Raw genomic sequence first — 54,280 nt, forward strand, 5'->3', positions numbered from 1 at the left:
TCTTATGATGTTGAAAAGTTGAAAGTACAGGGTGGTCGAAATTGGTGTTTTAACAGACAAAACCTATTTCCTGACTAGATAGAACAAAACCGACATAGATGTCATGAGCTCGATTTCTGAGACGTTTGATGGCGTAAACCGCCTGTTGATATTTTCACTGTCAACTGTGATACGGGGTCTTTTTGAATTTCTTTCTATTTTAAAAATTGCCTATAACTTTTTTATTTCGTGGAATAATAAAATTCTATAAAAACATTCTTAAGGCACTTTTTAAAGCACAATCCAGTGGCGTAGTTAGTTTTTTTCTATGTTTGCTCTTTTTGTCAGAAATAATAAAAAATATAATTTTTTAAATGGAAATCATAGTTGGCTATAAACTTAAAAAAATGGTGGCGTTTAACCCTTTCCAACGATATAAAATTATGTGTATTTATTTCTAAGAATGAGAGAAATATTAGGGTTTTTATCTTTATATCGAAGCGGGTTTTGATTTTGTGTTGACCTATTTGCCTAGTAATTTTTTATCACAATTTATATTCTATATTATTATTTATCTGCATAATTAAAGACTTTTGAAAAGGTAAATTAACATTCTATATTAGTATTAGTAATTACAATTGAAATCGATACAATAAACAAAGAACAAAACTAAAAAAACGTATTTTTTGAGTGACGAATATAGTTTTCTAAAAAAAACTCAAAGATGTTCAAAGAGCACCTCCTTGTTAAGTACACAATATACATCTTTTGCGCACAGAGTTACCGCGATTTATTAGGCGAACTGGTGTAATAAGTCCAAAAGCTTGCCTAGTAGCCTTCTACGAAATTCTTCTCTCGTCCCAATGGTTCTTTCCTTATATATAACGTCTTTTAATTTCCCCCACAAAAAAAGTCGAAACGGGTTAAATCACAGGATCTAGCAGGCTATGGGGCCCTTTTTTCCAATTCCAATTCCAATTCTCTCCAGATTTTCGATTTAATAGTTCAGTTGTAACCCTGGCGTTTTAATTATCAGTGGTAATACTAATATAGAATGTTGATTTACCTTTTCAAAAGTCTTTAATTATGGAGATAAATAAAAATATAAAATATTAAATTGTGATAAAAAATAATTAGGCAACTAGGTCAACACAAAATCAAGGATAAAAAACCTAATGTTTCTCTCATTCTTAGAAATAAATGCACATAACTTTATATCGTTGGAAAGGGTCAAAAAAAGGGGGGGAATTTTTTAGCCAGGAAGTTTATAGCCAACTATGATTTCCATTTAAAAAATTATATTTTTTAATATTTCTGACAAAAAGAGCAAGTATAGAAAAATACTGACTACGACACTGAATTGTGTTTAAAAAGTGCCTTAAGAACGTTTTTACAGAATTTTATTATTCCGCGAAATACAAAAGTTATGGGCAATTTTCAAAATGGTAAAAAAATCAAAAAGACCCCGTATCTCAGTTGGCAGTAAAAATATCAAAAGGCGGTTTACGCTATTAAACGTGTCTCAGAAATCGAGCCCATGACATCTATGTCGGTTTTGGTAGGAAATAGGTTTACTCTGTTAAAACAGACCAATTTCGACCACCCTGTACATTACCTGTTTAAGGGACCAGCAGTTAAAATAGAATGGCTCTACTATTATTTTTATTATTCCCAACATTAATATACCGACCGGGCTCACAAAAGCTATCTCGGAATGATATAGTAGACGTTTATAATAGAAGCAGTTTCGATTAAACGAGTTTCGATCAAGATGCCGCTTTACGCTATGCATATATATCGAATCCCTTTTTGATGGACGCTTTGTATAGCAGATAGAGGTTTCTTTTGATACGAATTTGAGATGGGGGATTTTGTCATATTTTATTCTATTTTTATTATTTCTCTGTCGTTTTGGGACCTATAATTTTGTCTACAGATGCCGAACTAATATGGTTTTTACAAGAAAAAAAAATATATATTTTATATATTTTATAAAAATATATAAAAAAATGTTTGAAGTTAAACTTCTTTACTGAGGTTTGTAGGTTCTGAATAACGGTCTAGGTGAAGCATCTAGCTCATTTGTCAGCTCAGAATTAGAAGTTAGAGTATTATATAACAAGTTATTTAGTTAGAGTTAGTAACTCGCATTTTTTTCATTTTTCATTGGTGGTCATATTTATTCAAAACCAATAATCAACGAGAATATTCGTATCTACATATACACACACCGGAAAAGTCTAGGGATATTTCAATTTTATCCAGCCATCGTCAGTAATTTTATTATTTGCATTTCTGATATAATAAAATTAAAATAAACAAATAGTTTACAGGACGTATTGGAAATAAAAATGCGAAATTTACCAAATTTTTCAAATTTACCTTGATTTTTATTGAACTCAAAAGAATACACACATTTTTTTTAATTCTAAACTGTGAATTAAAAAAAAGATAAAAACCATTTTTACTTAATAAAGGGTATGGCCTCCTCTACTGTTCATTACAGCCCTACATCGTCTCTCCATGCTCCTGATCAGGTTGTCGATCTCTTTTTGAGGTACAGCCTGCCACGCTGCATTCACGGTTCGAACTAGATCTCTACGAGTTTCACGAGGCATACCCATTCTCAAAATTCTTCTTTGGACTGCGTCCCATACGTGCTCGATGGGGTTGAGGTCAGGAGATTGTGCCGGCCAGGGTAAGATGTTTAATTGATGAGCATTGATAAACTCACTTACCACTCTGGCTGTATGAGGCCGTGCATTGTCATGCATGAGAATGAAGTTTCTCCCAAAATCATTGGCATATGGTAACACGACAGGCTCAAGAATTAAATCACGATATGTGATTCCTGTTAGAAACCTTTCGAGAAAAACGAGATCGGTTTTACGGCCTAACTGGACTCCTCCCCAGACCATAACTGTTCCACCTTGATAAGGGTGCACTTCCTGAACATGATCCAACCGAATAAGATTTCCCGGTTCTCTCCATACCCTAAGCCTTCTCGAATCCGGACGAATTCCAAAGCGTGACTCATCCGTAAAGAGAACATTGGCCCATTGTTCATTCGACCACTGAACATGATCTTGAGCCCATAAATATCGTACCTCTCGATTTCCTCTCGTTAAGGGTTGAGCTCTCCAGGGGCGTCTGCTTCTTAAGTTGACCTCTCTTAATCTATTGCGAACAGTGTCAGGACTAACGGTTACATTATGTGTTTCCTGGAGAATTAAACTAAGCTCTGGTGCTGTAAGAGTCGGTCGGCGTCGAGCATTTAATTGTAAAAAATGATCTTGCTGAGGGGTAGTAATTCGATGTCGCCCTGTGTGCCTTTCAGCAACATCACCACTTTCACGGTAGTGTGCACTTAATCGCGATATTACACTTTGCGTTGTATTTAATGCTCTAACTACGTCGATTTAGCGCATTCTAGCTTCGAGCATACCCATGGCCCTTAGCATTTCGTCTCTGTTAAGATGTCTACGCTCCATAATGTCGTTTAATACTAAACAGAGTTATTTGAATGAATTATGGCCAGTTATCATAAAAGCATAGCCAGTGCAGTTTAAATTCGAACAATTGATGCTAGGTGCTTTTTATACACTTCTGTAAATATCCCAAATTTAGAAATAACTAGTGTGACTACTTCGTTTCAATCGAAGTAGAAAGAATTGGCCTACAAATATGTGGTTGTTTATTCAAAACATTTATTTTTAACTTTAATAAAATGATATCCCTAGATTTTTCCGGTGTGTGTATAAAATGCTAATGTTTATCTGTGTCGTCTCTACTGAAGTAACGACTTTCCCTAGAAAGTTGCTTTTTTACTAAAAGATAGCTAATTGGCTCTTCTAAAAATTGTCGTCGCCGGATTTTTTGTTTTTCGTTTAATTAAAAAAAAATTGAAAGTATTTTTTTTCCTGATTTCGTGGCGGATGCGCCAAGCTTCAACTAGTAGTTTAATAAAATTACTGTAAATCACTATAAATAACGAATTGTTTGTAATTGAGCTGTAATTTCTGTAGTATTAATCCGGTAAATGATGGAGATAAACAATTGTGATTGATTAAAATTTTATTTTAAGATGAAACTTTTGTTAACAACATTCTGAGAATTCGAATAATAAATTGAATGACAAGACAAGTGACATCTGTCTAAAAAAGACAGCGATGTAGAGTGACAATTTGGTTATGTAAAATTTAGACTGACAATTTTGATTATGCAAAGTAAATACATATTCTATGAGTTTACTGATTGCCCCAACGATTAACATTAATTTAAAAATAAATCCCCAACATGAATAATGAACAAAACATTTAAACAAAAACAGACCACAGACCACATAAAACAAATTGATGGTTAGTAGCAGATCTTTGAATAAGAAGACTAAGGAAGGAGCATATCAAAAATCTTACACCGCGATGGGCCTCAAATATGGCCGACTTAAATTCCGGTTTATCAGTGTCGTTCTAATTTTATTTAAAAAATGTAAAACTATGATGTAGGGTAGACGTGGGGTAGACTCAATAATTTGTTGTTTTATTTTACGTTGTGAATAAATGTTAGTAGTTATTAAAATTGTTATAAAAATATATAATTCTAATAAAAATAGATAAGTTATAATAAGTATTTATTAACACAAACATCCGATACGCTACTGAAGCAGGTAAGTCAAATTAACGTATCTAAATTCTTTGACATCTAATATTTGACAAGTAATAAATAAAAGCTAAAATGCAAGAAAAATATATAATTTAGTTAATTTAAGTGAATTTCATAAATGATCTGTTTACTACACGTACGTATATTATATAGTCACTTACTAGCGAAAAGTTGTTCCATTATTTCACTCAATTTTTGCCGAGATCTACCGCACGCTACACAACCAACTATTTTAGAGTCTTTTTCGATAAATCGCGATAGTGTCACTGATAATTTAAGTTCTGCCACAATTTCCATCTAGGTTTACTACCTTTATACAACTATCAGTAGTAGAATAAATAATAAATAACATAAAATAAGCTCCGTAAAGACTGACAAATCAACAAAATTTCAAATCAAATGTGTCAAATGAATCGTCAAACAGAACTGTCAAGGATCCTCACCCTAGAGAGCTTTTATGGTGGCTTTTCCGCCCACCATGCATGAATACATGGATAGCATTATGCTCCTTCCTTAGTCTTCTTATTCAAAGTAGCAGATGGTAGTAATCAGAGATGTAGCAGTGTTTTAGGTTAGTGGTCACAGCTGCCAGGTCTATCCGGCCGGGTTATAGAATTATCGTTTTTTTTACGCGCCTATAGTGCACACACAATTTTTTTTTGAAGTTTTGCTAAGAGTTAAAAGCCTATGCAAGTACTACCACATAAAGCTTTAATGTGTTGTAATTCTATTTATTTATAAATTGAAACTCAATAAACATTCAAATAATAAGCCTATCAATTCCTATTAAACAACCAAAATTACATGGAAAATGTTTTAAATATATGTTAAAATATGTCATTTAACATAATATTACATTTTGAATAAATATATTCTGCGTAACATTCTGGACAGTTTATTATAAAATTATTTAGGCTGTAATGGAGAAATAAAAGGATACAATATTAGCAATATATTTTTTTAGTTTTAGTTATTTTTATAAATATATATTTTCTTAAATTACCTACACTATTTTTTGGCATAATTCTAATACAAAAGAAAGTTATAATACATAAATTACAAATAACAAAATTGCAATCATATTTAAAAAAATTATGAACTTAAAATGTTCAGCAAAATTAATTTTTAATAAACAGGGTGGTCCGAACTTTATTCCGGAAGTAAGAAAGTTTGTATGAACTTATGTCCTAGAACGCTTCATTTCGGAGATACAGGGTGTAGAAGTTTCATTTTTATTTCGATTTTTCCCAAATAATTTCTAAAGTAACGTCAACAGTTGTATGAATTGGTGTCTGGGAGTTTTTTAACATAAGAAATTTGATTTTGTTGTCAATATGACTCCTACTTGTAGAGGGCGCCACCTACATATGTTTTAACTGGTTTGAAGAGTAATAACTTTTCGTTCGTACCTGTATAAAACTACTGAGCAAAAAAATATACATTTATCACGTTTTTTACGTAAAAAAGACCTCTTGGTAAAAATCGCTCCGAGTAATGGTTTTCGAGATATTTGGAATCGAAATTATCAAATGACATCATTTTCACATAAATCAAACATGTTGACTAAATAGTTATTAGACTGAAATCATAATTTTGTGTCTTTCCGTTTATGCTTTATGCTTCGGAGACATGGACATTGTTAGCAGCCGACAGACGACGCGTTGACATATACGAAATGTGGTGCTGGAGGAGGATGTTGCGAATACCATGGACAGCACATCACACCAATGTGTCGGTTCTTAACGAAATCCAATTATCACAAAGACTTTCCAGCACTGTCTATAAACTATACTTCCCTTCTCCGGCCATGTCAACAGGAGCGTGCACATGGAGAGACAGGTAGTACAAGGAAGACCTGCAGGATCCCGTCGCCGAGGCAGATCACCAACCAGGTGGGTGGACATGGTTGAAAAACTTATGAATACCAACCTGGAGGGAGCCGTTCGAAGGACAGAAAACAGGGAAAATTGGAGACGGGCGGTGCGTGCGGCCGTCAGGTCCTTGGAGCCAGAACCAGGGCCACTACATGTCGTACGCGACGTACGGACTTAGACGACGATTTGGCAGTGCAATTAAATCGATGTAATAAGCGCTGTAGATCGTTCTCATTTTCAGCTACCAATACGGCGTCGTCGGCATAGCATAGAATAGTAATTTCCTATTTACCAGGTTTATTTTTGTCCATTTTGTTATATAACTGCCAAATCACTTAATATGATAATATATCGACACAGAAAACTAAATGCATGACGACATCAAAAGTACCACTAAGATGCAAGCTGGAAGTCGAGGGCAATGTTATCCAGCAAGAGATGAAGTTTAAGTATCTACACTGATAAAAAAGATAGACTTAAACTAAAGTCGTCATCATTCGTAAAAAAAAATTTAGTGGCAAGAGAATTTATTTTAGCGTAAAAGAAAATATTTGGCCTGAAGAAAAACTCTCTTAACTCAAGAAAACTTGTTCTCTTGAAAAATTCGAAAATTTCTCTTGAATCTATTTTCTTTCAACCAAGTGCAAGTTACTTTGTTTTAAGTTAATAACAAAAATACGCTAGGAAGTACTTTATTCAAGAAACATGGCCATTTTTCCAATAGCTAAATACTCTTTTGATGAAAAATAATAACGACACGCAAAGACGATGACGAAGGACGGTACCTATATACAATCAGTCGGCAGTCCGATCAGTCTCACGTCGCATTTCATAAGTCGCACATCATAGTACGCACGGGTTTTGTTGCTTGGAATTTTCCACTTGGAATTTTGCATAATTTGCTTTTTAAACGCATATCGTATATCAAATTAGTGATCGTTATTAACATGCATTTGTCATTTTTTATGGACAAATTTTAGGATATATGGATTCTTTAAAGGAGTTTCTGAAAAAAATGTAAATTAGATCATTTATTTGCTATATTTGAAGGTAAGAGACATTTACCTAATCCGCCTGTTTAGATAATGCATGCGTGACTATAGATAGAATAAGAATATAGGTATCGATTTTTTTATGCAAATAATTACAAAATTTTTAGAATTTCAAGTCGTCGTATTAAAAAATTCTAAATGTGACCAAAGCTTATAATTTTAATAATTTGTTTGCTTTACTTTGATTAATCGTGATGTAACATTTTTTTCAAAATCATATCCATTTCGACTGAGAGATCCTTTTTTTCAGTGTAGGCATAGAAATCTCAGGATATGGTGATGTAGAAGCGGAGGTGCGAGAACGGACAACGAAGGCAACCAGAATAGCAGGATGCCTGAACGATACAATATGGCGAAATAAAAACATTGAGGTGGAAACTAAAGCGAGAATTTACAAGGCAACGGTACGACCAATAATGACATACACTGCAACTCGACCTGATACAGCGAAAACTAAACAACTACTAGAGACAACCGAAATGAGAGTACGACGCAGAATAGCTGGAAAGACGCTTCTGGACAGGGAGAGAAATTAAAGCATAAGGAGAGCTGCAAGGTGGAAAATGTAAATGAGTGGGTACTCAGCAGAAAGGAAGAATGGAACGACCATATCAGCAGAATGGACAATCGAAGGATAGTGAGAGTTGCACGCGACAAATCACCGCTAGGTCGCAGAAACTTAGGACGTCCACGAAAACGATGGAGCGACCGACAACTTGTCAGTGTGACCGGTAGAAACGACGAAACCAAACAGGCGATTCGCCTAGTATGAAGAAGGAAGAAGAAGAAGGACGCGAAGTTACTACTCTTCAAAACAGTTAAAATACATGTAGGCATAACATATTCCACAGAGTGTTTTCCAAATCAAACTTTTACGAAAATATTAACATTTTGTTTTACCTCGTATAATTGATAGATGAAGATGGCATCACCTGTGGAAAATCTTAAAGGAAGTGGGGATACCGCAACACCTTATTTCACTTATCATTCAGTTGTATCAGCACACTACAAGATCATTTAGAATACTGGATTCAGCTTCAAAGGAATTTTCCCTCGAACAAGGAGTCAGACAGTGGTGTATATTGTCTCCTCAACTATTTAACATATACGGAGAATACATAATGAGAAGGTCGCTAGAAACATGGGAAGGAGGCATTTCAATAAATGGCCAAAAAATAAATAATCTACGCTTTGCAGATGATACAGCACTACTCGCTAGCAGTCAAGAAGAGTTAATCAATTTAGTAAATAGGGTAGAAAACGAAAGCAATCGACTCGGTCTGGAACTAAATACGCAAAAACCAAAATCATGATAGTTGATAGGTAACAAAACAACCATCCAAATATAAGTCATATCGACCGCTTTGAAGTCGTTAAGTCATACGTATACCTGGGATCACTATTGACAAATACAGGCACATCGGAAGAAGAGGTGAAGCGTAGGTGCAACATGGCAAAGGTAGTTGTTGGGAGACTGACGAAGATCTGGAAAGACCGCCAGATTTCAAGAGCCACCAAAAACCGGCTAGTCAACTGTTTGGTACTCCCAATATTGACGTATGGCTGCGAATCGTGGACTCTCAGGCAGGCGGAACGTAAGAAGATCGATGCTACCGAGATGTATTGTTATAGACGTATGCTCCGTATCCCATGGACTGAACGCCGTACAAACGTTTTCATTATAAATGAACTTAATATTACTAACAGGCTTTCCTGTAAAATCCGACTAAAACAACTAAAATATTTTGGACATATAATGAGGATAAGTACGGACAATATGGAAAGGCTCATAATTCAAGGCAAGGTGGAGGGACGTAGACCACGTGGCCGCTCTCCAACTCGATGGATAGACCAGATCACGACTAGCTGTAGCAAGCCAATGCACGATGTCATCGAGATGACAAAAGACAGAGGCGCATGGAGAAAAATCATCCATGATGTTACGCTGACCACTACACTCCCTAATGGGGGTCAGGACTGAAGAGAGAGAGAATTGATAGATGGAAACTTTCATTTTTAACTTAGACAGAGAAACTAAAAAGTTAAATAATTCAGATACAAATTGCTTAAAAAATCGTCAAAATCGGCCCACTAGAACAAAATATATTAAGCTTTAAAATACATCAAAATTTTAATGTGCCCGTTTTTCGTGCCGGTGAGAAATAATCAGTGATTTTTTTTTAAATTAAAGTATTTCAAAATATCTTTTGCACGACAATGTTCGATATTTTTTACAGTCCAGGTAAATCAACAACAGTTAGTGTAGGCGCTTCATAAGCAGAAAATTAATTTTAACTGTTTCTGGAAGCGCGAGCTCTAGGTGCAAGTTTTGCCAGAGCACGTTAGCACCATTAATAGGTACTTTATTTTGTTAGACCTAGTCTAAAACTAATTTTCGGAACGTTTATGTGTTTAGTTTCTACCGCAGTTTGGTCTGTTCTCAGCGCTACACCAGATTTATTTCCTGGAATTTAATTTTTTAGTCTTTTTCTATGCCAAACACTATAACAGGAAATTTAAACATTTTCATATGTTTTTTTTTCCATAGGAACTGTTAAAATTGCCTTATATCTATGAAAAATAGTAGATAAAATAGTACTTTAACCTCAAGGGTAGATTAAATGATACTTTAACAACGAGGATAGGTTAAAAACTTTATTTCTTCTCGCACGCTTTTTAATTGCTTCCATTTTTGAAAATTTTTTTATTCCTTTTCATAAGTTATTCGGGATTTAAATGGAAGTAGTTTGGATATGGCGTTTGTCGCCTCAGCCTGAATATCTGTTGGTAATTTACTTATTTCGTTTTGAGTAGCGATGGGAACTATCGAATGAATTAGACTATCGAATGGTTAATGAATGAATGATTTCAACTATCGAATGGTTTTATTCGAATAAAATCATTCATTCATTTGTATACTAAAGCATATGTGACAACCTCGCCGTGCGACTAAATGGTTATCGTTGAGCCACGACTATCGAATGCTTTTGATAAATGAAATTTAGTATTCGTTTGATTTTTGTATGCGTCAGTGCATTATTAGTTCTTCCAAATTTTTATAACTTCACCGTATAAATACTGTGCTATTTTTGCGTTTACTAAAATAGTTAAAATACTAAAATAGTAGTTATTTTTTAATTTTATTTATTGACGATTGTGTGCATGTGCAGGTGGTCAAAATTTTTCCGAAAAGTTGTGTGGTTTTCCGTAGTCCGATCTTTCAATTATTTAATTTTATATGGTATATGGTCTATTTTTTAATGGGAAATTTTGAGAAGTAGCAATTTTTAAGAGAGATGAGATGAACTTAAATTAATTTTAAAAGTACATATTTGTATTTTAGATGTTTTAATAATATGAATTAGTTGAACTTAATAATCATATTAAAGTAATGTGGTTAAGTAAATGGTTATCGAACTCAAACTATGGGGTGAGAAAATTAAAATGAAAGTTTTACACGTGCCAATTTAAAAAAAAAAAAGTTAACGATGTTTGTATTTTGTTTATACTAATTCTCTTACATGTAGTTTTTTGCGAAGAAAAAATATTTCATTTATTTTTTAAAGTAAATGCCAGTAAAAGTAAATATAATTTTTAAATAGTAATATAAAGCACCTAATATAAATAATTTTGATTTCTAATTTTTTACTGCATGCTTAGAAAATTAATAAATGTTTATATTTCATGATTTTAAAATTTGTTGTTAATATAACAAATTAGTTCTGTAATTATTATTATTTAATAAACCAACGTTGCCAAAAAATTTAGAGACTATATTATTTTTAAATAGGATCTAATATAAATAATTTTGACATTTAATTTGTTGTTTATATTTTGCTACTACTTAAAAGAAAATATTTATATTAAATGATTTTAAATTTTGTTGTTAATAGGTATAACAAATTATTACTGTTATTATTATTTATTAAACCAGTCTTTGCTAAAAAACATTAAAAATAATTTTCCTACATCCAAAATAACTAGTATTATTGCAGTGTAACAACAGAATATTAATAAAAAAAAATGCAGAATATATAGACATACTATCCCTAATTAACTAAAGCCAAACAATAATATTCTTTGCTAATATCAACTAATACCAAAATATGGCAACAGCGCCTTTCATAATGTATTTTCTGTATAAATACTCGCACCTCAATAAAAAAATAATGTGTCCTTATCTATATCTGACTCCGCAAAAAATCAAAGATGCCGGCTTCTTTCATAGCATTGCCACAGCATTGCCATCGACCGCTGTCGGGTTTCTCGGAAAGAAACCTACGTCGCCAGGCGAGAACTAAAATTCAGTTAATATTTTATTATAATCGATCCTGACGAATGAATGAATTTCATAAATGAATGAATTTTATAAATGAATGGTTTTTGCTGCCGAATTACTAGAATACAATATTTCAAGGCAGATGACGGATCTATTCGATAATTTTTATTCGAATAGTTTTCAACGAATGTTTTCTTACTAACTATCGAATTATTCGAATGAATTGCAACTATCGAATGTTTCGATAGTATTCATTCGATACTTCCCACTACTAGTTTTGAGCCATCTCTGGCTCCAATTCAATCAGCAATCAACACGAAAGAGAATTAAAAAATATTGACTCAAAACTGTCAACTAAAGAGACAGCTTTATTTATTTGTCAAATTACATAGAAAGTAACGCCAACCCAGCACAATATTTTTTCTACTCGTAATAAATTCCTTGAAATAATAATTTCTGAATATTTTTTAAAACGTAACTCGCTATGGAAAAAAAATATTGTTTTATACACGACGATAAAATTGCATTATCGTCTCCCGAAATTAATTCACTCGCAATTTCATCGCTCGTGAATTAATCTTTTCGACGATAAAATACTATTTTATCGTCTTGTATAAAAAATAACAATTTAATAGGCCAGTCAAATAAGATTTATTATATAGGGGTCACTTGGAAAAAAGTGTTGGAAAGCTTAATTATGGTTTTGATTTGTTCAGTTGACATGAAAGAACAGTATCCTAGTTTTGTTAGGTTAGGTTGCAACCCGACCTGACCGCCGCTCAACTCAGGAGGACCAAAAGATGGTAAATTTATTGAACTTTTTTCAGATTTTCGCCTATAGTGCTGAAACGGCCTATACCGGGTGTTGCATCGTCGGACGGGACATAGGAAATCCCATGTAAATTTTAATGGGGTCAATTATTGGCTTCCCTAATTATTTTAGAGAATAATTCTATTTAGGTTTATTGAAGAGCACTAAAACCCACATTCAAAAGAATAACTTTAGATATTTTTGATTAGCTCGTTTACGAGTTATCGCCGATTTCTTTTTAAATATTTCTCCTTTCTTATGGCCCTGTATTTACTTATGAGCACCAGTCAAGGTAAAAGATAACTGTCAAATGAAGTTGTCGTTTCAGAAATTTACCTATTTAGTGCTTTATTGTTATTGAAAACTCATTCCTACATCGGAAATCTTAAAGATGTATTTATAAATACAAATTAATATGAATTAAAGTAAAATAAAGTAATCAATTACAAGGTTAATTATGGTATTATTACAATATTCAATAACTTATTAATTTAGGTACTATTAAATTGTTAGAACTTTAGGATTTAAGAAGATGTTCAAATATTCCTCCGTCGACTGCTAGACAATAACCCAGGCGATCATAAAATTCTCTTCTTACATTCGCTAGTTGGTAAAATGAAATTCTATTGCATTCGGCAGAAATAGCATTTTTTAACTCGTCTAGATTTGGGTATTTTTTATCCTTGTATATCCTGTTTTTTAAATGGCTCCAGAGAAAGAAATCGTTTGGCGAAATATCAGGAGGCCTTACTGGCCAATTTACTGTATGATTTAGGCCAATAACGTTTCCGTTAAAACTATTGTCTGAATATTCCGGAACAGCCAGGGTACTATGTGCCGAGCAGCCATCCATTTGGTACCAAACTTCCTGATTTTCCCTAGCGGCATCATGTAAAGCAGGTAAAATATGATTTTCGAGTAGTTCCAAATAATATTCTGCATTTAAATTTCGCGTAAGAAATAATGGCCCAATAATATTGTGTCCGAATATCCCTGCCCAAACATTTACTTTCTGTGGATATTGCGTCCTTGTTTCGACAAACCTGTGTTGGTTTTCTTTGTTCCAATATCGATAATTTTAAACATTGGGTTCATTATTCAAGGTAAACGTGCATTCGTCAGTGAAACATATGTTTTTTAAAAATTCCCTATCCTCTTTCCATCATATCAAAACAAAACGCCTGCAGCCGTATTTCGTCCCCATCTCGTAGCTCTTGGTGCTTTTCATATTTGAAGGAATAGTATTTATGTCGTTTCAAAATTCGAAACGCTGTAGTGTGATCTATTCCTATTTCATCCTCAAGTTTCCTTGTGCTGATCTTTCCATCGTTCTCTTCCACGCACAATAAAACTTCCAAGTCGGTATCATTTCTTGCATCTTCTCTTTGTTCCTGCCTTGCTTCACATCTGCAGTTATTTATTAGGGTACTTTTGGTCTCAAATCTCTGGATATTCCTTGCGATTGTAGATTTTCCAGGTATCGGTCTATTCAGATACAGAGCAGCAAACATGTCCGACACCTTTTGATAACTATTTCCTTGATAATACCATTTAATCATCAATACTTTTTCTTCGGTAGTGTAATGTATGGCCAATATTTTCGATGTAGGTATGAGTTTTTAATAATAATAATAAAGCACTAAATAGATAAATTTCTGAAATGACAACTTCATTTGACAGAAGACTGTCAAATCACTCATTGACTCGCACTGTTGGCCAAAACAACAAAAGGGGCCAGAATGAGGACAGCATGAATCAATACAGCCGTAGCTACTGACTAGGCTTAGAAATAGGAGCGAAGCAGCATGGGGCTTACGCTGTATCCATACTGTGGCAATATGGGGACACTACCCATACCTTGGAACACTACTAGGACCTTGGATAATGTCCGTAACTTGGACCATAACCTTGGACACTCTAAGTCCGTCCATAAGACAATGTACGTCCATAAGATAATGTACGTCCATAAGACCCTAAAAATACGAAACTCTTGTTTAGAACCAAACAAGATCTAATAAACAAAATAAACCTACCTCGAAACACTTCCGAGGGCTCAATAATAACCAAAGAAACTGTCCTTTCTTCCATGTAATATTCTGGAGGACAAAAGAAAAGGGACGCCAACGTGCCAGCAAAATACAAATACAAGTTAAGTTGGGACATCCAAAGCTCTACCCTAAAAATATGCAGTAATAATATCGAATCTAAAAGGATAATATTTCATCTTTACCTGTTGCTTTGAAATAGCAGCTGATTCAGATTATACAGCAAGATTTAAATAATCACCATTTCTAAAAGCCGGGATGGTTAGGTTAGGCTACAGAGCGCTAAAAGCAAAAGTGAGTCTACAGCACAGAGATTTGACAGAAGCAATGTTGACAGCGCCTCCACAGAGCGATAACAGGGTTGTGTCAAACGATAACAGGGTTGTGGATTAGAGAACGTAAAAATTACGACAAGCGCGTCAAATAAACTATCCGGCCTGTACGAGAGGGAATCCGGTGATGATAGGCCAGACATCATATATTATATATAAAAAAGACATGTAACGAACTAAAAACGTTACACCATATTACGAAGGATATTATGTTTTTAATTAAGATTAAAAAACATTCCAAAAATTTTTTCTTAAAAAATTCCAATTTTTAATTTTTGTGTGCTTCTGGGATCGAAACATACTACCTCTAAAAATATTTGTACTTATTTAAGACTCACCCTGTTATATCTAGGGTTATTCTCTGAATTATAATTATAATTTGTAATGTCCTAATTAAAATTAAACTGTTTTGGTTAATTATTATGTTGACAAACACGTACTGAAACCTTCTTGATAGTAGAAACTTCGCGATGGATCGGTGGAATTACGACTATAACCGATCGAAAATCGTTTTGGAAGACAAAAGGGCGCTAGCTGATGAGGCTGATAGCGTTGGCGAGCGGCAACAAGTTGCTGTCTGAAGCGCCAGCGTATGGTGGGCTTTCATCGATTTTCTTTTTTCTAAGAGATGCGGATGGATAAATGAACGGGAATGCGTGGCTTGTGTCCCGATTCTATATTTTTTCTTTGTTTGTCGTTATCACAGACATTGTTCTAAAGTTTGACAATTACTTTTGTAGAAAATAACCTGATAAACAGTAGACGCGATAAAATCCCTAAACTTGAGGCGACTTTTTAAAGAGTAAGAAAAAATAAATAAAAAGATTTAAAAAATAAAAAAAAACAACAACGTACGGCTGCTCTTTGTCCGGTGAACAAATAGGTCTAGGTTCATTTTAGTTTTTTTTGCATTTTGGGCACCACTAGAGATGAGAAAAAATTGCAAACTGCGATTCAATCGCAGAGATTTTAAAATCGCAATCGCAACCTGCGATTGGCTCTTACAGGAAACTGCGACTGCGATTTCTTCTATTTGTGACTTTGCTGCGATTGTGATTTTGTAAATTAGGTCCGTGACTTTTAGAAGTTGCTATTTGCGATATTGTTGCGAATGTAATTTTGTGCTCTATTGAAGCATTTTATAGAAAACTGCGAAGGAATTTTTTCTCGCATATTATTTATTTAATAAAATTATATAAGAATTCTTGCCACTTAACTGCTGATATAGAAATTTAATTCCACGCTGTGTTTGTCATAATGTTGATCAACCTGCTCTCACTATCGCTTTCGGAGCCCTACTCCATCATCAGGTGAGCATTTTATACAGGCCCGGCAATGGATCACTAGGCATAGGAATTACATGCATTGGAATGAAACGCCTATAAAAAGTCTATGCTTAAACAGAGATGGACAACAACTTCCCCGTTTCCACTTCCACTACGACTGTCTACTTAGACAAACTCCAATAAGATAACAAATTTTGAAAATTCCGCCACCTCCCATCCACTCATGATACCCATCTCCTGCCTTTATTTATCGCCATTATCTTATTTCCCTTCCCGCGCCTCCGCACCTCGCTATTCCGACTCCCGTCAGTTCATCACATAGTTGCCAGGTCTACCGGTTTCGTCTGTAAGCTACCGATCTACCGATTTAAAGAAAAATCTAACGATATATTCAACTGCGTCTTTAGTTTTTACAATAGAAGCACTTTTAAAAAGCTGACTTATTTGACTAAAAATTAAGCGACTGCCGCGTTGGAATCTGTATAATCTGACTTTATTATTGTTTCATTAAATTTTATTTAATGAAACATGCATTAATTAATAATTTAATGAAACATGCATTAATTAATAACACACATACAGGTCATCGTTCTGTCTAGTTGCAGAGTTACAGAGATATTCCTAAAAATCCTTATTACTCCTTATTAGGCGCGGTATTGGCGACATGCCCGAAGAAGTTGAGATCTTTTGAAAATATTTTATTTCATTCATCTACTAAAGTTGAACCCAAAAAATGTAAACAAAAAACAAAATTTAAGTTAAGAAACAACCTAAATTCGGACAAATATTTTAGTGATTTTCCCGTCAAAAAAATATATTAATATGAAAAAAAAGTTTAGAGTTGCTACAGCTTTCCCATTGAAATGAAATTAATTTTAGATATCACTGATCAAAATTTGTACAAAGGTAAAAAGTGACTGCTACACTAATTTGTGACTGCTATCCCTACTTATTATAGTTTTACATGTTTTTATTAATATATTACTATTATTTATTTCAATATTTTTTTTAATATTAAATAATATACCTAGCTATTTCTAATTCTTGTTATATTTATTATATTTGTATTTTATTTGAGTCATCTATTATTACGACACATAGGAATGCTAATTTTGGAGTTAAATATTATATTTTATTTCGTTTCTGTACTTTTAATTTTTGTTGAAGATCTACCGAGAATTTTGTTCTCGTATGGAATTATAATCTAACAAACCCGGCAACCCTGTTCGGCTACTCCTTATTCCTTATAAAGTTTTTTTCGGGCTAATTCCTTTGTCACAGCCGCGGCTTTGTCAAGCGCCGCCGCCGACCGACTGTGTCGGGGCGACTGCTAGGAAGATCGTACAGTATTGCCATTTCATAGAATTGCACTTGCTATTTTAGAAATGATTTCAAAGTTTTGCATGTTACTTTTCGTTTTAGAAAGAAGTTATGTGCCTAGAGAAAACATTCTTAAAATTGTTTCGTACTTTATTTAATATTTCATTAAGTAGGCAAGATAATGGGATTAGAAGATTTAGGATTTTGACAAGCCAACATAATTTCGATTCAATTGAATGGCAACACTGTCCGTCCTGTTTCTATTTGTTCGATTCTGTTCTATTAGTAGGCGGTAGCCCCCACACAAGCGTCTTAAAGACCCGCCCGGCGCCCCCTCTCGCAGGGGCTCTCTCGTCGTATCACTTCTATGATCACTTCCCCTATACGATGGTAGGGAAAAGACACTTTATCCGTCTCTGTTGCACTGCAGTGTACTTTGCAGCCTTACCATCTTTTTTTATCGCATTGAAAACCTCCTATTGCTAATATTCCTTTGCCAGCAGTGTATACCTATACTGCAAGAAATTTATTTTCCATTTTATAATTTGGCTTGTCTGAAAAAAAGCCTTTTGCCATCCTTTTACTATTTATAGTTGCGCCTCGGTGGTACGAAAGTACTACCATTGCACGCAGGCCGTTATCTCCCGTTCGGGACTTAATATCTAACCGATACTTTACATTTTGTGGAATGTATCCAAGCTCACCTGTGTACCTATTCTTGACATCGATCGCAACTTTGCGTATACGCATCACGTGTATTGTTATATGGATTTTTCGGAGATGCGAGCGATATTTGAAGATGCGAGTGGCCAAGAATAGGTACGCTGATGATGGAGTAGGGCTCCGAAACCGGTAGAGAGGTAGGTTGATCCACATTATGACAAACACAGCGCGGAATTAAATTTCTATATCAGCAGTTAAGTAGCAAGAATTCTTATATAATTTTATTATATACCTATACTGCAAGAAATTTGTTTTCCATTATTTATTTATAGAGAAGATATTATTTTCTAGGATATATATATATTAATCGGTTTAAAACGTTCTACGTCTTCCGATGCCATCTCTCCATGCCTGTCTGTCTCTCCATGCACCGTCTCCGAGAGATCTTTCCTCCATAAACGTGTCAATCCCTTCCTGCCAACTTCTTCTCCGTCTACCCGGTTTTCTTCTTCCTGCAGGTTTCCAGTTTATAATTTGCTTTGGAATTCTTATTTCTGCCATTCTTTGGACATGCCCGTACCATATGAGTTGACTGTTCTTTATGTCGTCCACTATCGTATGTTTAACTTCCATAATCTCTCTTATGCGTTCATTAGTTATTCGCTCGAGTCTTGATTTGTCTGCTGATCTTCTCCAAAAATCCATCTCTGTAGCTTCCAGCATTCGTTTTGTTGTTTCCTTAATTGGCCAGACTTCACAGCTGTACGTGGTTATACTCTTTATGATGGTATTGTATATTAGAGTTTTGTTCTTGTTGTTTATGCTTATGTCCCACAGTATCCCATTCAATACCGTGATAGCATTCCTTCCAAGTTGGTTTCGTTCTTTAATTGCTGTATCCAACAGCCCATCATTTGTGATTTGCATACCCAAATATTTGTATTTTGTGCAGCACTTAATTTTCTTCCCTTCTTCTAGTATTAGATCTTGTTGTTCTCCTCCGATACACTATCGTTAGATTCTGTTTTGTTAGTATTGATCTCGAGTCCCCATTTCTGATATTCTTCTATAAGCTTACGTGTCATATAATTTATGTCATCGTAATCTTGTGCTATGATCACCTGATCGTCCGCGAAGCAAAGTGTGTAGAGCATGTTATCCCCTATGGGTACTCCCATATTTCTACATTTTTGCTTCCAACCTTTGAGAACTTGTTCGAGATATATCTTGAACAGTGTTGGTGAACTACAGCACCTTTGTTTCAGACCTTTGGTTCCATTAAATCCTGTTGTTAACTTTTTGCCGACTTTTATTCTAGTTTTTGTTTGTTTATATAATGATTTCACTGCTTTTATTAGCTCTACATTTATATTGGTTTTTTCCATAGCTTTCCAAAGTCTCACAAGGGGAACGCTGTCGTATGCCTTCTGCAAGTCCACGAACACAAGATGTAGCTCTTGGTTTATATTGCTCTTTTTACTTATTACTTGAGTGACTGTAAATAAGGGGTCCACCGTCGATCTTCCGGCTCTAAATCCTTCTTGTTCTTCGGCTTCTATTTTTCTAGGATCAAGATCATAATATACCGGATGTTTCTCAAGAGTGGAACTGTTTTTTTTCTTATAAAAAACGAGATTTGGTTTGTTAGTATATGACGTAAATTAAGATTGATTGACGTATTCAATTCTTTTTTACCACTTCCTGTTTCACCCTCAACTTACTCACTCTTTTTTACTTTATTTGATAGAAAATGACACTCTGCATAGAATGGTCTATTATATGTCAATTTTAAATTTCAATCTAGAGTGTCATGGCTGGGTTAAAATCACTAATTTTTAATCAAGGTGTCTTGGAAAGATATATTTGATCGTCTACTATTTTTCGTGTCTTCTGGCCGATTAAAACACACCCAAATCGTATTTTTAATTATATCTCAATTTTTCCAAACGGAACGAGGGTGGCCCAATAGCATATTTAGAAGTTGTAGTCATTTATGGTGAAACAGGATTGAATACAAATCAATTGAATATGTCGATCAATCCTGATTTATGTCATATACTAACGTACTAAATCTCGTTTTTTTATCTGAAAAAATAAAAGTTATAGGAAGTGAGTCACCTTAAAAAATATATTTTTTTAGATTTTTTTAAGAATTGGATAAAAAATTAGATAATTGAGAACCATAGAAAGAGTAGGTATGTGCAGTTGCAGCATATATAAAGTTTTAATCCTATAATACGTGTTGCAGATATTAAAAAAAAAACTTAAAAACTCTAAACAGTTGATTATTATTAACTCTTTTTAACTGCTAAGCTATAGATACATACCTACACAGACAATTATACATATACCTAGTACTATATTTAGATATTAAAATTAAAGGTTAAGCAGGTTAAAGTAGCAGCGATTTAAAAATTGCAATCGCAGCATCAATTGTGATTGGAGAATCACATTTTTGCTCATGTCTAGGCACCACTCAATTTAAGCTTAAGCTAATATGATATTTAAAAATCACGAAAATTACCACCGGCTCTACAGATGTTCTATAATGATATATCTTGAATTAATAACCAAATTTTCAGGTTGAAAATGAATATAGGTAAGGCAAAGGTTTCGATTAGGAAGATTACACAGTTAATTACTTTTCTCTTGCGATTTTCAATTAAATTAAATATTATCAACTAAATTACCAAACGTAACCGTTGTGTTTGAGTTTCATTAAAAAACGAGCAAAAAAGACTGAAAAACAAGACATAAGTGAGTATTTGCTTTTATTCTGCTTTGAAGGTGTTGTCAATTAGGGTTGATTTCCTCTCGTACTTGGACCCATATCGATGACGTAACAGCTCCAAACCATCAGAAAACTTCAAAAATATTTGCGAAAACAGTGGAATAAAAAAACCGGTGTTTTCCCATTTCTCCACATTGGCGTAACTAGGGCGGGGGCCTGGGGGTACCCAGCCCCCCAGGTACCACCAAGGCTGGGCACCCCAGAGAAATCCTGAATTACTTGAACTCTTGGCTGCATTAATTTTATTTGCTTGTGAGTAAAAATGACGTTTCTAGTTTTGTTTAGTTAATACTATTTTGTTTCTTACCTTTGGCTTTAGGTCGTTGTGGTTGCAAAGATGTTTCAAGATTTTGTTCATTATTTTTATTTTATGACGATTGTTTCGATAGTATATATCTTTTTCAAGTCTCTTTAAGTACATAAAACAGTCAGTTAAAATCAAAGATAAAATGTCAAACTAAAAGGTCTTACCTTAAACGTAGATTCTTACAGAGTTAAAAATTTGTTAAACTGGACAAACACAATAACACATATTAACTATTGTTTTAATTGTTTTGGGACATCACACTTTACTATAGAGCACGTATGTATTTCCTAGCAGATCGCTCTGTATAAAACACATTTATCATTTCAAAACCCGATGTCTACTGTTTATAGTGCGTTAGAGGATCGACAGACATATTTTGCTTAGATTTTTAGCTGGAAAAATAAAAAAGTAAAAAAAAAAAATTTTGTTTTCTTTTGTATCTCCACCATTTCATAAAATTCTCTTTTGGTGATTTTCTGCTTTTAAAATTTTAGTTTTATTAAAATCGAATGTATGATTTTCTGTTGACACATGATTTGTGAGGGAGGTTAAGCATTTTTATCATACTTGTGCCCTTTCAGTCTATTTTCTAACCATTGAGAAGTTTGTCCCATGTAAACTTGGGCGCAGTTCGAACATAGAATTTCATATATAACATTGCTTCTTTTGTTTAACGGTGTTACAGATTTTAGTTTAGGGAGAAACATACAACAAGTTAAGTGTGTAAAGGACAAATCAATGTTAATATTATACTTTTGTGTAACCCTTGTTAATATTATTTTGTTGTGTTCAAAAATGTGTGTTAATTTTATTTTTTAGAAAATTTGTGGTATTTAAGTAATCTACGGGAACACGGTTTGATTACCAAGTCTATGAAATTTATTGATAGAGAAATTCATGTAAACTTTTTATTAAAAAGACGTGTTTTTTTTAAATTATTTTTTATTTTTAAAAAAACGAAAGCCCTAGGCCCCCCCCTGGGCTCAACCCCAGGCCCCCCCAGGCCCACCCCAGGATAAATTGCTAGTTACGCTAATGAATTTTCCCTACAGAATTTGCATTCGCCGTTGTATCTTAGCTTCAATCCACTGAGATGTTCGTTCAGGAGATAGTGTCCTGTCAAGTGACAATCCAAAGATTGTTCTTACTTAAGTTAATTAAAGTCAGTTCTTCGATCGATATAGTTAGTTATTATGTAATCCTGAGCACCACGACGGAATAAAGGAGTTATGAAGAAAACCCAGTAATTTATATGGAAAATACAAACTACGTCCTAACATCAGAAGTGGGATCAGCTTGATAAAAAGTACCACAAATGCTTTGAAAAGTGCCAATATGCCATAAGTCATAAAACTTGAAGTAAAACCACAAATATATCTTGACGTTGAGTAAACTCTGAACCGTTCTGCTTTTCAAGTGGAAACCAACTTAAAGCGGAACTCAAGAACCTGGAAGACTTCATCCGTAACATGGAATTCCCATCCTCCAATGGTCTAATAAAGACACTTGTAGAAATTTCCCAGAGCTTACGACAGAGAAAATTCAAAGATTTCCCTTGATTTAAGTAAGAACAATTTTCAGTTTATCAGTTTTTTTTAACAGGACACTGTCTCCTCAATGAACAAGTCAGTAGATTGAAACTAAGAAACAAAAACGAATGCAGATTCTGTGGGAAAATGGGGAAACCCTCCAAGACGGCAAGAATTCAGAGATGGAGAACTAACCTCTGTAAAACCGTCTCATATACTGGTTTCTGTCAAAGCCCTGAGACCTTATGCTGAGTTATTATTATATTAACTCAAGAAAGAGGGACACAATAGATTTATAAGGTCGCGGTGATTAACTTTCCCTCTCACAGACAATCTACAACTGTAGTCCCCCTATTTTATCGTTTGTGGGTTTGTTTACATCGTGTTATTCGGTGTAAAATGTATATGTAATCACGTGCGGTGTTGTCAAAGCTTACCTGGCACAAGCCGCGGTCCGTTACATGTGATGCCGCTGCCCTCGCCATATTTTACATGTAGGGGGTCCGCGCTGCTGGACACCACCGCGATTTCGTCCAGCTCGTGACAACCTTCCCCTCCCACGCCTCCTGCGCCCACTGTCCCCCCGCAACCGCCTACCAGTCGTCCTGCTGAACTGTCCTGCAACAATACAAATAGTTAAAAATAATAATAATAATGTTTCTTTGTTAAAAAAATACGAAAATAAGAATTAGAAATATTATGACAAAACCACGGTTTCAATATTATTTTAATGCGATCAACATGAAGAAGAAAGAATATACAATACGCTGAATTTGTTTTGTTCTAAAGCGAATAACAAAATGTTGTTAGTTTTAATATGACCATATTTAAACTAAAATTATTATAATAGTTCTCTCTCTGCTAACTGCACTATGTTTGTATGAATATCTTAACTCTCCATACTAAGACTATTATTGAAAAGGTTTCCAACAAAGGTTTCTTCTAAAATAAATAGGGGGGGGGGGGCTATAAATTTACCTGGGATTTTCTGAGTCGATATACTAACCTTATATAACCTTTGTGTCACTTATATGACCTGACCCCATGATTCAAATTTATGCTACGACACTGATTATACTTTGATTTAGATAAAACTCAATAATTTAATTAACAAATATGTTATCGTATACAGAAGATTAATCTTAATAGACCATAAATAAACAAACGCCTAACATTAACCAGTGATAACTTCATCGTTAGTCGTACTAAAAATTTTGTAAAATACAGAACAATGATTTCTATGCTATTTACCATTTTTCTTGTAACGCTTGTGTATTATTTACGTAGAAAATTGACGTATTGGAACAGAAAAAGGGTTCCTGGACCCACACCATGGCCTTTTTTTGGAAATATATTTCAGAGTTTCACCAAAAAGAAAACTGTAGGTCAGATTTTTCGAAAAATTTATAGGTAAATATATTTATTTCATTTTTCTATTTATAAACAAGGTTTTTTACGTTACTATTGGTTTTCGTAAACTATAACTGATCTTTCTTGCTTGAGTAATAATGCAAAACATTACTGATGAGTAATTTGTATAATACAGAGTGTTCGAATATACAGGGTCCGGCAAAAGTGCTTCGGGCATCTGTAGCTCCTAGAATAAAAAACTTGGGAATTTTGTTTAAGTGCAAACCTAAAGTATGTACTAGGATGTATTTCACAAAAATATTTACTTCTATAGGGTGGCTCAAAAAAGTGTGAGTGGATCGGGAATTTTTTTTTAAACGGAACACCCTGTGCATTATTGCAGTTTTTGCTTCCTTTCAGATCACTTTACATAATTCTAAGATATGAGTAAACATATTTCGATAGTTTCAAATATATTAATAAATAAATAAAAATATTTTTTTTTCGGCCTTTCTTAAAAGAATTATTAAAAATACAGTAAACTGTCCTGAAATCAAAACTATATTAGGTATTTACTTTAGATGGTCTGTACTTACTTTGCTATAAATATGGTAATCGGAGATCATACAGGATGTTCAAAATTCCACGCCAAACTTTCGAAAATATAAAATAATTTTTCTTCGTTTTTTTTAAATGGAACACTCTGTATATTATTATTTTATTAGATGCATAATTAAAAACTGAACATTTGTTGTAATTAGAGTATTACAAAATATTCAATGGTTTCACTGATATGCGTGGTTTTATGTTTCATATGGCATTTTCCACAGTAAATTTTTATAAAAGCCACCCAGTGATTTCTACGCGTAAAATGCTATTTGCTACACGTAAAAAAATATTTTTTACGCGTGAAAATATATTCATGTCCTTCAAATCCTTTAATTTAAAGTCGTTATAGTTTTATAATAAGCAAAAATTATCGCTATTATTTTTTAGTAAGTACGACCAATGGCCGGTAGTAGGCGTGTACAGAACACATGATCCGGTTCTTTTGGTCAGAGATCCGGAATTTATCAGCAGGATATTCGTAAAGGACTCGAAGTACTTCTACAATAATGATTTCTGCGTGGATCCCGAACTAGATCCCTTACAAGGGGCCAGCCCTTTTGTTCAAAAGGACGAACAATGGAAAGAAACAAGAACTATGCTGTCTCCGGGCTTTACTAGTGGTAAAGTAAGATTAATTAATATTATGTTGAATTTATAATTGGAGTTAGAACAATGCGGACATTCTATCATATTTTTTACTGAAGTTTTATATAGAATTAGGTCCTTCACAAACAAATTTCTTAGTTTTTACATAGGAAATGTTTACACTTTACACCAACGATGTTTTAGAGTACGTTAACAAACTGAGTTTACGAATTAAAATTGATATATTTATACAGGGTGTTTCAAAAAACATGTACCATCTCTCGTGGGGAGATTCCTCACGTAAAAATTAGATTTATTTTTCATATCAACATAGGTCCGATTATTCTTTGTTTCATAGCTACAGGGTGTTAAAGTCTTAATATTTTTTCGATTTATTATAATTTTCTTCCAAGTACTTTTAGCGTTTCGAATAATATTTTGAGGATAAAAATTACTATAAATGAGAAAGTTTTAAATAAGTACTCATTGATTTCTCATCAAAAAATATGAAAAAAAGTTCCTATAAACATGGGTATGGAAATGCATAGTTTTAGAGTTACAGGATATTAAAACATTTTAAAATTATGTTGTTTGTAGTTATCTTAAATACCATTATTTTTTACTTGAAATTGCTGTAGGTTGGACTAATAGTAATAATAACTAATAGTAATAATATTTAATAATAAATTTGGTAAAATATACAATTTATTAATTTTATTTTTATTTTAATTTTATTAATTATTGTGATTATTAATATTGCGTTTATCTCATCAAGGAGGCCGAATTCGACAAAATATCAAGATATAACTTTTAATTGGCATTAAAGGGCCTACACAATTTTAATATCAAAAGAACAAAGTCAGTGGCGCCCATGTTTTTTTGAAAAATATTCCAGTGATAACCCATATGCACGTCCCTGATGAATTTCACTTCTAGCAACTTTTACCCTCAAAATTTCATTCGAAACGCTAAAAGTACTTAAAGAAAATTATAATAAATCGAAAAAATATTAAAATTTTGACACCCTGTAGCTATGAAACAAAGCAAAATCGGACCTATGTTGATATGGAAAATAAATCTTATTTTTACGTGAGGAATCACCCCACGAGGGATGGCACATGTTTTTTGAAACACCCTGTATACAGTTTGCTAAAAAAAATCCAGGAAATACAGCTAAAAATAAAAAAAATATATAAAATTTTAAACTAGACCAAATATTTTTCCGTTGCGTTTTTTTTACATCTGAGTATACAGGGTGGCTCGAATTCGACGCTCATCATTGAGATTTAGGAAACCGTAAGAGATACAGGATCGGCTAAATGGAGGCAAAGTTGCGCAATTTCATGCTCAATAAAATGGCGTATTGTATTTTTAATTTTAATTTTTTTTTGTGCATAAAATATTCTGGTGATGGAATTTTCTATACGAAACGTCGGCAAATATCAAAGTGACTATATATAGAGTTTTAAGAGTGATGAAAGGATTAAATTAAATTGAAAAAAAATGAGGTCCGTATTTAAAAAAATTAAGTTGATGATGATCGCCAGAAGCCGAAACGTCAGAGTCAATATTTAATCACACAGAGCAGAAAAAGTGGCCATGAATTTTTTTTTTCATTTTAAGTTATCTTAACAAATAAAGCCAGGAAACAATAGAAAACAAAATTGAAAATTCCGTTTTTTCGGAATTTTTCAAAATGCAATACGGCATTTTATTGAACATCAAATTGCGCAACTTTGCCTGCATTTAACCGATCCTGTATCTCTTACGGTTTCCGAAATCCCAATGATGAGCGTGGAATTCGAGCCACCCTGTATATTGGAGATATACAAATTGATAGAAATAATGCTACAACGTGATGCCTAGTACGATTTTAGACGCAAAATACCAGCAGTGTTTTCTACAATTGTGGGGATTACTACAATTAATTTTTTACGTGTATATTTTCGAAATACCGATAAAATAAAAAGCTACTATTTGTTCTAGAAAACGATAAAAATTAATTACAGTTTAGAATTTCTGTTTCTTCTCCAGATAACGGAAATAATCAAACATAAACTCCGTTTTGTTTCAGATGAAAAGTCTTTTCTATCTAATCGAAACAGTGGACCGGAAATTGTCAAAGTACATCGACTCACAAAAAGGAAAAACGTTAGAGACACAAAATCTTTGCAGGAGATACACCCTGGAAAATGTAGCTTTATCAGCGTTTGGAATAGACGGTCGATGTTTCGAAAGTACACAAGAATCCGATTTCATGAAACTGGCCAACGCATTTATAGCTCCTGGCACTTTTGCCTTGTCCATGCTACAGATGTTCCCTCTTATCAGTAATTTGATATCTTTAAAGTAAGTACGCGAATACACTACTCAAAACAATTATCGCATATTTTAATAAAAGTAATTATTACATATTTCTAAATGAAGCATGCATTTTTCTGCCTTTCTCTTGTGAGTTTTTTTTAGGATTATTAGGGTATGCACTGATAAGTAATTTTTAATCGACCGGCTATTTAGTTGCAAAAGTGAAAACAATACATTCTTATGAAGCTGATCGATCCAATATTTGATTACATTGCGTAGCCTTAGACTATGTGCTGACAGACAATTTCTAATCGGCCGACTATTTAGTTGCATATTTGTAAACAATATATCCTTATCGAGCCGCGCTCACATGCAATCAAATAGTCGGCCAATCGATTTCATAAGTACGTATTGTTTTCACTGTTGCAACTAAATAGTCGGCAGACTAAAAATTACAGGTGAGCCCGTAGGCTTATTGTATCGAATTTACCTTTACAGTATCCATACTATTTTAAATCGTACGTCAGGGAATTCAAAGTGTCTTGTTTTTCAAATTAATATTTTTTTAGAAAATATGCGATGATTGTTTTGAATAGGATAATAAAAAGAGGGTGTCCATTAGTTAGGTAACTTGTTTTAACCATATCTATTCATAGAATTTACTATAAAGAAGAATTGTGTTAAATTTTGGCATATTTTAGTGTAGAAACGTGTTTTACTTTAAATTAACGTGATTTTCGCACATTTTTACACTATTTTTGCCCACAAAAATTTACATGATATTTGCCAAAAAAAACCTCCCTCCCCTACTTAAGATTTAGTAAAATTCGCCATACTCTCCCCTTGATTGCCTCTCATAATGATGTGGATGGAGTCATGCTTGACTGGTTTCGATCGTATTTATCGGGCCGGTCTCAGTGGGTGTCAGTGGCATCATTCCCGTATGAGTCTACATCGGGAGTTCCACAGGGAAGTCACCTGGGTCCGTTATTATTTATTATCTATATTAATGATATAAAAAACTGTTTTCATTTTTCCAACTATTTGTTATATGCGGACGACTTAAAATTTTTTATGAAAATTCGTAACATCAATGGTGCGCTTTTATTTCAGTCTGAATTGGACAATTTTAAGAATTACTGTTCGAAAAATAATCTTTTTCTAAATCCGGAAAAATATTTCATGATCTCATTCAGTCGTAATCACAATAAGATAGTGTATAACTATAGCTTAGGTGACATTGATTTACTTCGAAAACAAGGAGCACGAGATCTAGGAGTATTCTTTGATGAGAAACTGATTTTTAGCGAGCATATTGAGGCTATTGTTTCTAAAGCATTTAGAATGCTGGGATTTATAAACAGGCAGGCTAGACAATTCACCAGCAATAAAGCTTTGCTCTCTTTATATTATGCGTATGTATACAGTCAGTTGAACTCAGTGTGGAATCCAATGTACCATATTTATATAAATAGGCTAGAGCAGGTACAAAAAAGATTTGTTAAATATTTGGGATATAAAAATAATATTAACGACTCTTATATATCTATGTGCAACCGATTTAATATATTAACTTTAGAACATCGTAGAATAATTACTGATATAGCAGTATTATACAAAATAATAAATTCTCAAATCGATTCACCTTATCTCTTGTCTATGATTTCATTTAATGTTCCAACAAAAAATTTAAGATTCACATCCCTTTTCAAGAAGACATTTTTTCACACAAATAGTGCTGCCAATTCACCAGTTAACGGAATGCTGGAGTTTGCCAATTCCTACTGCACGGATTTTGATTTTTTTTCTGATAATTTGTTTGCCTTAAAATGTAAATTAAAACGACAATTTGTGAGCGTATAGCCATATCCAGATATTATACTCCTGAATAGTAAATTTGTATTTATAAGTTAATTCCTTTTTTCTATGGTTTAATATCTATAATTTAATTGTTTACTTTTAATATATAATTATTGCATTCCTTATCGCGATTCCTTTGCTTGTTATTTCATAGTGTTTTCATTTCATATTTTTTTGCTTAAATCTTAAACATATTGGTGTTGATATTGACTTAGTTTGTGTATATATACTATATAGAAAAAATTGTAATTTTAAGAATAATAGTATTATAATTTTAAAATTGGTTATTACTATTGTTATTGGTATTTAGTTATTATATGTAAGCTGTGGACACTAATTTTGGACTTGTCCTGTTTGTGTTCCGACTAGAAATAAATAAATAAAATAAAATAATTAGTGAACGCTCTCTTAACAAATGTTGTCAATATACAGGTTGGTCCTAAAATGCGTAGCTTCGGACATACAGGGTGTAGTTTCAATTTTATTACGTTTTTTTTCAAATAATTTCTGAACTAACGTCGATATTTGGATGAAAATTGGCGTCTGGGATTTTTTTGATGTAAGAAATTTGATTTCGATGTCAAATTGACTCATACTTGTAGAGAGCGCCACCTACATATTTTCTAACTGGTTTGAAGAGTAATACAAGGGTAATACCTTTTCACCCCTACCTATATAACACTATTGGTTAAAAAAATATAATTTACGGCGTTTTTTACATAAAAAAGGTCTCTTGGTAAAAATCGCTACTGATAATGTTTCTGGAGATGGAATCGAAATTATCAGTACCTCTCTTTATTTCAGTCAAATAACCAATTGTTCTGTGAAATAACCCTAGATCATATATAAGTATGTATGATCATATATAAGTATGTATGATCTAGGGAAATAACTATCTTACTCAACGTGTTTATTTTTTGTCAATAATGACATGTATTGACTATTTCCATTCTAAATATCGTGAGAACTGTTGATCGTAGCGACTTTTACCAAGAAACATTTTTTACGTAAAAAGTCACGGAAATGTATATTTTTTCACTTTTTTATACAGGTACGGACGAAAAATTATTACTCTTCAAATCAGTTAAAACACATGTAGGTTGCATCCCCTACAAATTGACGTCAATATCAAATTTCTCATATCAAAAACCTCCCAGACACCAATTTTCATCCAAACATTGACTTTACTTCAGAAATTATTTATAAAATCGAAATAAAAATTAAAATTCTACACCCTATATCCCCGAATCGAAGCATTTTAGCACATACATTTATACAAACTTTTTTTCTTATTTTTATCTATATATTTTTATATTTAGAATATGCTGCCGAATTTCCAGAATACAATTTGGACCACCATGTATATATACGATTTTTTAGGGTAATTCCCAGGCAAGTCGAAACTAGATTAACTGAAATAATTACGGATGTTTTACGGTACCGTAAGAACGGCAACAGCGAAGTTAAGGATTACCTCCAGTTCATATCGGAGTTGGGTAATAAGAGGAAGTTAAGCAATGTGGAAATTACAGCTCATGCAGCTACGTTCTTTGAAGGTAACTTTGTAAATAGGAAAATAAACCAGTACTGCTAAAGTGTCGTGGAGAAAATAAACGGGTTAATTGAGAAAGTTCATAGAGAATTTCTACACCTAAAGCGCCCCATACACTTCGGTTATTTTGCCCGATTTTAACCGTGCATTAAAAAAATCGCGCGCACAAGCAACTTCTACACAGTATCTCTTTTTAACCGGTTATATATAGATTGTAGATTGTATGGGAGGGGAAGATATTGACCGCCAAACTATAGATCTATTGTGTCCCCCTTTCTTGAGTTATGACTCACCATGCAGTCTCAGAGCTTTGACAAAAGCCAGTATCTTAGACGATTTTACAGAAGTTAGTTCGCCATCTCCAATATCAGTCGTACCAAAGTTAATGGCATTAATAGTTGTCATCTCGACACACTCAGTTATGAGGTTACTTACTTACTTTTTCGTGTCCGGATTATATTATAGATTATTAACCCAATAATGGGGCTACGTCCAATGCCTCCCGTTTAGCCAGCCATAGGCCATCGAGGGTACATCTGTGGGGGCACGCAGGACATTGAAAGAGATGTTCCATGTCCTGAAAGGCACCGCAGTCGCATTTGTCGTCATTTCTGTCCAGCAAACCCCATTTGATCAAATTGGATTTTACTAGTGCCACCCCAGTTCTGATTCGGTTGAGCATTCTCCAGGTTTTCCAGTCACTAGAAACACCATTTGGTGGGTCCTCTCTAAGTGGGTAGTGGGAGGGAGGTTCATCCAGGGGGTGGGCTTAGGAAATGGCGTCTGGATTTAAGTCTACCTGTGCCGCACTCTTGGCCAAAAATTGAGTGACGAGCATCAAATGTTTGTTTTAGCTTCTCAGTATGTTGATGAGCTTTTCTGCGTAAATCGGGGCTTGTAAAACCTGCAGCCTTGTAAAGGTTTTCTAAGGGGGTGGGTTTCATACAATCTTGAGAACGGTTGGTCGTAGCGATTTTTACCAAGAGACCCTTTTTACGTAAGAAACGTCGTAAATGTATATTTTTTATTCAGTAGTTTTATACAGGTACGAACGAAATGTCAAGCCCTGAGTCTGTATGATATGTTATAACTCAAGAAAGGGAGACAAGATAGATCTACCGGGTGTTGCATCGTCGGACGGGACCGAGGGGTGTCTCACTACTGGAATTACATGTACATTTTCTTGGCAGTCGCTGGCAGTCATTGGCAGTCTTATGGCAGTCGCCTATAATAATTACATGGCAGTCATAGGCAGTCTTCTGCATAGTCACTGGCAGTCGCTTATAAGTGGAAGGATATTTTGGCAGTACGTGTACATTTTTTACCCGAGTGAGACACCCCTCGGACGGGACATATAGGAAATCCCATGTAAATTTTAATGGGGTCAATTATTGACTTCCCTAATTATTTTAGAGAATAATCCTATTTAGGTTTATTGAAGAGCACTAAAACCCACATTCAAAAGAATAACTTTAGATATTTTTGATTAGCCCGTTTACGAGTTATCGCCGATTTCTTTTTAAATATTTCTCCTTTCTTATGGCCCTGTATTTACTTACTTATGAGCACCAGTCAAGGTAAAAAATAACTGTCAAATGAAGTTGTCATTTCAGAAATTTACCTATTTAGTGCTTGACTCATTCCTACATCGGAAATCTTAAAGATGTATTTATAAATACAAATTAATATGAATTAAAGTAAAATAAAGTAATCAATTACAAGGTTAATTATAGTATTATTACAATATTCAATAACTTATTAATTTAGGTACTAATGAATTTTAGAACTTTAGGATTTAAGAAGATGTTGAAATATTCCTCCATCGACTGCTAGACAATAACCCAGGCGATAATAAAATTCTCTTACATTCGCTAGTTGATAAACTGAAATTCTATTGCATTCGGCAGAAAGAGCTTTTTTTAACTCGTCTAGATTTGGGTATTTTTTATCCTTGTATAGCCTGTTTTTTAAATGGCCCCAGAGAAAGAAATCATTTGGCGAAATATCAGGAGACCTTTCTGGCCAATTTACTGTATGATTTAGGCCAATAACGTTTCCGTTAAAACTTTGTCTAAATATTCACGAACAGCCAGGGTACTATGCCGGGCAGCCATCCATTTGGTACCAAACTTCCTGATTTTCCCTAGCGGCATCATGTAATGCAGGTAAAATATGATTTTCGAGTAGTTCCAAATAATATTCTGCATTGAAATTTCGCGTAAGAAATAATGGCCCGATAATATTGTGTCCGAATCCCTGCCCAAACATTTACTTTCTGTGGATATTGCGTCCTTGTTTCGCCAAACCTATGTTGGTTTTCTTTGTTCCAATATCGATAATTTTGAACATTGGGTTCATTATTTAAGGTAAACGTGCATTCGTCAGTGAAACATATCTTTTTTAAAAATTCCCTATCCGTGTTTGCTCTTTCCATCATATCGGCTTCGGTGAACTATCCTGACACACGATTTTTCTTAGAAAATGAAGTTTATGTTACCTTAAAATGAACTTTTTGGATTCTTTGACTAAAATCTGATGCGGAAAACACGTTTCATATAAAAAATATTCTTAAAAATGTTGTTATTTGATTTTTATAGCAAATTCCAGGGCAAATTCCATAACCGATAATGAAAGAGTCGCGGGCTTATCTATATCCGTTTCTATGTTTACGCCATAGATAAAAGACTTATACATAGATAAATGCAACAAGTTTAGATTGGAAAGCCCGTAAAAATTTTAGGTCGCGAAATTATTTTGGGTCGCGACCGTTATACGCGATCTGGCGCTGTTATAGCTGTCACTAAGAACAACGGCAAACAAAATCAGAAATAATTTTCTCTTGTCAAAGTCAGAATCTTCAAAAATCATAATAATCTTTCAAAATCTAAACCGCTCTCATTAAAGAAATTCCGAAAAGTGTTTATAGCGTCCATTTTCAAAGTAATATTGCTATCTTGTGAGTTTAACTCAAGTTTTATTTACTCCAACCGGTGATAATTGTGAAAAAGTGGCATTAAAAACTTAAGAAGCTGTGCTGTGAACTGTGAACTGCATGCAAAAACCATCGTGGATCGTGGCATAACGTCGGTTTCCAATGTTTCATAGGTATTGCATACATGCGTCCTTATATAAAATAAAGTTTCTTGTATGCAACACATTGTATTTTATTTCTAAAATTAAACGAAAATAATAATAAATTTGAATAAACAATATTTGACGATATAATTCCGGAAAAAGCCGAACCGCTCCGATATTTTCAAAAGTTTTGGGTCGCGACCGTTGCAAGATAAGCGCCAAATAGTGTTTACATTGTCCTTATGGGCACTTTCCAATCTAAACTTGTTTCATTTATCTATGGACTTATACTAGTAAATAGATAGGCAACTTATAATACATTTCAATTTTATTATACAAGGGCGCCTCTGGTAGATGGAGGAAGAAATACTAATGGAAGAGAGGGGTGCGGGGAAGGGGGGTTGTTTTAGTTAATTTAAAATAAATTTAGACATACATGTAAGAACACTTTGTGAGCTTTTAATTAGGTCTGGTTTACGCTGACAGTAGTGAAGGTCGAATTTTGACAAACATTGCGAATTGATATAAAATATAATATTAATTATACATGGTTTATTAGTTGAATTATACATGGTTGTCCGATCAGCTAGTAAATTATCCGGAATTTCATGCATCTTTTTTGTTTAGGGAAAAAAATGACGTCATAGGTTTTAATTTTTTTTTAACACGAATTAGATTACTTTAGTTTATCAAATTGGCTAAATTACCGCGCCGGCGAGACAATTGCTATAGTTATAGCTCTAGCAATGAAAACACGCTGTAAGCTGTGAAAATAAGTTATGTCTGATCGCTCTGGGATCTTGGACTAATAGGATAAGATGATTATTTCTTGTTTCCGATAGTTCCTATTTAAGATTAGTTGTCCGCATCTTTCGATAGTGTAGATTTTTGCCTGAAGGATGCTGAAGTAGGTGCCCATTGGTTCAGAGTACTTAGTTTTCGGCTCAAATACTAAAGTATTGGAAGCATTAGTATACCACGTTATGGTATGATCATTTAACTGCTGAGCAAACGTTTCTCTCTTCCAATTCTTTTTGTTCGCCCAATTCCCTGTATGATAGTTAGCAGATTTAATGTTTCATTCATTCTATATCTCTCTGTTTAGCAATTTAAAAATATAAATTTGCATTGGGCCAGTTTAAAACTTTTAATTTAAATTCGTTTATTTTATCTCCCGTTCAAATTTCTCTAATTTTGGTTATTCAATTTGAGTCCCGATCAATATGCAATAATAAATTATTCGCACCAACTGAAAGGTCGGACATTTTGAAATGCTCATGAGACGTATCACCTGGCAATTTAAATGGCTTACCGTACATTTATTTGTTTTAAATTTTCCACAAAACTGTGGCGTTTACAAGGTCCGGCAATATTGCGTCAGGCATCTATAGCTTTTAGAATAAAAACTTTTTGTTTAAACAAATGTTAGGTTGCAGTGCGGCAAAAAATTTGTCAGTTATTGCCATTTACCTTACTTATTTCTTTTTCAGATGGCTACGAAACTTCTGCACTAGTAATGAGCTATGTTTTGTTTAATTTAGCTCAGAATCCTGAAGCGCAAGTGAGGGTACGTGAGGAAATTAAAGAATTTGAGGAAAAGAGTGAAGCAAATAGAGTTTCCTATGAAGATCTTCAAGATATGGTCTTCACAAACGCTTGTATTTATGGTAAATTGCTATATATTTTAATTACTATACATATTTTAATTTAACCAATACTATAAATTAAAAATACTCCTAAAATATAATTTCAATGCTAACTTTCATTCTCCTTGGAGCTTCCGCTTTATATGAAAGGTGCCACCCTGTATGTGTTGAAATTTGATGTGCTAGCTCATTTTCTTGAACTTTTATACAAATTTTTAGCCTTGGTGAAGAAATGACCCGTTACATTCTGACATGGAGCAGTTAAGTTAGTCCATTTATCTTGTTTATCTCAACTTTATAAAAGTTTTTTTGGAAAACTGCAAAAAACTTTTTTTCTTAAGCAGCGTTAGCTGAATAATTAATTTAAACTTGATAAAGTGATATTTTTCAGGAACAGTTAAGAAATGTATATCCAAGATAGATCTTAATTTTTTTTAAATATTTTTGCCAGGGGCGGCTCGTAGCACTGGAAGATGGTGAGGCACATTAGAAGAGAATTTTTATTAGTATGTATATAGGGTGACCATTAGTACGAGGAAGTCCAATAATATCTTCGTAGTTGACAAATATATGAAAATAAAGTTCTATATAAAAAAAGTGCATACCCTAAAAAAATATTTTCTTTAAAATTGCAATCGCATTACCATTTTTCTGTACAGAATTGGGTTCAGCATAGAATTCAGCATACATCACACTATTGATTTATTTGAAACACTATATATGCGGGATTTCCATGATAATTCATATTTGAAAATTTTCATTTTTTAAAAAGTGGTAAAAACCTGGAGTGAATTTAACTTATTGATATATTATTGCTTAAGTATGTATATAGCGAGATATGTAGAACAAAAATTTACATTATTTTACACAGGGATTTTTTTATGGCACGGCCAACATTGCAATATTATAATGCTATATCTCAATTTTTTTAAATGCATTACACACTGTATATTATTTTTAGTATTTTAGATACCTACAGACTTAAAAAGCGCACATTTTTGTAGTTAAAATATTTCTAAATTTTTAGCAGTTGCCTTATGTAATATAATTAGCAGTATTATACCGTATGATCGAATAAAAACGGCGTCAGCGGTGGCTATGAAATGAAGATCGCTGTCATTTTATATGTAAAATTATATGGGAAATGTCATCGATCGTCATTTTCAAGCCAACTTGACTTTTTTCGACCATACGGTACCTATTACATAGGGCTAAATTTTTATCAAAGCGACCTCAGGATATTTTGTCTTATATTTTACTCTGTATGGTAAAATTTTGTTTTTCTACCCATCCTATAAAAATAAAACAAAATGAAATCTCTGTAACAGGTTGCTTTACTTTTTGACTATACGAGTACACAATTTATCTAGAAATGATTCGAATTCGAAAAACTTTACCTGGGGAAGTCCTCTGATGATGCATGGTCCCTCTAAATCATCATATCAATCAACAAGTCACTGCCCACTTTTTAGGTATTTACTTAATACGTTGTAATCAGTAAGACGAGTAATTAAACATGCAATTCACATTAAAAACGTATATATTAATCAATTAGAGACAAAACAGTGCAATAACCGGCAGAGTTAATTCAAACTGTGATTCAAACTAATACAAATTCCCAAATAATGCAATTCTGCATTTTCAGCCTGTCGCCTAAAATCTCTCGGGCTGATCGGGAAGTGATACATATTTTTAACGAACGGCTTTTAAGGTTTAAATTTACATTTGAGGCTCGCCTCAATACGGTCTTTTTACGCGCTACTACTCCATACATTTTATCTCTCTTCAACTAAAGGTTTTGCCTATGCTTTTTCTTTTCATTCTATAGATTTAAGATTCCAGTGAACGCTGTCGCTCCGTCAATGCGATATACCACAATACGTTAGACAAGGAAAGGCGAGAGGCAAACCTCTGCACATATACTTAAAGACTTCTTAAAGAACAAATGAGATGGATATATATATATCGTCGAGTTTGTCGCATATGGGAAAGGAAGCGCGTTTAAAGGAATACCATCGACGTAATTTATTGTAGAATGACGGATAAAAAATACAATTATTATTGATGCAAATAGGGAAAAAAATATAAAATTGTGATTAAAGAACAAATGTATTGGTGAGGCACTGCCTCATCTGCCTCATAGGACAAGCCGCCCCTGATTTTTGCATAGAAACGTGAATTTTAGTCAAGGATATAGAGGAAAATAATGACTTTTTGTCAGTCATAGAAATTATAATTTTTGCGAATTTAGTAAATGATTTTTAATTTATTTTTTATAATGTGTAAAGAATTGATATTTAAAGTTATTAGAAATATTATTCCATAAATGTCGCCCTATGAAAGTGAAAGATTTCTGGAAGTTACCAGCTGTTCGGTGTTGAGGAATTTTAAAATAATGCATTGGCCTATTCGAATGAGCATGGTCAACGTAGTGAAATAATGAGGGCAAACAGGGAGGCTGCTTTGTAGTTAAAGTTCGATAAATGAATGTCATTAAATGAAATTGTCGTCTGTTAGTCATGGATAAAATAAATAAATTATTAAGATGTGGCGTTATACAGGGTGAGTTTTCTACGATGTTCTGTATGGTTATCTCGGAAACTACTGGAGATAGAGAGTCGGTTAAATGGGGAAAGAATTGCAGTTTTGTGGGGTCATAAATATGGCTCTTTCAGATTTTTGAAGAAGTTCATGGCTTACTAGATATTTCGAAAAAAACAAATTTTGGCTATTTTAAAAATGATCCTTCCTTCCTTTATAATCGATTTTAAACAAAAAGTTTTCAGATAAAAGTTGTAGATAATCACATTCCTAATGAGTTTGTGTTTGGTTTGGTTTGGTCCGATTTATTCTAAAGCCTGTCATTTTTGATATATGACACAAACATATGTTTTTTAAATGAAAACCATAGTTGGCCATGACTTTATAAAAAACGCCATTTTTTAAGCTTTTCAGTGATATAAGCTATAATATGTGTTTTTTTCGAAAAATTACTGAATTATAGCCAATTTTTGTCTTTCTTGACTAATTTCACCTAGTTTGCATGGTATTCTTATTCAGTTATGATTTATAACTTATAAAAAGTCAGAACATATTATTAAACGGTTCTTTACAATTTACATTACACAAACTAAAACTTAAAAAAATAATATCACTACATACACTTTAAGATATTTTAGAAAATGTTCAAAAAAATCCGCCATTGTTTTGAGTACATAAATGCATCTTTTTAAAACTGAATTACTAGCTATTCTCACAGAATGGCCGGTCGACTAAATTAAATTTCTCCCGTACCGCCTCTTCGAGTGCCTCTCTTAAGTTCTTTTGTAAACCTTGTTGTCAACCATACCGCATAAAAAAATCTAAAACGGATAGGTCAGGTGATCGTGGAGGCCCATGCAATTGGTCCACCTCTTCCTAGCACTTAGTTTGCATAATTATGATATAAATAATTTTTAACATTTCTTTCATTATGGGGGAACTTACTTTTTGGAATAAGGATGTAATGGAAAGTCAGTAATGGAAAGTCATGTTGAAACCACTCTATTGATGCGCGAGTATCTAAATTTAACTCTTCTAACATGTCTTGAAATCCGTTCTCTAAAAAACGTAAGTAACGTTCACCGGTCAACGTATCCTCGAAAATGTATGACCAAGAAATGTTGAACCAATAATCCTACACGATTTTCTTCATTTGAAAAATTCATATTTACAATTTTTGTTTATTTTAATTTACAAAGCTTGGATGTGACAGTTTCACATTTCTGAGAGCAACGATGATTGTACTTGTTTCCACTAAGTGAAATTGTTTAAAAATGATAAGAATTGGCTATATTAAAAAAAATATAAAAAAAAAAAACATATTATAGCTTATATCACTGAAAAGCTTAAAAAATGGCACTTTTTATGAAGTCATAGCAACTATATGGTTTCCATTTAAAAAAAAACATATGTTTGTGTTATATGTCAAAAATGACAGGCTTTAGAAAAAAATAGAGAAAGCAATCTCATTAAGGATGTGATTATCTACAACTTTTATCTGAAAACTTTTTGTCTAAAATAGATTATAATGGGATTAGAGACAATTTTTAAAATAGCCGAAATTTGTTTTTTTCGAAATATCTAGTAAGCCATAAACTTTTTCAAAAATCTGAAAGGCGTATATTTATGACTCCACAAAACTGCAATTCTTTCCCCATTTAACCGACTCTCCACCTCCAGTAGTTTCCGAGATACCCAAAAAAAATACTCATAACAAACTCACCCTGTATGATCTCTAAATGTTAAAAGAAAACCGTAGACACGAGTTTTTGGTGTATTTGAATATTTCTAGAGAACCTAGCCGTTTATGAATGTACCATAAACAACATCGCCGTAATCCAATAAAAATAAAATAAGTGTGTTAGATAATTGACACTTACTCTTTAATGGTATACATTTCTTAAGAGACGAAAAATTCTTAATAGACGGAAAATTAAAACATAACATAAGCAAATTTCCGTTCTATTTGTTGTTTTTTTTTGTTGTAGAATCAATGAGACTACATCCAGTTTTAGAACACTACACCAGAGTATGCTCGAAGCCTTACGTGTACACCACTTCAAGGCAGACCGCATCACATTTGAGAAGTATGGCTGTAAACATCGATCCAGGGACAGTCGGTATAATTCCTTTTGGAGGCCTTTGTCACGATGAAAGATATTTCCCGAACCCAGAGAAATATATGCCAGAGAGATTTTTAGAAAAAGAAAATAGCTTTAAACAAGTGTTTTATCCTTTTGGTGGCGGACATAGAGTTTGTTTAGGTAGGTATACAGGGTGGTCCGAACTGTATTCTGGAAAAAAATAAGTAAAAAAGTTTGTATAAATGTATGTCCTAAAATGCTTAGTTTCGCTGATACAGGGTGTAGAAGTTTCATTTTTATTTAGATTTTTTCCGAATAATTTCTGATGTAACGTCAATATTTGGATGAAAATTGGTATCTGGGAGTTTTTTGACATGGGAAATTTGATTTTGATATCAATATGACTCCTACATGTACAGGGCGCCACCTACATATTTTTTAACTGGTTTGAAGACTAATAACTTTTCGTCCGTACCTGTATAAAACTACTAAGTAAAAAATGTACATTTACGACGTTTTTTATGTTAAAAAGGTGTCAAAAAGGCTACGAGCAACCGTTCTCAAGATATTTAAAATAAAAATTTAGACAATACATGACATTATTGACAAAAAATGTTCAGTAGATCGTTATTTGACTGAAATCATAAATTTGAAATGTTTTTGTGCAAAACTGTTTTGCAGACACTGTTTTATCATCATTTTTTCAAAGAAAAAATTATGATTAATAATTTAAAAAAATAAAAAGTTCCTAAATTCATAATTTCAGTCAAGTAACTATCTACTTAACATGCTGATTCTATTGTCCATAATGACATGTATTGACTATTTACATTCTAAATATCTTGAGAATGGTTGTTAGTAGCGATTTTTACCAAGAGCCCTTTTTTTCGTAAAAAATCACATAAATGTGTATTTTTTCACTCAGTAGTTTTATACCAGTATGGACAAAAAGTTATTACTCTTCATAACAGTTAAAACACATGTAGGTGGCGTCCCCTACAAATAGGAGTCCTATTGAGATCACAATCAAATTTTTCATGTCAAAAACTGCCAGACACCAATTTTCATCCAGATAAAGATGTTCTATATCTTTTTTAGGTCAACGGTTTGGTATGATGCAAGTCAGGATGGGTATAATCCAAATAATTAAGAATTACGAAGTAACTTTAAGTGAAAAAACCAAGTTGCCTTTTGAGTTTTTGCCTTGGACCATTCTAAATAAAGTCAGACACGGAATATGGCTGGACTACAAAAGAATCAGCTGATATTACAGTGTAATCGAATAAAAAAACGGCGTCAAATTGGCCTCGAAATCTTGGCAATCGATGACGACTTTTCTAAGCCAACCCTGAGGCCGTTTTTTTTCAATCATATCGTGATATTTTTAATTATATTATCCAAGGTAAGTATATAAATTACTAGATCTCTGTATACTTTATGTTAAAAAATCGATTTTTTGTTCAATAAAAATTAATAAACCGAATATTATAGTTTGATTAAAAAATATTGCTTTTACTTATTACCTGTTGTCGATAACATTTGCCATTTTTTGACAAATTTAAAAAAAATTACAATACAAAGTTTTTAATATTATTTCCTTCAACATTTTTTTTTATTGTGCGCTTATTTAAGACTCGCCCTGTATAAAGATAAGTATATCATATAATATTAATTAGGGAATTTTTGGCCGTATACAGCTAATTAGAAATCTTATTTTATTAGAAATTCAGTAAAGTTCAAAGAAAAGTAATCAAACTGCAAAGTAAATTAAAATATAATAATGTTGACTCGAGATAGAACCCTCCTCAACACTGGGTTGTTCTTATCCGTTAATCTCCTGCTTCTGTTGCTTGTGTTTGAAAATTATATATTTATAAGCTTACGAAAGTACTGTTTTATTATTTAGAAGAACTACGGCAGAATTTTCTTTTTGAGGAGGATTATACAAATGTGTAGACATTTTGAAAGGAATTCATTATTTATATTTCATCAAAATATATCTATAAAAAGATATTTTTTGTATCTCTTTAAAATGAGAAATAATTCATGGTGATTATTACACAGCCACCGGCTACCCCTGTAGTTACGCCAACGCTGGAGCTCAATTTTTTTCAAAAACATGATGGTGAAAATACAGCGATGTCTGTTACCGTCTCAGAGTTACAGGGTGTTTTTCAAAAATGTGCATTTTTTAAAAATCGCTGTAACTTTTTTACTATGGAAATTTTTGTATTTTTATGAAAACATTTCCAAAGCACCTTTTTACGTAGAATTTAATGGTTTAAGTATATTTTTTTAAATTAATAATTTAAGAGTTATAAACAAAAACTTTGATTTTTTATATGGGACACCCAGTATATTTTTAAATCATCGAAAATAATTTAAAATTACCTTTCCAAAAATATAGCATCCTTGATATTTTCCTCGATTCCTCTTCGAGATATAGAGTTTGAAAAAATTCACCCACTTTGAATAAGTAGGCCTTTGAACGGTGCCCGGTTGTAATGTAATAATATAAAATAATTCTAACTGTGAGCAGCAATTAAAACGAAAATAATATTTGCAATGAGAGATGCAGAATTTTATAACAATTTAAACTATATTTAACAACATCAACACATTTAATCTAATCACAATAAAGATTAAAGCGGCCCATACATTATCAAACAAATTGTGCAACAAAGCGATGCGCAACGTTGCGTTGCACAACTCTATCATCACCCATACACTTGATAACATTTTGGTCAAACTTTGTATTAAAAGTTGTGCATTGTTCGAGAAACAAGCGACGTCCCGCTAAAAAAAAGCGGCTGATGGCAACTAAAATATTGCACAACGAAGCGCAACACACACATACACTACACAACGCGTTGCGCAAACAGTCTCGTTGCACAAAAGATTTAAAACATTCTTGAAGCTTATCAAACGCAACGCATCAAACAGGGCAATACTTTGGCAACTCGTTGCGCAACAGCCTGTGTTGCGCAATTTGTTTCATAATGTATGGGCCGCTTAATGCAAACCAATACATGATATTTTGCTACAAGTGTTCGGCATGTCGACCGTTTTCTGTTATCAACAGACGGGACCGTTTTTGAACATTTCCCGCGGAATTCATTAACTCGGTGGGGATGATGATACCCTCGCATAACCGCTAAGTACTTCTAATTCTTGTTTATATTATATGGGCAATTTAAAAATATGAACCTTTATTCTTCCGCAAAGATAAAAAGATTAAAAAATCCTCGATAGCCAACGGCTGGAATCTTGGTTAACTATTCAATTATTCTCGAAATTGGCTGCAAAAATTTGCTGATAACTTCAGCGTTCTGAGGCGTGGCCTCGTCTTGCTGGAAAAATATGTTTTCCAGTTCCATTAAGGGCAGCTCATCAATAAGAGGTCCAAAACCTACTAGTTAAAAGTGACGAACTTTTAAAAATTCTGTATTTCAAAAGGAACTATAACAAAATATTAAGTGTGCTCTATTTTTGGAAAGGTAATTTTTAGTTCTTTCCATTCAATTAAAAATATACAGGGTGTCCCAAATAAAAAATCAGTTTCTTTGTTGATAACTCTTAAATTATTAATTTTAAAAAAATTATACTTAAACCATTACATTCTACGTAAAAAGGTGCTCTGGAAATGTTTTCACACAAATATAAAATTTTCCATAGTAAAAAAGTTACAGCGATTTGTTAAAAATGCACATTTTTGAAAAAAACCCAACTCCGAAACGGTAACATATATATTGATGTGCGGTTTTCACCATCATGTTTTTGATAAAAATTGCGAGCTCAGACACCGATATTAGTTTTCGTCTATCTCCTATAGAAAAGGGTGTTTCCCTTTAAAAGCGTCGAATTTGACCCACCCTGTACACAGTAGATCAATAAGGTCGTATTACAATCGACCTCTACCCTCCATACCGGAGAGAAACATTAAGTGCATGTACATACCTGCGACTGCTTCCGTCCCCTGAGACTCAACACCAGCCGCCTGGCCGTGGACATCACTGGGCGCACTTAGGCGCCCAACGTCTTGCGCCCGGTGACAGCGACGACGAAGAATGTGACGTCAGCTCCACTACGACGCCCGCTACTAGGCGCAGCAGGATGGACCACGTGCCACTCACGCTGCGCATCGCAACAACTGCGCCGATGCGCTTTGGGCTTCAGATACGCGACGTAGAATCACCACACGGTTGCGATACAAGACACCGCTGGTTTTTACTGGTGACGACTTCCAGATTATTATCTGTTGTGGAGTGGCAAAATGCTGCATCTGTAAAACAAAAAAAATTGGATTTAGTTTTGTATAAAATAAGTACAAAATATCAAAGTTATTTTACTTTAATAATAAAAAAAGGATTCTTCGTTTTTCCTTTCGTAAAAAAGGATTCTAGGTTTTCTTTCTTGTAAATTTAATCTGTAGACTACCTAATGCTGCCATAATTATCATGATATTGTATGTTTTAACTAAAAATTAAAAAAAATGCAGAAAAAAACTCGTAGACATGTTTCTGGGGTCGAAATATACCACCCCTAGAAATATATTTGCACTTATTTAAGACTCACACTGTATTCGTAGCAGTAATTTAAGGAGGTATACAGAGTGTGTCCAAAGATATCTAGAGGTAGGGAGAAGCATATATTTACGTAGAAAGCGCCCACCCTATAGAAGTTAAAAAATTTTCCTGAAACATCCGTTTAAGATATGAACTTAAACAAAATTCCATTACGTCCAAATTAAAAGTTTTTTTTTATTATACAGGCTACAGGTGCCCGACGTACTATTGCAAAACCCTGTATAAAAACCTTTTAAATAGACCCAAAACATATTTTACTTAAAAATTACATTTCATTTATTTATTTTTTGGAATAATATTACTCAAAACCACTCTATTAACTTTTTATCTATTAATTTATTTAAAAAAAATCTCAACGCTCTAAACTATGTTACAGTCGTCAACAAAGAGCACTTCAAAATATTCAGTTGATTTCACAAAAATCAACTGTACCAAATAATAAATCCAGTTTTAAGTTACATTCAGCGTGTTTACATTGTTTTAATCTATTATTGTAAGGTTACTCTATAACCTGTTATTATTTATGAGCTTATTCTCTTATTCAAATAATCAAAAAGAGCGCATTCTTGGAACACCCTATGTGCGCAAATTATATGTTAAAAATTACAGTAGAGTACCGTAGATTAAATGCATTTTCTCAATTATTTATGCACCACCCTATATCCTTCTGTGGGTGTAGTAGTTCTAATGTCCTGTCTTTATTTCTCTTGGCTGTCAATTTTTTGTTCGTGCACAATCTGTGGTACATATTTGAATTTTCAATTTTCACTTGATTCGATCCTAAAAAATTATATTTTTAAGTAATTTCTAGTAAAAGTTTTAAAGAATAACTTTTAGGAGTTGTGCAAATACAATTCAGAAAGTCCAGATTATTTGCAAGAAACGTATAGTCAGTATTATTTATAACTGATAACCTTAATACAAGATGTTTTGAACTTAGGCCATTAATTTGTATTATTTTTAATAATTAGGCTCTAAAATGAGCAATAAAAATTCTGTTGTAACAAAATGTGAGTGGCAAGGTAGGAATTTTACTGATATAATTTGTTGTAATTAAAGAAATATTGATACATACATTTTACTGTGTCTGCATTTTTAAGGAAGAGCAATATCTCCCATTTGAAGACCTACGATATTTGAACAGGTGACTTATTAACATTGCACGAAGAATATGTTCACCGCCAAATTGAAGACATTCTTCCCAAAGATCAATGGAGAAAATTGGAAGACGATAAGCTGTACTTAACACCTCTGTTTGGAAAGAAAAAAAAGAACAGGAAGACTGCATAAAATGAAGTAAATTTTTATTATAGCATAGTTGAATAACTTTTATTTATCAGAATATATTATATAGTGTAGATGTTACAGTTTTCTTTCTTTTTTTCAGTGAGACAGAGTTACATATTTTGATATGAAGAGGTTCTAAAAACAGCTTGCAATATCCTTTATTCTATATCTAATCAGTTAATGTGTGAAAAATGGTACACAGAAGGATCCACTGTTATGACAGACACATCTTAAATGATATTTTATAGTAGTACAATTTTTTTGATCGTTACATTTGTGAAAAAAATACTATTTCAAAAAATATATAAACTATTGATGCTTTCCAACAAGAATAGTGGTTCCTTCAAGACTATTACATACTAAACCAGGCGATATTACTTACATACTAAACCAGGCGATATTACTTGAATTATACAGGGCGAGTCAGTTTTGGGCTTGAAATTTGTTTAAAATGTAAATTATACATAGTATAATAAAAGGTCAAGTGATAGATCCTGTTTTATTTATTTGAATACAGAATTTCTATGGTTAAAACAAAAAATCCTACTGAATAATGGAAGTTTATCAAAAATGGTGAGGCAGTTTGAAAGATGAAATTACAATTTCAATTATTACATTGATTACTTTGAATTTAGTTGAAATATCTCAGCTGTTGCTTTTGAATTCTCTCTGTATATTACAATTTTGTAATTTCTCATATTTAGAGGTTCTAAAATAGGTACTATATTTACTTAACATTCACTAAGAATCTTTTAGAGAATATATAAAATGTTAAGAGATTTATGTGCTATAAGTGTGCACAAGTTATAAGTAGAGGTGTTATGATGAACTAAAATATATCTCGAATAAGCTAAATTCTTGTTTTGTCTTGTGTCTGGTTTTGGCTCTTGGAAATAGTTAAAAACTAAAAAAACACAATAAATATAACACAGAATCATGTCAAATAGGATTTCTTATTGATTTCAATGCATAATTCTTAAAATAAAAGCAAGAAGTCATGTTCATTGAGTATCATTGAGTAAATAAATGTCTTGTGGAAGTTATACATTGTGGCTATTACTACCTTGTTTTATAATTTCTCGATTTAATAAGGCTTTGTTTATCTAAATATTACATTACTTCGGTAAATATCGAACAACAAAGTTATATTAATTGAATATTTTCTGAAGGCTATCGAACCAGCATCATATTTGTGGATTTTTTTAAATTTATGAGTGTTACATAGGTTTAAAACTGCATAGTTAAAGATATTTAATAATAATACATAATTCCCTGACTGTTTTTAAGGTTTTAAACCTTTTTTAAGACAAAAATCTATTTTTTTATGATATTAACAATTACGGACATTGGGGTAATTAAAATGCGATATCTTTGTGAATTTTGCTTTATTTGTTTATTGTTTGGTGTCATTTTATTCGGAAAACATGTAGCTACAGTTCCCTAGTAGTAGTTTTCTCTCCAAGGTAGCGTTTTATTGCTAAATTTTCGTTTAAACTTGAAATTTAGGTCATAAAATTACATAATTTTTCATCGGTAAAACAAAAGAAAAACGCGTGTTGGCGCTCACTCTAGCGTCAAAAATCAGAAACCCAGCGCAAAAACTCAATATTATTGGTCGTATCGGAAGATTTACGTCATTTCTGGAGGCACCGTTTTGGAGGTAGTACCTATGCCGGGTGCGTCTCCAGAATTTTTGTTAATTGGGTGTGAAAAGTGTCTCTTCCTTATACATTGTGCTCGAAAACCATGTGTAGTGCCTAGCAGGACTTTTAGAAAGGGTAAGTACAACCATTTTCCTATGAATTTCCCGAAATTTTTCGAAAAATCGGACCCTCTAAAAGCGACTGGCTTAGAAGCGCGTCTATTGGCTGAATATAACGTCATTTCATTTCCTATTGGTCGAAATGTTATCAGGCAGTGAATATAAGTTTTGCCTTTTTTGTTAATCTTTCCGTATTTCTTTTTGTTTACTAATTTTTTATAACTTCTGCTTGCTAAATAAAAAGATATAATTTGTTGTGGATTAACAGTTTTCTAAATTTGATGTTTTTATAGTTGGACACGTAGGACAGCATCTATGTATTAAAATAAATCATTTTTAGACTAGAAATGACGATCGATGACATTTCCCATATAATTTTACATGTAAAATGACAGCGATCTTTAATTTCATAGCCATCGCTGACGCCGTTTTTATTCGATCATACAGTATATTGATGTAGATATATAATATTTTAAAAATAAAAGGCTTATATAAGTGAATATAATATTCAATTAATATTTGACTATTATATATAATAAATATTATTTATTAAATTGACTATTATATATAATAGTCAATTTTCTGAAGAATATTTCTTATAGTAGTGCATTTGATATAGGTAGTTTTTCTTAAAGATATATTACACAGGGTCCGACAATAGTGCGTCGGGTATCTGTAGCTCCTACTAGAATAAAAAACTTGGGAATTTTGTTTAAGTGCAAACCTAAAGTATGTACTAGGATGTTTTTCAGGAAAATATTTTAACTTGTATAGGGTGGCTCAAAAAAGTGCGAGTGGATCGAGATATTTTTTTTTAAATGAAACATACTGTTTTTTATTGCATTTTTGGCTTCCTTTCGAATAACTTTACATAATCCTACGATATGAGTAAATATATTTCGATAGTTTCAAAGATATTAAATAAACAAAATAAAAATATATATTAACACACATCTGTCCATTTTATTTCCATAAATTTAATTCAAAAATATTTCTCTATTTATTTCAGAACTCTAATCGTGTACGCAGCGCGCGTTATTTGTGAATTTGCAGTGTTGCCGATCAGTGTTAGATGTCCTGCTACCAAAAAGTATTTCCAGGTTCTGTCGATCCTGATGACGCGTCGAATGGGATTCCCCAGGGACCGTCCGCAGTCCCTGAGGGATCAGGGGCGTTCGTTCTACCCTCGCAGTGTGACGACGCTGCTTTTTACGCCGTGTGGCAGGAATCGCCAGTAAAATAATATGGAATGGAGGTGAGTTGAATTTATTTGGACTTTCTGGACTTGGGCATCTTTCTGATCTTTTTATCTTTGTTTTAGTATGCAGATGAAGAGGAAATATAGAAGATACATTTCTAAAGCATAACGGTCGCGTCGGCTCGTAGTTCTGGGGCTGTTCTAAGGCTTTTCACAGCATTTTAAGGTCACATTTTTTATTTTTGTTCATACCTTCTTTGATTCGAATCGTATAATCTTTTGTATTTCTTGTCGTTTGTAAAAATGGCAAGAAATAATATCTATAATTTTTTTCGAGGTGTCTATTTTTAAAAATAACCAAATTTTATTTTTACTCTGTTATTTATCATTTATTACCAAAAAAAAACAGTGCCACAATGTGCCAGGAAATCGGATCTACAATGAACCAATCTCTTTTTTCAATTATTATTATAACAAAAATTATTGTTTTTTAGTTTTATCTAGTCTTGGTAGTGTTGAATGGGGAGTGATAAGGTAACTAAGGTTCACAGCCTTTCTTATTTTAGTGTTATTTGGGATTAGATTCTTTCTAAAAATATATATAATATAACGGATATAATTTTTATTTTCTGTAATTTTAAATTAAATTTCAAACAATAATCACTCTATTCTAGTCTCTGTAATAGTTTTCTATAGGGCATTGTCATAGGATTAAATCTTATTTTTTCTATCATTATTTTACTATTTTTTTTAAATTATTCTCTAATTGCATTTATATTAAAAAAAAACTTGTGAGATATCATGTTCCTTAATAAACTTGTATTTAAACTAAAACTATTGAAAATACTTTTAATTTTATTATAGTAATGCTGTGATATAATAAAACTTAAATTTGATCATTTCACTTTGATCTTCATTAATTATTTATTTATATTTTCGAGTAAAGTAAATTCTCATTTAAACTAAAATTAACTCATATTTTCCTCATTTATTATTATTTCATCTTTTGAGTTCTTAATACAGATGTATCTTGTTAAAGACACCTTGAATCTTTCTTATTACCTATAGTAGTAAATCTATAATTTTTGTGGCCTTGGAATGTCCGATGTGCAAGGTCTCAGTCGTATTACCTTCTTCACTAACTCTTGTCTTAAGATACGCTTGTCCTTAAGGCTGTTTCTGAAGAGATACGACGATTGGCGCAGATCTGGAACGAAGATTTTCTGGAAAAGGGCAGTAGGCATGGAACGAGATAAAATCAGGTATGTTATGATATTTTATTTTTTTATTATTTTTAACTAACGTATTCTTTCTTTTGTTTCAGGTTAGTGAGCGTATATTTTTTGTGCAAGGGATGCACATCGTGGGGAGTGCTCTGCAAAAAATCGTAAGTTTTTTTAAATGTACTTTTTTCCTGGTTTATTTGGTTGTTTCGTTTATTTCCCTGGAGATGGCCTGAGCAAAGCGGAGTGTTGAGTCGACCTCTGCAGGAGCTAAAGTCCCCTGTATGAGTGTCCTCACAGAAGCACGTTGGGTTGAAATCCACGGGGGCTAACGTTCTCTGTGAAGTCTCCTCACAGAAGAAAAGAACAGCTTTCCTCTCGAGAGCAGAAGAAGTCCCTTGGGTTGTTATGTCTTTCGGTCTTTTTATGAATCTCTTCTAGAAGAAATAATTATTCTTTAAAGAATGTATTTGAGTTTTTTACAGCTTTCTTCATATTATCAAGCTAAAATATAATCTGAAAATGTCTAACAGTTATTTTTATTTTCTTAAATTAAAGATGTAGGTGTAGATAACTTTCTTTAACTTCCTAATTTTTTTACTCACTTTATTTGCTTATTCGACTTTAGAGTAAACGCATGTCAATAACTATATAAATATTTAAAATTATTTTTGTATTTTCAATTCAAGCTCAAGTATAATTCTGGGGCCTAGAAAAAAGGAATGAAGTTTTTTAGTAGTGCAGTAGCAATCCTTAGGACTTTTCGAGGTCATCATTCGTTCAAGTTTCAATTTTTGAGGTCAAAAACTTAACAGTGTCTTGGTCTCTAAATCTGGTTTGTTTTCTTATTAGAGTAGACTTTGGTGCTCTACAAAGACGCGTCCCATCAATAAAAATTCGACAAATTTGCAAGTAGCCAATAAAATGAGTGGGCGGAGCGATTTGCGGTGACTTACTCGTCAAGTCGACATATAAAATATATTGCTGTTTATTTAAATGTTTTTTGTCCGCATTCCTTTCATAGACACAGATCCAGCAGACGAACTGTATCTTATAGGTTCATTCTGGTTGAAGATATTCTTTGTTTAAAGCTGTATACAACAGGTCAGAATCATATCAAAGCCAAATTGAAGTCTACATAATTTCTCTGTACAGCTATTGGTAAAAGCCTTACAGAGAACCAGGGCAGTCGGTTTGAACCGATATCTGCAGAATATTTTTGTAGGGTTCTTGTGTTGTATTGTTTCACATGGGTTGAAGTTCTACCACGTTGTTCGTTGTTTTAATGTTCTCTTTTTAGCGTTATTTGGGATTAGGTTATTTATAAAAATTCCAAAGAATATGGTTTTTATTTCCTTTAATATGAAGCTAACTTTAATCATCCTAATTTAGTTCCTGTGATGTTGAATCGAGAGTGCTAAGATAATGGACATTCCAAGTTTTTCGTTGTTTTAGTGTTTTCGTTTTAACTTTATTTGGAATTAGATTCTCTAATAAAAATTGAGGTTTACATCCTTTCTTATTTTAGTGTTTCCTGTTTAGTGTTATTTGGGTTTAGATTCTCTCTCATAAAAACTATACTCAAAACATAATTTTTGTTTATAATAATAATTTTTATCTAGTCTCTCTAGGAATGCTAACATAATATGAAGGGTAATAATAACCTTCTTGTTTTAGTATTTTCTGTTTATTTTTATTTTGGATTATATTCTCTCCGATTTAAAGTATTTTTACGAAATTATAACTCATAATTTTTCACTGGTCTCTGTGATGAATCAATTGGACCACAATGATCTAGAAGTACGAGGCAACCAATGAACTACTGCAGCCTACTTGACTCAACGCCTTCAGAAAATTATTGTATGGTTCTTGTGTCTTAGCGATTCCCACGTTGGTTGAAGATCTACTTTGTTTGAAGTTGTATGCAACAAGTTAGAGAGTCATGTCGAAGCCAAATTGAAGTTTACATAATTTCTATATATACCATACTATTTAGTTACTTTAGTTTTTTATAACATCAAAGTCAAGATACTCTAGGGCTATCAGTCTTTGTATGAGCCGCAAAGGAACAACAGCAAGGTGATTTTGAGTAGATATCTGTAGAAGATATTTGTCAGGTTTTCTGGTTGTCTTGGTTTATGTGATTTAGTGTTTAATTTTTTTAGCTCCATACTTTACAGGGACTAACGTTCTCTGTAATAGCTGCACAGTAGGTATTGTGGATTGATTGTTGCATAATTTTTACAGAGCGCTATATTTGAAGTTTAGGGAGGGTAATGATGAGTGCTCTGAAGATATCAGACAGATATTGCTATTAAGTGTGAATAAAAAATATAGTGATATATACTACAGGTAAGAGAGTATTTTCTTACAGCTTCATAATTTTTCAGATTTTCTTAATTTTTTTGTATGGTTAGGGTCATCAAGAAAAATATACGTTTTCAAATTAAATCTTCAATAACTTAAAAACGATTTCTTTTAGGTACAGGAACATGTAGAGTTAGAAAGTAACGAATTGAAAAAACTTTTTATTAGTGAATTAAAAAAAGTGGGTTTCCATTTGAAAAAAATATTTATGATAATTTTTTAATCGCTCAATTCCATGACAGCTACCGCCATTATTATTTGACTTTTGAACAATTTAAATTTTGAAATAGATAGCCACATGTCTTCTCGTTATGTCACAGTGGCTGTGGTAGTCACTAAATTTGACGTTTAGGCTATACACATATTTTTGACAGGCAGTTTTTTTCGTTCATAAATTTTAAATATATTGTTTTCTCAAAAACGGTCAATATTAGATATAGAGTGTTTAATATCAAAATTCATAAAATTTTACAGAGAATTTAAGTAGGTATGTAATAAAAAATAGGGGCACCATTCAAATAAGGAAGTTGCTGTCAACTTCTGGTATTTCCGGAAGTGCCGCCATGTTGAAAATATTTCAATCGATAGATGTCGTTGTGAAACTATGATGTGCAAAAAATCTCCGAGCTAGATGTTTTAGTTCTCTAGAAACTTCTAATTCACGCTCAGCCTGGGACACCCTGTATATCCACGGAATATTAAAACTCTGTATATGTTGTAGGTCTTCTTTGAAAAAATAAATTCTCGAAAAAATGTTTCTTTTTTACAAGAGAAAAAAAATATAAAAAATACCAGAGGGGCCATTTTACGAAAAAAAATTGGTTGTCTCTTGAGTTGGAAAATATTTATACTAAAATTTATGTAGGGATGGTTTACACCCTTACCGTACTTTTTCTTGATTTTTGTGAAAGTCAAATGTTAAAGCATTTAGCAAAACATAAACAGCCAAAATTTCATTCAAGTCGGAATAACGGTTCCTTAAAATATCTGAAAAAATGTGTTTAATTTTTTTATCTACGTCAGTGAGTTAAGAAGCTCTTAACTCGCGCATTTTGAGTGAGTTAAGAACTTCTTAACTCACGCCATTTTTATTACCGCACTCCTTGTTTAGATGACTCTTTCTTCTTCTTTCTCAGCCCGGTTCCATCCAGTGTTGGATATAGGCCTCTTCTAGGTTTTTCCATGCTTCGCGATCTCTAGCCAATCTTATCCATTGTCTTCCCGCCACTGTCCTGACGTCATCGACCCATCTCTTTTTTGGTCGGCCCACACTTCTTGTTGTTCCCCTAGGTCTCCATAGGATTACTTTTTGGGGCCATCG

At 33.0% G+C, this 54,280-nt stretch overlaps 1 protein-coding gene and 1 long non-coding RNA gene across 2 annotated transcripts; both read left to right on the forward strand.

Annotated features, from left to right (window-relative positions):
* Positions 1–24,117: 24,117 nt before the first annotated feature.
* On the forward strand, positions 24,118–42,019 carry LOC115878721 (probable cytochrome P450 28a5). The gene is made up of 7 exons (XM_030895341.1): positions 24,118–24,340; positions 25,277–25,514; positions 27,549–27,823; positions 31,019–31,194; positions 35,756–35,932; positions 40,441–40,716; positions 41,635–42,019. The coding sequence occupies exons 1-7, from the start codon at positions 24,162–24,164 to the stop codon at positions 41,799–41,801; spliced, it is 1,488 nt and encodes a 495-aa protein (XP_030751201.1). The 5' UTR covers positions 24,118–24,161; the 3' UTR covers positions 41,802–42,019.
* Positions 42,020–45,876: 3,857 nt separating this feature from the next.
* Positions 45,877–46,899, forward strand: LOC115887213. The gene is made up of 3 exons (XR_004051088.1): positions 45,877–46,144; positions 46,223–46,418; positions 46,510–46,899. It is a non-coding gene; the product is annotated as an uncharacterized LOC115887213 (long non-coding RNA).
* Positions 46,900–54,280: the final 7,381 nt, after the last annotated feature.

Source organism: Sitophilus oryzae, unplaced genomic scaffold (assembly GCF_002938485.1).
Source record: "Sitophilus oryzae breed Bouriz unplaced genomic scaffold, Soryzae_2.0 scaffold_1000_pilon_pilon, whole genome shotgun sequence".
In the NCBI taxonomy this organism is placed as follows: Eukaryota; Metazoa; Arthropoda; class Insecta; order Coleoptera; family Curculionidae; genus Sitophilus; species Sitophilus oryzae.

Bases quoted from the DNA above. Each gene is read 5' to 3' on its own strand.
- LOC115878721 (XM_030895341.1), top strand. From the start codon at position 24,162: ATGATTTCTATGCTATTTACCATTTTTCTTGTAACGCTTGTGTATTAT. The intron at 24,341-25,276 runs GTAAATATATTT...ATTATTTTTTAG, and splicing joins ATTTTTCGAAAAATTTATAG to TAAGTACGACCAATGGCCGG. The intron at 40,717-41,634 runs GTAGGTATACAG...TATCTTTTTTAG, and splicing joins CGGACATAGAGTTTGTTTAG to GTCAACGGTTTGGTATGATG.